At 47.8% G+C, this 60,948-nt stretch overlaps 2 protein-coding genes and 1 pseudogene across 3 annotated transcripts; 2 read left to right on the forward strand and 1 right to left on the reverse strand.

The window, feature by feature from the left end:
* Window positions 1–16,365: 16,365 nt before the first annotated feature.
* On the reverse strand, window positions 16,366–18,458 carry LOC132250979 (olfactory receptor-like protein OLF3; annotated as a pseudogene).
* A 14,049-nt stretch (window positions 18,459–32,507) lies between these two features.
* On the forward strand, window positions 32,508–33,471 carry LOC102576861 (olfactory receptor 2F1). The gene has a single exon (XM_019484812.2). It carries the CDS (start codon window positions 32,508–32,510, stop codon window positions 33,450–33,452), a length of 945 nt encoding a protein of 314 aa, XP_019340357.1. The 3' UTR covers window positions 33,453–33,471.
* A 1,807-nt stretch (window positions 33,472–35,278) lies between these two features.
* Window positions 35,279–60,534, forward strand: DRC1 (dynein regulatory complex subunit 1). Of its 2 annotated transcripts, XM_006272308.3 has the most exons (17): window positions 35,279–35,461; window positions 36,090–36,177; window positions 36,954–37,066; window positions 40,954–41,137; window positions 42,800–42,937; window positions 45,703–45,789; window positions 46,842–46,964; window positions 47,891–48,030; window positions 48,317–48,451; window positions 48,793–49,019; window positions 49,876–49,991; window positions 51,822–51,911; window positions 53,475–53,561; window positions 55,303–55,508; window positions 56,089–56,232; window positions 57,655–57,757; window positions 60,347–60,534. In XM_006272308.3, the coding sequence occupies exons 1-17, from the start codon at window positions 35,313–35,315 to the stop codon at window positions 60,401–60,403; spliced, it is 2,187 nt and encodes a 728-aa protein (XP_006272370.1). In that variant the 5' UTR covers window positions 35,279–35,312; the 3' UTR covers window positions 60,404–60,534. The 2 variants fall into 2 exon arrangements, with proteins under 2 accessions (XP_006272370.1, XP_059584479.1); XM_059728496.1 differs by lacking the exon at window positions 53,475–53,561.
* The last annotated feature ends 414 nt before the right edge of the window (window positions 60,535–60,948 follow it).

Consider the following 60,948-nt stretch of genomic DNA (forward strand, 5'->3'; position numbering starts at 1 on the left):
CAGGTGCTAAATTGCGGTGGCCATTTTAGATCCCTGGCTGCCTATATAAATAGAGCAGTTTGCTGCTGGTAGGCCAGGCAGTAACATTGCCTGGCTGCAAGGCTGCATCCCTGGAAGTAAAGGCAGAAGCTGTAGGGAATGTTTTGGAGGCACCTGGTCCTGGGCATGACCTAAAACCACACTCTGCCAGGAGTGGGTGGCCTGGTGGGCCTCTCAGTGGTGCAGGAGCCCCCAGGAAATGCCAAGCCAGTTAACACCCCAGTGAAAGGCAGGTACGGTGCCCTTAACCCCAGCCCTCACCTTCAGGTGGGTCATTTATCATCAGAGGTAGCTGGGGCCAGGCATGGCTGTGGCCATCTGAGCCCTATGGGGTGCAAGACCCCCAAGGAGCGAGAGTTAACATCAGTGGTAGTTGGGGCTAGGTATGGCTGTGGCCACCTGAGCCCTTTGGGGGGTGCAAGACCTCAAGGAGCGAGAGTGGGGGCCAGGTACAGCTGTGGCCACCTGAGCCCTGTGGAGTGCAAGACCCTGAGGAGAGGTAGCTGGGGCCAGGCATGGCTACAACTACCTGAGCCCACCAGGGAGGGAAGCCTCATGGCCCCAGTGAGGGGGTGGAGATGTGGAGCCAAAGGAGCGGGGTGGCCTCAGTGAGGGGGTGGTGTGAGATATGGAGCCCCAGTGAGGGGGAAAACCAGAGGGCAGGGAGACCAGTATTGAATGTATAGAGTTGCCCTGGAAGGAGCTGGGGCAAACTTAGACCTGGTCAGGTAATTGGCTGGCCACTACCCCAGTGAGGGTCATGGGAAAGGCCCAAAAGACGGTACATTTGCCACTCAAGGTGTGAACTAGCTAAAGCCTATAGCCAAAGGGGCTTGCTCCAAGAGGAAGCAAGGCAGTATAAGTTGTTGATGCGTGAAAGAGACCCTGTGAGAGGGGGTGGAGTATGTGAGGCCCTAGTGAGAGGAGGGTGGTATGAATGTGTGTGTGACTGAAGCCTGACAATGAGGCCTAAGCTTGGTCTGGCTGTAAGCCGGGAGCATTGTCATCTGGATGCCATCTGCAAGGCTTGGGCTGCAGTGTAGAGGAGGAATGGAGCTGCAGATAATGCCCCCTGGCATTGGGGCAAGAATGGGCAGCCTCCCACCTTAATCAACAGCTTAATTAATTAACAACAAGGCATGGCAGGTGAGTCAGGTGGGTGGCGTGCCCAAAGGCAAGTGGGGAAACTAGCACTGTGGCTAGTCGGGGAGTCCCACTTTGCCACAAGCACAAAACCCTCTCCTACAAGAGGTGCATGACTCAGCAATTTTTCACTCTGTCTCTGGGAGGGACTGAGTTCATACTTTTGGCTGTCATGGCCTATGACCGCTATATGGCTATTTGCAACCTACTCTAGTATATGACTATTATGAGCAAAAGCATCTGCACCCTGCTAGCCACAGCTTTGTGGGGACTTGGCATAATCAACTCTGTGGTGCACACCATCTTTACCACACGCCTGTGTTTCTGTGGCCGCCCTGTGATCAACCATTTCTGCTGTGACCTTATTGCTCTCATCAAGGTAGCCTGCTCTGACATCCACATCAGATGGCAATTTTGATCCTAAACTTTGTTGTGCTCCTAGGACCCTACTTCCTGGTCCTGGTCTCCTACATTTACATCATCTCCTCCATCCTGTGCATCTGATCCTCACAAGACAAGCACAAACCCTTCTCCACCTCTGCCTCTCACCTTACCATAGTGACCCTGGCATTTGGGACAGCCATCTTTGCCTACTCAACCCCCAAAGGGGGCAGCTACTCAGCCAACTGAAGCAAGAACATTGGTTTCTTCTATGGTGCTGTCATCCCTATGCTGAACCCTATCATATGCAGCCTGAGAAATAAAGATGTGAAAAGGGCCTTAGTCAAAGTCAAAGGGAAAGGTAACTTCTGAGAGACTGTTAAGCCTAGGTTTTTAACCATGATTGGTGATTGCGGCTGTATCTACATGAGACGCTGACTACGCAGTTGTTACTGTGGAGTTATTTAGTACTTGAATGCCCAAGTACTAAGTGAATGCATAGTAACTGGCATTAATGCATAATAGTGTCCCTGTGCGGCTTCCTGGTGATGCTGACTATGCAGTAACTTGTTACTACTGCACCCTAGCATCACGTCAGTGTTTGAGTCGAGCAACACTACTGTGCAGTAGTAATGACCTACCGCACAGTAATAACGAGCTACTGCTCAGTAAGCACTTTGTGTAAATGTGGCCTGTGAGATCTGTTTTTACAGTCCCTTTCAGAGGCTGGTTTTTAAAATAAGATCCCTTTAAAGTGTCACATTGTGGGCATCCAGGAATTTAATATAATTTATGTTATACATTTTGGGTGTTTCCCCCCTTCTTCTCCCTGCAATAGATTCATAGATTAGGAGTATTTCTATCTACTATAACATTTATGAATATTTTGATCATTTCTTACCAGAAAATGAAAACAACTTCATTTTGGATGCACTGCCACAATGCCTCATGGGACTCATCATTCCATGCAGTTTTAAAATAGTACAATTACATTACATATACTGTACAGAGGATCCCAAAAGGTCTATGCAATTAAGTGCCTTATGAACTTAACCAATATGAAAATGTCCAGAGTTTGCTACAATATAAATTATAAGCAAACAATTTGGACTGGCATTGCACTGTGCAGTTAAGTAAATAACTCATTATATGATGTCCATATAAGTGTTATAAACTATACATGATATTTAATATGTAACACTATAAAAGTGAAAAAAATGTCAATATGCTAAGTCTCATCATAAATTTAGATATCATTAAAGTGATACAGTTAGTCAAAATTAAAACACTTAGATGGTCCTGAATAAAAATTCCAATTAAAGATTTCACATTAAGCTTGTTATACTTCTGTGAAACAGTTTGATACAGTCACTGTTATTAGACTCCACCTCCATTTATATGCCATGTTGGTGAGGCAGCATTGTGCATCCAAGCAGTTGGATGGCTGCAGTAAATTATGGGAGATGCTATTGATTTGAATTCTTGGCTCACAGATGAAGTAGGCATATAAAGCAACAGGACTGCAACTCCCATGAGGAGCCACATCCGTAGAACTGAATACAGTTTTTTCTGCAAAAAGCAGACAACTTTCTTTAAAAAAGGAAGAAAAATTGCACATTTTCTTCAGACTGTTAACACGGTGCATTTATAAACTACTATTATTCTGAGGTGTTCAGGCAGGAGACTTGAAGCACAGAAAGGCAATGGGAAAAATACATTTTTGTTTTGAGAAATGTTGTTCAGGTAACTATTATTCTTCTTTTTGTCCATCAGCCTGCCCCTAAGGTTGGACTACTTCCTCCATATCTCTGTAGACAACATAATCCCTGGTAGTTTTAATATACAGCCTATCACATAATTGCAGCTGGCAGCAGCACATGAGAGTATTCAATAGATCACTGAAGTCAATGCATAGAAAGCCACTGGGGGCGCATCCACACATGCAAGCAAGTGCACTTGCAGCATCTCAAATAGAAGCAGTGCAAATTTGAGCTGGGGCTTTTTTGCCTCAACGAACATGCTTGTACATGCACTTTGTTGTGAAGCAAATTGTACCACTTGAGGCAAAATAACCCTGCTTGGTTCCTCCCGGATCTGCAGCCAAGGGGAGCTAGAACTCAGGGCCAGCACCTGTGCTGTCCCCAGCAGTATAAAAAGCTGCCCTGGCAAGTAGCTCAGGGCTACTCACTCTCAGGAGCTTATGGAGCCCAGCCAATTGGTACCTGGGGAAACTACCCTTGTGCCAGCTGGACTGCTGAAGCAGCCCTGAGAGTTCCCTGCACCCTCTACTCACTGCAGCAGTCTGGCAGTGGGGCCTGCTGCCTGGTTATGACCTGCTGCACACCTGCCAGACCTGGATGGGGACTACAGCCAGTAGAGGCATCTGCCCCTCTGGGCCAGCTACCAGTGGGCTGTGGCTACAAGGTTGGCCTCTGTGCGGCACTACTGCCATGTGTGCCCCCTGCCCAGCCATCTGGGCAGCTATTGCCTGGAAGATGTTCTGGGTGTAGTGGCCTGCTTTGAACTGTCAAAGGATGTCCTCCTGGCCCCATTTGGTCAGGAGCTCAGCCAGAGCCAGCTGGCTCCAAGGTGCCAGCTCTGAGCAGGCAGGGTCCTGACACTGGCCTTCCTAGCAGGACTTCTGGTGTCCCTTATTGAAAAACTGAAAAATACCTGATAAAAAAAATCCCAAAGTCACTCTGTAAAATACCCCCAAATCCATGTTCCTCCACAAGTAAAACAAAAGACCACTATAAAGAGAGAGAGAGAGTGTGAGACAGAGACAGCGATCAGTTCGGCAATGTTTTATTGATATATCTACAGTGTTAAAGCATGTTTCTTATCATAATAATAAAGTGAACTCTAAATACATGTTTCATGAATTCATGAATGCATATTTTGCTGCCCTCCCACAGAGGATATGGCCCCCATACAGGGGCTACGGCCCCCCAAAAGGGGATTCAGTCCCCACACAGGGACTACGGCTCCCCAACAGGGAGTTCGGTCCCCACACAGGGGCTACAGCCCCCTAACAGGGGCCCAATGGCCCCTGCAGGAGCTATCACCCCCCGCCCTGCAAGGCCCGCATGCACCACCCAAGCCCCCCCGATTGCTGCCCCACCTGGCCCCATTCCCTGCCAGCTGCTGTAGCCCCCCCAGTGCCTGCCTCAACCAGCCCCACCCCCTGCTCCCCCAGACCCTCCCAATGACTGCCCTGCCCAGCCCCACCCCCCCACTTGCACCTCCAGGTCCCCATGGCTGCCCCCACAACCCCAGGCACCTTCACTTTAAAGAAGAAAAAAAGAATAAAACAAGGAAAAAATAGAAAAAAAGCCTCTACTTACCCTAGAAGCAGTGGTGGCGGGGGCTCTGGGCCTCCTGGCAGAGCCCCCCTCAGACAGTACAGGGCAGCGGGAGGCAGGAGGGCTGGGCTGGGGCCATTGGGGCTGCCCCTCTACCTTGCACTGTGCAGGCAGGGGCCCAGTGGGACAGATGGCAGACAAACTGCCAGTAAGTGACGGGGGGTTTTTAAACTATGGGGGGGGGCAGAGATTGGGAGGCCTTGGGGGGATGGGGGGATGGGGCTGGGCAGGGCAGGGTTTGTGGGGGTCAGGGGGTTGGGGGTGGGGGCAGGCAGAAAAGTGATTGGGGGGTTGGGAGGGCTGACGGGGGGAGCGGCCAGGCAGAAAAGTGATCGGGGGGTCAGGGGGGCTGGCAGGGGGAGGGGCTGGGCAAGGAAGTGATCGGGGGGGTTGGGGGGGGCTGGCGGCAGCAGGGCCAGGCAGGGAAGTGATTGGGGGCTTTGGGGGGGGGGGGGCTGGCAGGGGGCAGGGCCAGGCAAAAAAGTGATTGGGGGACAGTCTGGCAGCAGGCAGGGAATGGGGTCGGGCAGAGGAGGACTGGGGGGCTGGAGGAGTGGGCGGGGCCAGTGGGCGACCCCATTGGTCCCCTCCTCCAGCCCCACCTGACCCCTTACTTACTGGCCGGCTGCGTGTTTCAGCACCAGGGCGAGGGGCCAAGCACAGAGACACTTTGGCACCCAGAGAGAGCATTTCCGTGGAGGACCCAGCCTCTGGTTGCCTGCCCTGCGGTACCAGACCGTTTCCTGCTCTGCTTTTTTAAACTTCAATTTTTTTAGACCCTGGATATCCAGGGGTCTAATTTTCTCCTCAGGCTGAAAGTTTTTTTCGTTCCCGCAATTGCTTCTTGCCCCGTCACAAAGGGGTTTGAGACAGGGCAAGAGGTATGTGCGCGCTCATCTGAACGCGCCCTGGGAGGCAATATGGACCAGTGAATAGAGCACTAAAATAAGGACTTGGGACACTAGGGCTCTCCTCCTGTTTTTGTTGGGGGATCCTAGGCGAATTACATCACCTCTGTGGGTATCAGTTTCTCAACTATAGAAAGGAGATAATGAAATTTAATATCTGGGATATTTACAAAATTCATTGTAAATATCCCAGATTTTAAACCTCACACTTTAATCATCCCACAGGAATATGTCTGCTCTATCTTCAGTGAATTACCAATTTTCTTTTCCATTTTGTTTCTCCATAAAAATCTCTGTCAATGCAAAAGTTCTTGTAAATTGAGACTGGTTTAAAAGGCATGAGAAATGAAGTAATGGAGTGGCTACAGCTCCTGACATGTGTATGCAAACCCTGTGCTAGATTTATGTGATGCTCACCCCAGTTGACAGCAGTAAATGGGTTCTTTCTCATTCAGGCAGGGGAGTCAAAGGTAGCTGGATTTGATACTATTCACATTGATCCCTTGTGTGTAGCTGTCTAAAATAGTGCTGTGCTTTAGCCACCCTTGCCCAATGGGGTGTCCATCTTCTTTACATGCCACTCCAGCTGAAATTTTCTTTCTTTTTGGAGGAGCAAAGGTGGACTGTGGGGGGCTGAAGTTGGGGTGGTGCCTGGTTCACTCTTACTTTCAATTCTTAGGGTGTAGACACATGTAACAAATGTCACTGATTGGGAAACAGCTCAGAATTCTTGTGAATACGGGTGACCTGTGCCTGGGGGAATTTTCACTTTTCTGCTTTCCCTTCTCTCCTAACCCCGAGTTCAATGAAACCTAGCAGCCTGAACTTGGCCAAATTTTGCAATGTTCTCTTATGACTGTGGGGTACCCAGAGAAATGGGGGGGAGGGGCTCTGAGACTTATATTTGTGGGTTCCTGGGTCTAGGGGAGCATATTGCGAGGCCATGGTCAAGTAGGGTGTGAGGACACCGCTGGTGGTTAGCAAGTAAGTATTTATTGAACAAGCAGTACAAGGAAATTTAATGATAAAAAAGTATCAAGAAAATGGGGAGGGGGAAAGGCAGTACGGTTCTGGTCACATATTTAGTATGTCAAAACCATATACACTTGTTCTCTGGTTCAGGAGGAGGAAGACAGCAAGGCAGAATGCATTTGGGTGAAGATGAAAGGTGCAGTACTGATAGAATGGTGGGGATTTATTATAGGCCACCTAATCAGGAAGAAGAACTGGATGAAGCACTCTTCAAGCTGGTAACAATTCTATCCAGAAGCTATGGGATGGTACTGATGAGAAATTTCAATTTTCTGGACACCTGCTGAAGAACAATGCAGCCAAACGTAAAATGTCAAGTCTATTCCTAACTTGGGTGGAGGACAACTTTCTGTTTCAGAAAAGTGGAGGACGCAACTAGGGGATCATCCATCTTGGATCATCTCTTGACCAACAGAGAAAAACTGGTGGAGGATGTGCAGATGACAGATAACTTTGGAAGAAGTGATCGTGATATGCTAGAATTCCAGATCTTGAGACAGGGAAAGCATGAGGTCAGTAAAATTAGGAAACTAGATTTCAAAAAGGTGGATTTCATCCAACTCAGGGCTGCCTGCTCCCCTGTCTTGAGGCACACTGTGCCCCAGCCAGCCACACTACAGCTGGCTGGGGCACAGTGTCTCAATGCGGGAGCTCCACACTGTGGAGGCAGAAGAACAGGCAGCCCTGGAATACCTGATCTCCCATCTCGCAGTTTGTCCCAGTGCACACTATTTTGATGTAGTTTGCACTGCTTTTTTTCGGGGGAGGGGGGTCTGCTACCGGGAAATCCAAATTTTGCCCCCATGCTGCAAATTAGCAGCACCACACATGGTTTAATGTGCAACACATGCTGTTTGTGCTTCCACAAAGAGGTTTAGGCATGTCAGAATGAGGTAAATTGCAATGGGCATCATTAAAGTGTCAGACACTTCTGTGGTTTGAGTCAAAGTCCTCTCCAGAGACATGTTGTCCAGAGAGGGTCGCCGGCAGGACCTCTGGGTGGATAGGTGATATCGCATGGTCTCGGTCCAGTTGGAGAGGGCGTCCCAAAGAGATCACATTGCACCACACCTTTTATAGGGGTGGGCTACCTGTGACTCCAGTGGGGAGGATATGCCCAGGCAAGGGCCAGTCCTGCTCAGCTGAGGACATATAGTTCCAGTTGTCCTCATTGTCCCATGTAGTACAATGGTGGAGTTGCTGGTTTCTGTTCTGTCCTTTGTTTCCATGTTGCTGGTTTCTTGGAAGGTCTTTATCTTTCAGATGTTAAGCCTGGGAGAGGGCCTGTGGTTTCAGGGAGAGTCAATGCAAGGCGGTGGTAGGGTCATTAAGCCGATGGTCTGGTCATTCAGTAGGAGCTATTCTTAGGCTTCCTACTATTATGTCTCAAGTACTCTCATTCTCTCTCATTCATCCAGGGAACCAATTTATATAGGAGGGGAAGGTATAAATCACAGTTACAACACAATTACAATAGGGTCTGCCTGGGCATAGGACACAAGATGGAGATTTGACAATACAAAATGGAGAATTGACATTTTTCTGGCTAATATACAAAAATAGGCCTGAATCATACAATATCAATATAAGACAGTAAAAATCGATAGTAAGAATAGTGATCACACAATATAAAACAGTAAAAATCAATATCAAAATAACAGAACACTTTACAATGATACATGGACATTAAAAGGGGCTTGTTACAGTAATGGAATACAAGAGCTTATCCTATGTTTTAGCTTAACTATGACTTATCACAACTACTTCTAAGGCATAGATAGGGCAAAGTCAGAAATGGTTGGAGAAGGGAGGGGAATGTATTTTTAATTTAAAAAAAAAATAGAAAAACCTGGGGGGTTTGCTAGACCCAAGTGCCTAAGTTACTTCTAAGGGGAACTTTACTGAGAATTGGACTGTGGCTTTTAAAACCACTTTAGTGGTTTTGAAAATCTCACCCCTAGTTAATGCCTCTGTCCTTACTATACCAGCATTTCATGAAGAACTAAATTAAGTGCAGGCCCCATGCCTTCCCTTACAGGGCATGAATTTTATTCTGTGTAATAAAATGCATGGCATGGAGAGTTCATAAACAATCATACAAATTTATATTCATTATTGCATGCAATTTACAGCACAAACACATGTCTCCCTAGAGGTTAGAGTTAGTGTCCCAGGTAAAACTTTTAATGAGTGAGGTAAATTGCAATGGGCATCATTAAAGTGTCAGACACTTCTGTGGTTTGAGTCACAGAAATTGGTTACTCTGGGCACTGTGTCTGGTTGCTACAATAATGAGGAGTTGGATGACTTCTAAGGGGAACTTTAATTAAACTTTTAGGGACGTAAAAAACTTTGTTGAAATTTCAATATGTGGCAATAGTTTTAATTGGCTTTGAGTCTAGTGGTACATTAGAGCATGCTTTTCCTACCACACAGGAAAGCTCTCAATCTCTCAGACAAAGAGAAAATTAAAGTACTATAACTGGACATGTAGGGTTGTGCCTTTACATTCAGTGATTGATAGTGAGAATCAGGGATGCTCATCCTGCAAGTAACACTATACATATTAGTGTCCAAATTTAATCTCACAAAAAATCCTTGTTATTCCTTTCTTACACTGTCGTGAGCCAGATTCCCAGATGTCACTTGGAATTCCCATTGTTGCTCCAGTGCAGGGGCTCAGATCCCTAGCCGGTAAAAATCCAGCATAGCTTCCTTGGAGACAGCAAGGTCCCCACACCCTCCCACCCCCCATCCCAAATTTGTGTAAATCAGCTATAATGTCACTGGGCTTAATAGGACTAGATCCCAGATGGGATCAACTAGTGTAAATGGGCCCAAGTTAATGGGCCAGATTCCTAACTGATGTAAGTTAGAATCATGCAATTGAAATCAATGAACCAGATTCCTATGTATTGTAATTTAGACCCTGTCTTTTTGAGTCCAGAATTAAATTCAAGATGGCCCTATTTAAACTGATGTCAGGACAGACTTTGCTCCATCAAGCAAGGTACTCACTTGTACCAAGGTGGAATCATCCAGAGTTGTGATACCAGGGTAGAATTTTCATAGGAGTATAATCCCTTGTGCTCAAGATTTTGGGAGGGGGGAAATTTCTATGAGACAAATCAGCCCATAGGTGCAATTTCTGGGGTTCTATTTATCTTCTCTGAAGTTGGTATTGGTCATTGGATAGGACATCAAGTGGGAGGGGTTCATTAGTACGAACATGCTCCAATGGATAATGCCTGTGTTAGCCAGTGAAAAAAGCAAGTATTGGGGTTGTTTCCACTACCACAACAACTTAACCAGTACCAATTTTTAAATTATGATTACATATTTTTCTAAAAAATATTTCCCAGTTCAAATAAGGAAATCATGAATTATTGGAAGTGTTCATATTAGATGATCTGTACATAAATTATAGTTGGAATTTGTCTAGCTTCAAATTCCAGACCTTTGAACTTGTTCTGCATTTTTTTCCAAGTAGAAAAGCCCATTAGGAAAATTTAATTCTCTGTGTAGTTGCTTATAGGCCAGGGTGGGCAAAGTCCAGCCCACGGGCTAAAGCAAGCTTATGGTGGACTCTACTTCCCAGCAGGCGCTTCCCACATCACTGTGGCCAGTTCACATGGAGACCCAAGCAGTGGTGGCACCATGACAGCATGGGCCAAGATTTCTTTGGAAACCGGCCCCAGCAGCACTGGCAGGGTGCAGGGCTAGTCAGCTCGCACCTCAGCATCCCTAAAAATTCCAGGAATGGGATCTTGTGGCAGTAATAGTATGGTCCAGAACCAGCGCTGAGCTGCAATCTGCTGCCCATGGGACCCTGGCAGGGGTGGGCAGGCAACGGATTACAGCTCTGTCCTGGCTCTGGACCATGCTGTTATCACTACAAGATCCCAGCCCCAGCTACAGAGTAGGTCCCCACCTAGCTGTGCACTCTGTCAGCACTGCTGGGGCTGGTCTCCATGGAAACCTTGGCCCCACACTGTCATGGTACCACTGCTTCTGGGGCCTCCATGGAAACTGGCTGCAGCAACATGGTTTGGGGCTGCTAGGAAATGGAGTCTGGTTGGATCCACCATTTTGCCCAACCCTGTTATAGACTATAACGAAATGAATTAAATAACTTGATATTTTGGTTGTCCAAGAGTTTTCCCCCTATAATTTCCATTTTGTGATGACTTCCAAAGATTTGACTTTTTGTTTTAATTTGGAACTCTTTTCTAACTAGCCATCATTAGGACCCACTTGAGCTGAAATTATTGCAATGGCCTGTCCTTTTTTTGTATTCTCGGCCTTAGCAATATCCAGCCTCAAGAAATTCAAATGGCTTACTTTATGCCAGGGGTGTCCAACCTTTTTGAATGTGGGTTCGGATCACGAACTTTTTGTCACCCAGTGGGCCAGCGAGCCATATTCAAAGACCTCACAGGAAGTGGTATCACATCAGGAAGTGATGTCACGTGACCTTTGACACCAATGAAGTTGCAGGAAGTGACAATGAAATGGGTCTAACCAGTTCAAAACTCTCCCTCTAAATTACTCATTTCCTGGATCTCAGCAAGTAAGCTAGAGTTCTCGGATAATATGCAAGTGTCACAGAGCCGTTAATGTCACAGTCCATCAGTCCAGTTGCCCTGTGCTTTAGTGTCCCAGAGAAGACATTATCATTATTTCTGGCTGTGCAATGTCTGAGCATCCCCAGTGGAAGGAAGGCATCCCACTACAATTCATTCATTTTACCCAACAACATATATCAAATCCTTCCAGGGAAACATCTATTTCACTCCACCACCTTTCCTGCCGGAAACTCTTCTCCCCTTTGCTACACACCTCCAACGTCAAGGTGGGGCCGCAGGGTCTGGTGGATCTCTGCCCCCTGAAAAAACTTTCTCGCTGCTAGAGACTATTAAGGAGGGCCCACTGCCTCCCCTCCGGCCAAACTGAGGCTAGACGTAGTTTTCCTTTAGCTAAAGTTTCAGGGCCAGACCTGGCACCACGCAAATGCCTGGGCATTCCAGCGCAGGGAGGCAAGGAGGAGCCACCAGAGTAGGCGCAGAAGGGAAGCGCGGCCGCACATGTGGAGCCCGGAGTCCGTGCAAGGGCCTGCAGAGGCGCTCAGGCCCAGTGCCTGTAAACAGAGCAGGATTTGGCCCGAGGAGTTAGGGCGCCTCTTGGCGCTGAACTGACGCTGCATGAGCAGCACATCCCCAGGGCTGCAGGCTTCCACTCTGTGCCTGACCACGTTGGGCTCTTCTGCGGCCTGGCCCCGCAGCCGCCCCACACTGGGCACAGAGCTGCGAGAAACCTCGCTGGGGCAGGCCCCAAGCTGCTGGGGGATCCCAGAGCCCAGCAGGGGCAGTGCAGCTGAAGTGAGGACTGTGGTGAGGACTGTGGAAGGGCGACTTCAGCTGCATGCTGCTTTTCCTGGCTGGTGCTGACCTGTCCGGGTCCATCCCATCCGGAGCAGCATGCAGCTGAAGCCAGCTCCCCATGTGCTGCTGGGGATGGAAGGAGCCCAGCTGGGTCTGCACCGGCCAGCAGAAGCGGCAGTGGAGATGTGTGCCGCTTGGGACGGGATGAGCCCAGCTGGAGCAGCAGGCGCTCAGCTGCATTTTCCCCTACCTGCGCTGGTCAGTCCTGAGTGGCACACGGCTCTGCTGTCGCTTCTGCTGGCCGGTGCAGACCTGGCTGGGCTCCTCCCATCCCCAGCAGCACGTGGGAATCCAGCTTCAGTCGCATGCTGCTCTGGATGGGACAGACCTGCCCGGGTCAGCACCAGGCAGCAGAGGTGGCGGCAGAGCTGTGTACCACTTGGGACTGATCAGCACAGGTAGGGGAAAATGCAGCTGATCCCCCGCTGCTCCAGCCGGGCTTGTCCTGTCCTTAGTGGCACATGGCTACTCCTCTTCCCACACGCACCGCGTCGGCAATGTCAAGCTGACACGGTGCATGTGGGAACCTTGTCCCTTCCCCAGCCCTTCAGCAGCCATTAGGAAGCTGCTGAGGGGCTGGGGGAGGGACAAGGGGCGGGACCAAGAAGTAAACCATGTTTACTTTCATTTCCTGTCACAGCACCACAGGCCACAGAAAATGCCTTGGCGGGCCGCATGGCGGCCCACGGGCCATATGTTGGACAAGCCTGCTTTATACAGTAGGGGAAAATATTTATTTTGCTTGTAAAATTACCACCTATGGCATTTAGATTTCCTTCATTACTATAGAGTACAGCTCACCAAATTGTTCACAATTTGAATATGTTTTTCTCCACTTCAGTCTAATAATTCTATAAAGTTCTGTTATCCTCATTTTACATAGGGGAAAACGTGTCATAAATACATAATATCCATAATTTCTTATGAGTTTAGAAACCTATGTCCTGGGGTCACATGGTACCACAGTACAAGATAGCTGCTTAAGTACTGAGCACCTCACTTTTCCACATTTATTTTGCATTCTGGAAATATTAAGATTTTTTTTTTCCTTCATTTTTGTTTATTTTTTAGTGAGTGAAATAGTGAAAGATGTGGACTCTATATATATATATATATAAATGGCATTGGCAAGCTCTGTAAATAAATCCAAACGTATGAACAGGACAAGGCCTGGACCTCCTAAACAGGTCAGTGATGAGAGTGAGATGCCTCAGGCCTTGGTGTCTCAGGAGATCAACTCTCTAAGACAGTTTTTTTCCAGAGAAACTAGAGGGAATTTCTTGGGATATACATGGGCGTTCTGCAGACATTGGTGAAATAAAAGTGCTCATTGTAATCCCCGAAAATGATGGGAACAACAACAACTTTAATCTTATGGAGGTGAGAGACAGTGTCAAAGGCCTTCTTAAAGTCTAGAAAGTCTATGTCCATGGCGACGTAGCCACGTCCATGTCTGGCATAGCCACAAGATTACCGTTTGCATCTTGCAGGGAGCCTACATTGCCTGGCGCCCTCTTCTTGCTCCCAATGTACTTGAAAAAGGACTTTTTGTTGTCCTTAATCCTGGATGCTAGCCTGAGTTCCATCTCTGCCTTGGCCTTCCTAATAGCCCTCCTATACTCCTGGGCCGAAGAGGAGTACTCCTCCTTGGTGATAGCTCCTCCCTTCCACTGGTTGTACGCCCCCCTTTTAGTCCTCAGGCATTCCTGAATGCCCTTGCTGAGCCAAGGGGGTTTCTGAACACTCTTACCCCACTTGCTTCTCTCAGGGACTGTTAACCATTGGGCCTGGAGGATCGCTCCCTTAAGGTACGACCATCCCTTGTGGACTCCCATCTCTTCTACCTTCTGGGCCCTCAGTGCCTCCCCCACTACTCTCCTAAGCTCATTGAAGTTGGCACTTCTGAAGTCAAGGGCTTTAGCCTTGGTGTAAGACCTTGACACCCTGCGTTGGATAATGAAATCCAGCACTCCTTTAAGGTATAGACATACTAACAGGTGTACTAGTTTAAACCTAAAGCAGACAGATGTACAAACCTGTTAAACCAGTTTTAGGCTTCCTGGAATGGTTTAAAAGTATACCTGGAAAATCAAGTAGTGCTTTGAACCAATTCACTATGAACTGGATAATGTTATATGTGGACATCAAGAGTTCCATGACACAGATACGGTCAGTCATTGAATCATAGAGAAGGAGGACTGGAAGGGACCTCCAGAGGTCATCTAGTCCAACCCTCTGCCTGAGGCAGGATCATCACTATCCAAAACATCCCATACAAACCATAAACTAAACTCTCCATAAGACTAAAGTGAACAATGACACAACACAGATCTAACACCCTCACCTGCCACAAGAAAGCATGGGAACTACAGCAGCCAAAGTCCTAGTTCTATAAAATGTTATCGATATATGCTCAAGAGATCCCAGGACTGCCCACTACAGAGATCCCATATACTCACTACTACAGAGGAAGGCAAAAGGCCCCACAGTCTGTACCAATCTGACCATGGGGTAAAATCCCTTCCTGACCCCAAATATTGCAAACAATCTGACCCTGAGCAGAAGGGCATAACCCTCCAGTCAGGACCCTTCATCTTTGGTTCCAGCAGGAGCACTGGCACACCCCAGTCAAAGTCCCCATCCTTAGCTGTAGCTAACATACAATGAATTTAAGGAAGGCTTAAAAACACCCTGACACACATAGCAGAAAGTTTGTGTGGGTGTGTGGGGTGGGGGGAGGCAGGGGCTACCAGCAAAGCCCAGAAGCATGGAAAATACCCATAGAAGAATATAGACATAATTATGCCTGAAACATTCACGACCAGTGTCCAACCACTTGAACACCTCCAGAGAGGGAAAGTCCTCAACTTCCCTAGGCAGTGTTTTCCACTGCCTCGCTGTTCTAACAAAAAAGAGGTTTTTTCTAGATATCCAATCTAAACTTACTTTGTTCAACTTCAAGCCATTAGTCTTCATCCTCCTCCAAAAAATGGAAGTTCCTCTTCAGTACCATCCCATAGCTTCTGGATAGAATTGTTACTAGCTTGAAGAGTGCTTCATCCAGCTCTTCTTCCTGATTAGGTGGCCTATAATAAATTCCCACCATTATATCAGTACTGCACCTTTCATCTTTACCCAAATGTATTTTGCATTTCTGTCTTCTTCCTCCTGAAGTAGACGATAAGTGTATGTGGTTTTGACATACAAGGCAAAACCATCTAGGCTTCCCATACTGCTCTAGATGGATGCTCTCATATGTGACCAGAACTCCACTGCCTTTCCCCCCACTCCTTTTATTGGCACTTTTTATCACCAAGCTCCCTTGTACTGCTTGTTCAATAAAAACTTATGTTCTAGCCACCAGCTGTGCCCTCACTCCCTACTTGACCACAGCTCCTCAATATGCCCCCTACCACCAGGATCCCCAAAATATAAATCTAAGAGTCCCATCCCATCGCCCTCCCCCCCCACCCCCAGCATATCCCTGCATGCACCAAAGTCAGAAGAGTGCATTGCAAAATTTAGTCAAATTCAGGGTACTACATTTTATTGAACTCAGGTTTAAGAGAGAAGGGAAAGCAGAAAAGTGAAAATATCCCCAGCCACAAGTCTCCCATATTCAAAACAATTACGAGCTGCTTCCCAATCAGTGATGTTTGTTACATGTGTCTGCACCCTAAGAATTGAAAGTAAGAGTGAACCAGACACCAGCCCAACTTCAGCCCCCCAGAGTCTACCTTTGCTCCTCCAAAAAGAAAGAAAATTTCACCTGGAGTGACATGTAAAGAAGATGGACACCCCATTCGGCATGAGTAGCTAAAACACAGCAGTATCTTAGCCAGCTACACACAAGGGATCAATATGAACAGTATAAAATCCAGCTACCTTTAACTCCCCTGCCTGAATGACAAAGGACCCATTTACTGCTGTCAACTGGGGTGAGCATCACATAAGTCTAGCACAGGGCTTGCATACATGCGTCAAGATCTGCAGTCACTCCACCATCTTACTCCTCATGCCTTTTAAACCAGTCTTGATTTACAAGAACTTTTGCATTGATCAAACTGAGTGGGAAACAATCTCCCCAACTTGCTCCCCACCCAGGTCTGTGCTCTGGAGCTGAGTGAGGAACAGGTTTACCACCTCCACCTCACCTGCAGAGAGAGGGCAAGGAACTGTCCTGGTCAAGGGCAGGTCCCAGTCCCATGCCCAGAACAGGTGATTGAGGCATGGGGCTTGGAAAGAGCTGCGGGGATGGGGTAAGTCCCACCCCCTTGCCCCTGTTTGCAGGTGGAGCAGCTAGCAGCAAGCTAGCTGCTAGCTGCCTCACTGGTGAATTGGGGCAGGGGGCTCAGTTTTGCACCTCCTTTGAAACTCTTTTCAAGTCCCCTGCCCATGATCAGGAAGACAGAACCAAGAGCTCCCTGCAGCTGGGACAGAGGGACATTGTTCCTGCCCCAGCTGCTGGCAGTCCCTGGGGGCAGGGTGTAATGTCCCAGTCCCAACCTGTCTCCTGCTCCAGTGCTCCCTGCCAGCCCCTGAGCTAGCACCAGAGGGAGCCTAGAGCTACCTTTGCTGGTCACAGGGGCTCATAATACAGTGGGAAATGCTGTCAATCTATTCCAGTAACTACACCGAGTCCAGATAAGTGCATAGCTTTCTATTTTTAGTACTAAGGAAATGCACTTGGAATAGACTGTTTTCTTAAATACTAAATATATTATAAAGATACCATATTAACATATATACATTTTCAAGGGAGAATTATCAAAAGGAAATTAACTGAAATATTTCAAGATTTTAGAAATGAAACACTGATATTATGAAAACAATCTATTCAATTATTTTCACTGAAAATTTGATCAACTCTATCCACTTCTGCAATATATATTTAACTTAACAAAACTTAACAAAACTTCATTTTCTCACCAATCATATTTCAAAACGTAGGCTTCACAGTCTCTCAGAAGTTACCTTCCACCCTGACTTTGACCAAGGTCCTTTTCACATCTTTATTACTCAAGCTGTATATGATAGGATCCAGCATGGGGATGACAACACCATAAAATAAAGCAATGATCTTGCTTTGGTTGCTACCCGCTTTGGAGGTTGAGTAGGCAAAGATGGCTGTCCCGTAAGCCAAAGGTGAGAGGCACAGGTGGAGAAGGCCTTCTGCTTGCCTTGTGTGGAGCGGATCCACAGGATGGAGGAGATTATGTAAATGTAAGAGACCAGGACCAGGAAGCAGGGTCCCAGGAGTACAACAAAGTTTAGGATCAGAACTGTCATCTCATTGATGTGGGTGTCAGAGCAGGCCACCTTGATGAGAGCAATAAATTCACAGCAGAAATAGTTGATGACAGGGTGGCCACAGAAATGCAGGCATGTGGTAAAAAGGGTGTGCAGCAGAGCGTTGAAGATCCCAAGTGCCCACGAAGCTGTGGCTAGCAGGGTGCAAATGCTCTTGCTCATAATAGTCATATACTGGAGTGGGTTGCAAATGGCTATATAGTGGTCATAGGCCATGGCAGCCAAAAGTATGAACTCAGTCCCTCCACCTCTTGTAGGAGAGGGTTTTGTGCTCTACCAAGAAATAGGCCATTATCTGTGGTAACCCCGTGGTTACGTAACAGATATCTAAAAAAGACAAGTTTTCAAAGAAAAAGTACATTGGAGTATTGAGGCGTGGATCCATGTGGATGGCAGTAATAATGAGGGCATTCCCCACCATTATGATGATGTAAATTGCCAAAAAGAGCACAAAGAGGTTCAGCTGAGTTTTCCGACGGTTGGAGAAGCCCAGGAAGATAAACTCATTGCCAAAGGTTTCATTGTCCTGTCCCACTGAGTTAAGCAGCCTTTATGTGGAGAGAAACAACAATCATAACCAAACTCCAGGCCTCAACATGTTTTTGGTGCTTTGGACACGGCTGTGATTTTTATAGTAGTCTCTATTGATATGCGGCTAAATGTTGCATTAGGGTTGCTGCTTTTGACTAATACAGTAAAGGTTGACTTCTACCTCTCTTTATGTGCCTGAATGACACATGGTGTGGCCATGTAGCCAGAAGTTTTAGTACTTATACACAATATTGATTTTATTTCACTCAGAGACCCTCCCACCAATAGAACAATCAATCTCACCATATCATCTGGCTCGCTGTCTTCCTTCTGGCCCACAATAATTCCCTCGCTCAGGCTCCTAACGAGGCAACTGCAACTGTAGTGTTGGAGAAGGTGCCTTTTAGTGCCTGACATATATCTTTTTCAGTTAAATCACTTCCTTGAGGAGTATGAGATCAAAGTTCAAATTCTATCTCCTGGAGGAGTCTAGAACTTTGGTTTCCTGCTGTCTAGACAAGTGGTAAAGAACTATTTGACAAATATAGGATCATCCTCTTCTTCCTCTATCCAATACATGCTCACAGTGATATTTTTGCAACTAAAATATAGGGGCTTACCTTGATCACATCCTTTGGTGATCTCAGTGATCCCTTTTGCCTCTCAGTTGCCTGGTCACTGGTCACCATGCCTCTCAGTTGCCTGGTCACCTCTCCAGCTGCAGGAAGGGTCTCTGGAGAAGCCGGGTGCTCTCATTCCTTCAGGAGAGGGGGTACCCCATGGCATTCTTGCAGAAAGGTACAGCTCACCTTGAACTGCTGGGAAGATTTTGACAGCATCCTCACCACTGCGAGCGTACTTGTGGAGAAAGGCACAAGAGCCACAATGCCCTGTGCGCATCCGGCTTTTTTGTCTCAGCTACACTCAAGGGCACACCTGGCAGGGGGAGGCAGTCCAGGAGCAGCTCGAGCGGGAAATATTGGAGCTGAAGAGGTGTCTGGCCACCAACCCAACCAACCCATCCCTCTGCAGAAAGTGTTGGGAGAGGCAGGAAGAGATTCATGCTCTGGATGACCACCGCACCTGCGGTGGTTTGTCTGCTCATGTGTCCAGCTCCTTCAGGAGATGGACTGTGGCTCCTGCTTCTTCTTTGCCCTGGAGAGAAGGCAGGAGGCCAAGAAGTACATCACCTGCCTTCTGGCAGATGATGGCACCCCCTTCATGGATGCAGGTGAGATGTGCCGGTGCATGCAGGCCTTCTATGAAGAGCTGTTCTCCCTGGATCTGAATGACACCGAAGCCTGTTGGAGCCTGTGGGAGGGACACCCGCAGGTCAGCGCAGGTTTCATAGTTTCATAGTTGGTAGGGTTGGAAGAGACCTAAGTAGATCATCTAGTCCGACCTCCTGTCATGGGCAGGAAAGAATGCTGGGGTCAAATGACCCCAGCAAGGTGTTCGTCTAGCCTCCTTTTGAAGACCCCCAGGGTAGGGGCAAGCACCACTTCCCTTCGAAGTTGGTTCCAAATCCTAGCCTCCCTGACAGTGAAGTAGCGCCTCCTGATATCTAGCCTGAATCTACTCTCTGCCAGTTTGTGGCCGTTATTTCTTGTCACTCCTGGGAGCGCTCGGGGGAACAGGGACTCCCCCAATGCCTGCTGGTCCCCCCTGACTAGTTTGTAAACGGCCACTAGATCCCCCCTCAGCCTTCTCTTGTGGAGGCTGAACAGGTTCAGGTCCCTTAGCCTCTCCTCGTAGGGCCTGCCCTGCTGCCCCCGATCAGGCGGGTGGCCCTCCTCTGGACCCGCTCCAAGTTGTCCACATCCCTCCTGAAGTGCGGTGCCCAGAACTGGACGCAGTACTCCAACTGCGGCCTGACCAGTGTCGAATAGAGGGGGAGGATCACCCCCTTGGACCTGCTCGTGATGCATCTATGGATAAATGACAAGGTGTGGTTGGCCTTCCTGACTGCGTCCCCACACTGTCAGCCCATGTTCATTTTGGCATCAGTAATGACTCCAAGATCCTTTTCTGCCTCTGCACTGACAAGAAGGGAATTCCCCAGCCTGTAGGTATGCTGCTGGTTCTTCCTACCCCGCACTTGTCAGTGTTGAAATCCATCCTTTTCTCATCCGCCCACCCCTGCAACCTGTCCAGGTCCGATTGCAGCCTATTCCTCCCTTCTAGCGTGTCCCCTTCTCCCCACATCTTACTGTCATCTGCAAATTTGAACAGGGTGCTTTTTACCCCCTCGTCCAAGTCGCTGATGAAGATGTTGAACACTGCAGGCCCAAGGACTGAGCCCTGCGGAACTGCACTGCCCACATCTGTCCAGGTCGAAAATGACCCATCCACCACCACTCTCTGGGTGTGGCCCTCCAGCCAATTAGTGACCCATCTGACTGTGTAGGTATCGACATCACAGTCTCCTAGATTTTTAATGAGAATTAATGGATACACAGATGCTATTTAGCTAGCTTAATGGTGATTTTTGTCACGTGGACACAGGAAAAGTGTAATGTGGAAACAGGAGAGGTGTCATGTGGACAAGCACCCCAAGATTGTTATCACTTATACTAACCCCCAAGATTTCGGGGGAACAGTATTCTGCTGAGTGCAATAAAATATTATCATTTTGATGGGTTTATATGTAAAGAGTAGGTGCTGAGACCTATCAAATGTGGGACTGGGACTTTGCTGTGCTGTTCTGCTGTGGCAGTGGATATGATAATGGGAGCTACTGATAATTACTGATCATGGAACATGACACCCACAGTAAGGAAAGTAAGATAAATTTGGGGTTCGGGTGAGAGCATGCTGCTGAATGCACCAAATTTTTCTGCAGTGGAAACTGCTTTGAAAAAGGAGGTACTGGGAAAGACAGTTAAAGAAACAGGAACAGGGACATCTAAGTAGGTCTGTGCCAAGATGATTCACTAAGCCATGGGTCAGCAGGTTTGAACTGGACACAGTAGAGGCTTGTAACATGGGCTGCTGTGGATACGAATTGACATGTAAATAGTGTAAGTGTTATAATGCAAATGGACCTATACAACAGCCTTATGTGACCAGGGCCACCCTTAACAGACCTGTCACTGTTCTCTGCTTGACGGAGAATATGGATTCATCAACTCCTAATGGGCTGAGTGTAAAGAATGTGCTAATCTTGCAGGCCATGGAAGAGTCACATCTGAGAACTCAGCTACGAGAAAAGGAAACTTCCATATTCATTCAACTAGGGCGGGGTCTGTTCAACCTTCTGGTAAACCATCTCTGGACGGCATCCTCAAGGCACAAGATGATGAAAGAACTGTTGAAGGTGCCGCAGTCTATTGAAGAAGATGAATTAATGGATCAGGAGACTGTAGGGACTTTGTGGACAAACCTTAAAGGCAACAATAGCCAGGTTTGGACACACACAAGCAGCTCTTGCTGGTGGGAATGCATTGTTATGTTGACTTGGGTAGATAAGCAGTAGAGCTGTGCAAGGCTTTGGACAAAGCTTCTGATCAGGAGAGGCTTCGGACACTTCGGGGTCCAAAGCAGCACATCCAGGTCGAAGCGCTGGTCTTGTTAGACTTCCCAAAGCAGTTCGGAGCCACCTCGGAGATCCGGCCATAGGGTATAATGGGAAAACAATAAAATATCTATAACTTTGTTGCTTTTTGTCCAATTTGGATGAAATTTTCAGGAGTGGTAGACTCTGCAGAGAGCATGAATATTGCCAAGCTTCAAGAAGATCGGTGCAGGGGCTTGGGGGGAACTGCACCCCAAATTCTTGAAAGCAAAACTCCTGTCACATCTACGTGTTACACCACATAGATGGGAGGATTGCATAATCTCCAGAGACTGGAGGGGGGTGGGGGGCAGGGAGAGGAAGGTCATTTGGGTGGCTTCCTGTGGTTTATTTAAATATGAAAAAGAGAGGTTTGGAGGCATGGTGGATAGCCTGAATTCGGGGTTAGCAGCATAAAGGTGTCTGCTCAGAGGCCCAAAAGTTTTGTAGGTGAAGGCATGAGTGAACATGATGGGAAAGGCAATAAATGTGAGTGGCCATAGGAGATCTTGTAATAATAAAAATAATGATCATTCCAGGTTACAAATTGAGTGTTATGCTAATGAGGGTAATCACCATCCTTATCTAAACAATGACCCACCTAAGTGGAGGAAAATGCTCTGGCTTGTCCACCCACAAAAACAAACAAAAAAAGGGGGGGGGGAGGTGAAAAACAACACTACACTGCCTGGGGCTGCTGTGTAATCATGAGCCACAAATAGGAGTTAGATCAGCTTGGACTCCCCCAAAATATAACATCCCCAAACTGGGTGCTGTACAAAAGGGGTCAGTTTTGAGCAGCAACAAAAGCAAAAACAGCACCCCCAAACTCGATCTAGTCAGATTTCGGGCCATGCACTCTGGTCAAGGAAGAACATAAATGAGAAGCATACAGTGCATTTGAACAATAAATCAATTTTACTTAATTGATCATAATACTTTAATTACCAAAATTAAGTTAATAATAATTAACCAGGGTATTAATAGTAATATTAATTAGATAACTTTACTCAACTTTACACAGAAGATATTGCAATACACATTCCAATTATGGAGGTTATAATACTATTTATTATAATATATATATAATATATATAATATATATATTTTTATATTTTTATGTTTTCATATTTTTACATTTTTATATTTTTGCATTTATTACAATATAACACTATTTATCACAATATTTATACTTATACTTATTATGTAATAATTTATACTTCCTACTTAATTATGTGCATTAAGTAAAACTTTATCACATAAGGTAGATGACACATTTGACATGTCACAAGTGCCCCCTGCTGTAATTTAGTAGTAAGAAGTCAGGAGGGTAGAATTGTTATGAGATGCCCTCTAGTATCTTTTATTTGTAATAGCGACCAATTGTGAGTTTTAGACATGTAACATGCAAAATAGGTATGGGAATGATCGTCTCACATTGTGGGGCACAAAGTGAAATGAAGAATAGGTTTGTCTAAAATTAATTGGCCAAAAAACAGAACATCTCTCAGGAGGACCATCTTCTGGGTTACCTGCCCCGCTTTTTTCCTCCGTGTTTTTTTTTTTTTTTTTTTTTGATACCTGGGTATCAAGGTATCAAATTTTGAGCCCACACTGCAAATATGAAGCACGGGGAATATTTATTTCATTCACAGCATGCCTCTTGCAGCATCTCAAACTGGTTTGCGATGCTGCAAAAGGCACGTGTGTGCTCCTCTGGATGTGCCCAAGGGGTTCAAATCTACATCTCACACCTCCCAAATCAACCAGCAGATTATTGGTAAAACTGGAATGGGGATGCTGTCCACTATTCCTGTTGAAGCTAGGCAAGTTACTAGCCATACCCATTTTGGGGAAAGGGTTCACCATGTCCTAAGAAGTATGAATAAATCAAAAAGTCACAAATCTTCTTTGAGTGATGGCAATTTTTCAGGGGCCCCACGGGCCGGATGGAATAGCCCGGTGGGTCATATCTGGCCCATGAGCCACATTTTGACCACCCCTGCCCTAGGTGGTAAAAGTGAGAATCTATATTCTGCTGCTTTGGGTAACCAGGTGGACATGATGATGTGCGTGTGCTCATGGTTTGCATGTGTAGTAAAGGGTCAAGCTGTCAACCTGTTTCTTGCATCTTTATCAGTAGCCAGACTTCCAGCACACCTATAATACAGGTAATAGGCAAGGAGGAATGTAGATTCATGGATCTAGTGAAAGGAAAAGCAAGTTGGAGAGTGACAGTGCTTCCCAGGAGTGGTGGTACAGCCTTGGCAAGGAGAGTAGATGTCTGCTCCTTGTTTCTACAACTGCTTATGCTCTTTGCATTCAAAGTCATTGAATAAAATGAATAATCATTGTTTGGAGCAGAGGATTAAGAGCCGAGCGACCTCATTCTCAGGTCTTCCTAGGCCAGCTAGCCTTGCACTGAAGAACCCTTGTGCTCCACCCAGCCCTCTGCTGCAACCTGGCTCAAAGTGCTGTGCCCAGGAGCTTCCCAGGACTGTGGGAGCCATTAGTTCAGCTGTTTATTGCTGAGTGTTAATGGTACATGTAGATGTTCCCAGTGATAGCTAGTCAAAATCACAGACACTCACTCTGTGAAGGACACATGTCTACATAATCTCCAGGAACTTCTTACTGAAGATTTCTGGCGCATTATTTTCTTTTACTATTGTGGCCCAGAAATCTAGCTCGTATAAAGTGCCTAGAGGTCTGATGGCATTCATGGGGTCAGGCATTATGTCTGGATCACATTAGGGTCCCCTTTAGACATTATATTTGTGGGGTAATATATGTGAATTTCCCATGACAAATGACAATGTGCTAAACATTAAATGAATTTGTCTCAAGATAAAAATGGCTTATATGCTATACAAATGATAGATCTGTGACAAAGAAGATGTTTTCTAAACACCAACATTTTGTGTTATGCCAGGACAACTTTAAAGTCTGGCCACTTACAAAGACTGCGCCCCCCAACACCTCCAATCCCACAGTGTTCTGTTCTTCCTCCTTCCCTGTAAGGAGAAAGAGGAAGAGTAGCTGGCTCCCTGGCAGCTTGCCCTGTAGTAAGCTGTCAGAGAGGCTTGCAGGCTCCCTGGCAACAACTAGGACATGGCTGCCTGCACAGGAAACCAGAGTTCCCCCGTTTCCTGGGTAGCATGCTTGTCCTTGATGTTCCTGGTGTATCTGCAGGAGGGGACCCCTGAACACTAATCAGGAGCATCCTGAGCCCTGGGCAGCAGGTGTTCTGGGACATTTCATGGGCATGCCTACAACTCCAAACATAACCTTTAAAGTTTTCAGCACCCAGGCAAATGTCCGAAACATCCCTGGTTCCTGCAGGGCTGGGGGTAGTGAGTAAAATTGCCCCTGTTTAGAAAGAGTCTGCATAGTGCTGGATTGCTGTGAAACCCTGTTCTATTCTCCCTCCTGTGAGCCTCTATTCTAAAAGAAACCAATGAGCAAAAGCAGAACACCAAGTTTAAGTGTCAGATTGTTGCCATTTGAACTACAGGAGCCCTTAATGTCTCTGAATGGTGGCAAAGGTAAAACTGATCCCAGGACTGGCTTTGGTCACCTGACACTACTAGCCTAGACAAATTTGCTCCTGGTCAGCGTCTACATGAACCCTACTGTGCAGTATCTACCTTGGCGTTAATTTAGTACCTGTATTCACAGTACTAGCTAACTGTGCAGTAGACTAATTTACTGTGCAGTAGTTTATGAACACGGTTACTTGGTGACTTGGTTACTTTACTGCACAATAGATTAGTCTACTGTGCTGTAAAGCATCTTTTGTAGATACACCCACTAGGTGGATATCTGTAACTTCAGATACCTATATTTAGGCCTTTAAAATTCAGCTTTTAGGAACCTATGTCTTTCATTAATGTGCTATAATTACAGCACATTAAATTTAGTACCTGTAATAATCAGCGCATTAGTGCAGATGAATACTTGTTGTGTGATGCTTAACGTGCATTGGACTAAAGTTATTGCACATTAGTGCATTAGCACCATTTTTGCCAGCTATGCTAATGCGCAATAGTATTAGACCAATGCGTGTAAAGTGTCTCATATAGGCGCGCCCCATGAGACTCAGGCACATAGGCAACTGGTAGGGGGTGCACAGGGGTGCATGTGTCCCGCCGACGGGGCCAATGCCCTCCCGACGGCTGACACTGATGCTGTCGGTAGGACTTGTGCCCCCCCTGACAGGGTCGGTGGCTTCTGTGGGTCCCCCCCCAGATTCAGGAGGCACCAGTCACCTGTGCTTAGGCACATACGGACTAGGTGCACTAAGGCACTGAGATGCCTCAACACTGAACCATCCTTCCTTGCCATGACAAATTGGGCAAGGTGGATGGGACTGTCTGAACTGTCCTTGATCCTAAAACAGTTATTTGTGAGGAAGCCTGAGCCAGTGTTTGCAGTGCTTGAGAGATTCAGATTTGGGTTCATTCTCTGGCACAGGCTTTGGATAAGTCACTAAAGCTTATATCCTCACAAGATAGGCACCTAACTCCCCTTGAAATCATAGAAGAATAATGATTTTAATGGAAGCAAGGTATTTATCTTCCAAGATTTGCTCCATACTCTCTCTGTGGAAGAAAAAACAAAGCAAGACAAAACAAAAAAACAGCCCAAGTTTCTATTAAAGAAAACCAAGGTGGAACTATCCCAAAGGGTTCTGACTTCAGTGGAGGTTCAAAAATCCCCAATATTTTTTTCTGAAGATCTTCCAAGATGTTTGTGCTGTTCTGAGGTGCTTGGGGACTGGGAGGGTTCCCAACCTACCCCTTGCTTGTTGTTACTCTTGGGGTTCAGGCTAGTTTGTAATTTATTTATTTTTTCTTCATTAAAAATATCCACCAAAAACTCAAAATTACAAAACTTTTGGAAAGCATTTACATTAGGGCAAGGCTCTACTTTGTGTCAGCCTCATATTTATACCAGTATAAAGGCATAAAACTGGGCATAAAACTGCTCTGTGTCCTCAACTTTGTTGTAAATGCACCTGATTTGAATTTTTTTCCAGAACCCAAGGTAGGGTTCTGAGAAAAAATTTCTTGGATTTCTAATGGGTTTGTTCCAAGACTGGCCAGGCAAAGATGTGGATCTGCAACCTTAGGGCATTTGCTGAAATGCTCTAGGACAGGAGATCCTGGGAGTACCTTGCATCTTCTCAGTAAAACTGGCATTCTTCATGAGAACGTTGAGTTCACTGAACAGCTGGAGGGGTTCAGGAAGCTTCTGGTTTTGCTGGAAATATCAGAAAAATATTAGCTTTGGCCTAATTTGGACCAAAACCAAATTCCCTAGAATGTGGTAAATTCTGGGCGCAAATCCCTCTCTACTAGCCATTCTTGTCTACATAAAGTTCAAGCCCCGACCATGATAAAATGTTCCCACTCTTCTATACTCTAGTTACCTCCATGCTTTGTCCTGTCATATAATGCAGATGCAACAGGAAGGGGAACAGGACTCAAGCTAAAGTTGTGGAGAGAGTGTGGTTTACTAAAAATAGTTGAATCCAGGGTTAAAATAGAGAATAGAGCAACTCCCCCTATCTGCTATGTGTAAGGGTCTTTTACCCATTGCATTTTGAGCTGCTTAAATGTAGATCGGTGTTAGGGGTAGCTTGAGTTCGGAGCAGTTTCAGATTAAGGCTAAAAACCTTCCCTAGTTGTTCTCCACCTGCACAGCTGTGATTCGCCACTGGAGGGCTGGTGAGCCAGGACAGGCTTCTCTAGGGGGTGGTGAGGAACATGAAGCTAGGAGGCAGAGAGGTAATGGTAGGTGGAAATGAAACGGGGATGGGTGGTGAAATGAAGGAAGTCAGTCATTGAAGTATTAAATAAAAAAAGGTAAAAAATAAAGAATTTTAAAAGAAATAAGGTAAATTAAAGAAGATCTTATGTTTTAATAAATTGGGATTGGGATTGGGATGTGGGTGGTGCTGGTTGTGGTTTCCAGGGTGGCTGGGGACTGGGAACTGGGACCAGTGAGGAAAGGTGCTTTTGGGAGATCTAATGCCCCTGCCCCATGAAGGAAGCCCCAGGTCATAAGTACCCAATTTGACCCCCTATCTTGTCCCCATGCCACCCTCCCTAGACCCCACTCTCTGTGCCCTGGCTAGCTGGCATGTGCGCTGCAGGCTGTTTGCATGGGGTTGAATCCCTAGAGGTGCCTCTTCCCAATTAGTACCCCAATTGTGATCAACAGATGGACTTAAATCCCCAACAGATAGACTTAAATCCCCAGAAGAATGAGGGAGGGGGGTGTTGAAAGGAGCTGTTAGTTTTGTGACTTGCTTCACTAGACACTGGGTACGTGACTCTTCTGAACATGCATCTCAGGCAAGTGGAAACATGGCGGGTCTAGGCTACCATTTGTAGAGGAAACTCATTGGAATTAAGGCTGTGATCCTTGCCATTTTCATGGGAAATGCAGTGAAGCTGGGAACTTTCCCAGGATATTTACAGTAAAAAAGTTGTTGAAGCTAGCAATATACTCCTAGGTCTTTGCAAGAGAAATATTTTTGAGCTGAGATCATACCTCCGTCTCCTGTAGTACCGGTACATTAGAGCTAGGGTGATGAGAGTAACTTCAGGAAATAGCATAAGGCAGGTTGGGAACAGTTGTCTAAAGGGTTGTAGGGTAGTGCTCTCCATTGCACTTGCTGTATCCTTTATTGATACCCACACTTTTGCTCTTCAATAACTTAGTCACAGGACCTGGAATACAGAGCAGACTGGAAACTAACCTAGGGAGCTGCCTTTGCTGTCCCTGCATACATTGTTGAAAGGTCCAAAATGATATGCTGCTATCAGGATGGTATTGCTCCCGGCAGGAACTGGGGTAAGTCAAAGAGTTCAGTGTCATGCAACAGAATTCATAGCCCTGATTCCTTTGCCGTTGTTGTTCACAGATTTTTCACAATTTCCTTTAAAATGTATTCCTCACAAATTAAAAAAAAAAGAGAAAATTTCTCCAGGTGCACTTCATGCTCTCTCCACCCCATATATTCCCCAGCCTCCTATGTAACCTTCTCCTTACACACCTCGCTAGTTATATCCATCTACTGTTTGCCATCATACATGAAGTATCTGTTCTCCTCTATCTATCTGGCTGTCTGTCTAAGAACTGTCTTTATGCTAGTTGGAATTATTACTTTTCTGAAGGACACAATTTTGGCTTGAAATGCCATTTTAATCAAGCACCTACATTGAATACCTTCGAGAGAAATTTTGATGCTTATCTTGCTGGGATCCTATGACCCCTGCTGACTTCCTGCCCTTTGGGCAGGGGGCTGGACTCGATGATCTTCCAAGGTCCCTTCCAGCCCTAATGTCTATGAAATCTATGAAATCCTGGGCTTTTATTTACCCTTGCTGGGTATTTATTTGTATTGCCTTTCTGCATCTTACCCATTTGGGGAAAGCAATGCCATCTGGAATTGTTTTATAGTTGCCTTAGTAGCATTTTTGCCAGAATAAAGGGGTAGCTCTTTTCTGTAGGTATCATATTCAATTTAATTAATTTCTACAGGTTATTTCTTGACCCAGACTTTCCTGCTATGAGGGTTGGTCATAAATTTCCTGACAAAGCTTCTCTCCCACCCCCTTCTAAAACCTTTTCAGTATGAAGGAACTTTTTGGGTATAAATTTAGGTGTGAATTTTAACCAATATAGTTATTCTACCATCATTAACCTCTTTCAACCACTGGATATACTTACTGCTAGTAGACTGAAGAATTTTCTTTATTAAATTTCTGTTCCCTGTGTAGGAATGTATTGACTATGATTAAGTCAACCCTTAACTTTTTCTCTGACAATCTAAAGAAGCTGAGATACCTGAGTCTCTCATGATCAGACATTAAATATGTCAACATGATAATTAAAACTATATCATGTGCATGGTGATTTAATGAACATTCTCATTAAAAAATACCTACTTTTCTTGAAAATATTTGCTGTATTGTTAAATCAGTGTTTAATTAAAAATCAATATTTCCACTGAAAATTGATAGGTATATTTTTCATTTAAAAAATCCTCAGGAATAAAAGTAGTATTTTTTCTGACACCTGTTTATGACAGGATAAAACTCAGACTAATCAGTCATTTTGAATTCTCTAAGAACAGAGGCTTAATGAGCAATTTTGAAAGTATTTTAAAATAATTTGTTTAACTTTGCCCTTTCGTTCACTGATTGGTTTATCTGGTGAGGAGATGAAATCCTGTATTAGTGTTGATGTCTAAGATTTACATTCTCTTTTGATGTCCTTAAACTTTGAGGTCAATAGGCTTTGCTTGATCTTAGGTACTTCTACTGTTCTATTAAGTTTATTATCTCAGCACCTTAGCCTTTAATGTTCTATTTTGAATACACTCCTGTATTTTTGGGTGTTTTTATAATATCATTTTACAGATGTGGAACTGAAGGGTAGAGACTGAGCTACTCAAAGGTGTTTGGATGCCTCAGTCCCACTGAAATCACAAAAATATTGGTTTCATCCCCTACTTCCATAGGAAGCTGAAAAGGCTTGGTTTTATTCTGATTCAACCTGGAATCATTTTTGGCATTTCACTAATACATTTCCTACCTCAGTCTGCTTGCAAAGCTAGTTTTTAGTTGTTTTCATTTGTGTAGCTCTATAAATAATAACAAGCTGTGCCCCTCCACCACCTACCAACAATAACAAAACCACATACAAGTGGCAAACTATGTAGAGAGCAGCCAGCCCTGGGGGAGGAGGTGCCTCCAGCCAGGAGCCCTGGGGTTGGGCTCCGACCCGCCCCTGAGTGGCTGTGCAGACCAAGACTAAATTCCCTGTGTTAATGTGGAGTAACATGTCTACAAATGTGTTAATCTGCATTAACTAATCCTGCTTAAATTTGATACTTGGTTTGGGCAGGTATCAAATTTAGGCTCACATAGCATTAAAGGCACACACATGTAGACATGCACCCCTAATGCAGCTTAAATTGGCCTAATCTGCATTAAATGACCATATGTAGACATGCCCAATAATATCTAACATACAACCTTAAATTTCACTCAGGGCACATTTACACATGCATTTGATCTGGGCTCAGTTTAGTCAGGAGTAAATGTCTTCACATGAAATGCTCTGGGGCAGGACTAGGCAGCAGGTTTGCTGCTTTTAGGACCAAATTTGATGCAGCCCTGCAATAAGCCATTGCCGTCACCAGGAGAGCTCTCAGCTCTCCCTGGGTGCTGGTGCAAGGACTGCAAGGGAGCACCCAGCCAGGAGAGGGAGCACCCAGGACTGCGAGGGAGCACCCAGCCTTGGCCTGGATTGGGATGTTACACCCTCCATTACACCCTGCCCCTGGAGGGGGCTGCAGACTTCTGGAGTAGGAACAATATCCCCCTGCCTCACCAGCAGGCAGCTCCTGGCCCTGGCTCCCTGATCAGGGGCAGGGGACTTGGAAAGAGCTGCAGGGGAGGGTTAGGTCCCAGCCCCCTGCCTTGATCCACCAGTGGGGCAGCTAGCAGCTAGCTTGCTACTAGCTGCCCCAAGATGGGGGCAGGGGGCTGGGACCTAACCCATCCCTGCAACAAATTCCAAGCCCTGTGCACCCAGTTGGGGCATGGGGCTGGGACCTGCCCCTGACCAGGACAGTTCCCAGCTCCTGCTCTGCACACTGGGCAGAGGCTGGGGAGTTTGTTCACTGCCCAGCTGTGTGAGTATGGAGCTGGGGACCAGGCTGGGGGGCTTGTTCCATGCCTAGCTCCGTGAGCGTGGAGCAGGGCAGCAAACAGCCTTCCCAGCCCCCACCAGCAGGGAGCTCCCAGCACCAGCTCTGCATTGGAGATCTCCCAACACCAGCCCCATGGTTGCGTAGTTGGCACTGGGAGATAAAGTTCTTCTAGGCCCCTGCTTCCTGATCACCACCTTGGAGCAGGAGGGCTTGGAGCACCCTGCTGCCAGGTAATGAGGGCATAGCATAGTCCCCTCCCAGGCTCCTATGGCAGAGCCTGCCCCAGCAGTAGGCAGCATCTGGGGTCAGGGAGCAATCTGCCACCCCCTGGTGGACAGCTGGCTGGGAGTACATTTGCTCCCAGTCAGGTGTCTACATGAATGCTACTATGCTGTTACTAATCTTGAGTAAATTTGTGACTTGCATTTGCAGGTAGCAAATTTACTCCGTATTAGGGAGGTTTACTACATAGTAAACATGCACATGCTTGCTTACTTCACAGTAAATTATGCTACTGCACAGTTAAGCATCTCGTGTAGACACACCCTCAATGATCATTTTCTGAGTCTTATTGACTTCTGTATATCATTTTTTAGATTAAATCAATAATAGAGGTATGTGAATACAATTCCACACACTAGTAAAAAAATGTATTACGTTAAAATATTATATATTGCTGAATCATAACACTGGAATAAATTATATACAGATTAAGTGAGATGTTTCATTGATCCCCTGAAAAACTATATTTTAGTTTCAAGTGCATTCTTCATTATTTTTTTTCAGGTAAAGCTGAATGAAATTTGAAAATAAAAACAATGTTTTGAATTTAAAAATACAATAGTAAATATTTTTTTTAATTCTGAGAAGCGAACATGAATTTGTAACTTGTTTCAATGTCATTGAATCATCATTTTTTACTGGACAAAGAAAAGTCTGCTCCCACATGAGAGTCTGACATTGACAGGGTTTGGGTCTGTTCTCATGGTCCTAGTTCAGTAGCTTATGACAGTTTATTCAAAACCATGACATCATTGACCATATCCCTGCACTCACAGGTTAAACCATACCAATAAGATGGAGTCAGAAAACCAAACTTCTGTGACTGAGTTTATCATCCTGGGCCTCTCCAGCCATCGGGGCACTCAGCTCTGGCTTTTTGCACTCCTTTTAGGTATGTATGTCATCACTCTTGTGGGAAACATTGTTATCATTGTTACCATCCGGATAGACCCATGTCTTGATACTCCCATGTACTTCTTCCTTGGAAACCTGTCCTTCTTGGATATCTGCTACACATCCAGTGTGGTCCCCCAGATGCTGGTCCACTTCCTGGCCCAGCACAAAGCCATCTCTTTCAGCAGGTGCACAGCCCAACTCTATGTCTCCCTGTCACTAGGGAGCATTGAGTTTATCCTCCTGGCTGTTATGGCATATGATCGCTATGTGGCCATTTGCAACCCCCTCCATTACACTGTCACCATGAGCAGGAGGGTTTGTATCCAGCTGGCAGTGGCTTCATGGGCCAGTGGCTTTCTCAACTCCTTGGTGCAAACCACCTTTACCATGCGGCTGCCCTTCTGTGGCTTCAATATCATCAACCACTTTGCCTGTGAAGCTGTGGCACTCATCAAGATAGCCTGCTCTAACACCTATGTTAACGAGATCATTCTCATGATGGCCAGTGTCCTGATCCTCATCATCCCCTGCTCCTTCATCATCCTGTCCTACATCTACATCATTTCATCCATCCTGCGTATTTGCTCCTCAGAGGGCAGGTACAAGACCTTCTCCACTTGTACCTCCCACATCACTGTTGTGATGCTGTGCTATGGGACAGCCATCTTTGCCTACATGAGGCCCCGGGCCAGTGTGTCACCCAATCAAGACAAGATGTTTTCATTATTCTATGCTGTGGTCACTCCCATGCTGAATCCTGTCATATACAGCCTAAGGAATAAGGAAGTGAAGGAGGCCCTAGCCAAAGCCATGGGAAGTGGGCTGTCTTCTGAAAAAAGATAGATATTTCTGTCTCCTTCTAGATATTTTTCCTCTATAGTCATCAAGGAAGACAAAGGGAAGATGACATTCATGGAATATGACACTGGAGAATGATTATCATTAATAAATAGGCCCATTTACACACAGATGCAATTGTGGAACTGTCTGTCCAGAACTAAACTGAGTGTCCATAGAATTGAAAGGAAAAGTGTAAAATATCATTATATTGCAATTAAGTGTTGCTTCTCTACAAGCTCTTTTTGTAAACTCTGAGAAACACACCAGAATATATATTATCCTTTTACAAAACCCTCCTCACCTGTCTTGGTCTCCTTTTATTTACTGCAGGTAATTATATGGCTTTTCATATTTTCTAACAGATCTGGTCACCCATTTCCTCAGTTGCGTGCTCTAACCCAGGGATTGTCAACTGGGGGTATGCGTACCCCTGGGGGTACTTAGACCGGTCCTAGGGGGTATGCATGGGTGGCTGGGGACGGAGCACCGCCGCCTCCCAGGAGTGAGGACAGTGATGTCCCTCTGTGGGGTGGGGAAGCTCGCATGTGTTGGCCACCACTGCTACACACCAGCCTGGTGAGCTTCCCCACACTGCAGAGGGGCACCACCGCCCTCACCCCAGCCTAATGAGCTTCCCCGCCCTGCCCTGGCCCTGCTCCTGGGGGGTGGTGGTGGTACTCTGTCCCTGCCCGCCTACACAGTGTCCCCACCTCCATGCTCCGTGTCCAGCTGCGTACTCCCCCTCTACCCTCTGGTGTTCGGCCGTGCGCTGCCCCCCTCCTGTCCCCCTACTTGGCATCCGGCCACCGTGGGTACTTAGACTAAAAAAGGTTGAAAACCCCTTCCCTGATGAATGCCAGCTGCAGGGAGCACGGCTGGGAGCTAGGTGCCAACTCAGTGCTGCATGGGTGAATCCCCTGTCCCCCGGGCTCTGCACTGAGGCGGGTGCTCCCTTTGCATCCCCTGCACCCTGCCCTGGCACTGGGTGCAGATGACGCAGAATCTGGGTTTATGCATTTTTCCCAGCTCCACAGCCGCTGCTCCCTTTTGTGTCACCAGCAAAGGGCCAGGGGCTGGAGGAGGAGACAGCGGACAACAGAGAGAACAGGACAAGGGGCTTTCAGGAGCAGGGTCTGTTGGATGAAAGGGAGATGGATGGCATGCAGAGACAACTGTGGGTGCAGGGCCTGGAGGCGGTAGTGGTGGGAGGGGGGCCGGATGCAAAGCCAGCTTGGCTCCATATCGCCCAGGGCGGTCACCAAGATTTGCCCCCCCTAGGGAAGGCCCTGATGGCATAAGAACAGTGCGGAGGCCCCTGGGACCCCAGGCAATGTGTGGGGAGAGAAAAGGGAAGAGAGGGGAGGACGGAAGGAGAATATGGCCTGAGCAGGGCCTAGAGCATGTCTGAGTCTAGTTTCCTACTTGGGTGAAACAGCATCGACACACCTACAGGGTCTCTCTGCCCTCGTGGCCCGAAGATCCCCAGCAAGGGCGCGTGCACAGAAGTGACACGAGGGGCGAATGAAAAAGGCGTCATGCTCCACGTGGAGAGGCAGCAAGAATCACAGCGGGGTGCGGGGCTACATGTCCCAGGCAGCTGTGGGGAGCGGGGCAGGGGCATGGTGGCCACAGCAGGGGCAAGGGCAGGAGGTCGGGGCACGCGGAGGCTGGATCCACAGATCTCAGAGCCGGGTTCCCGAGGTGTCCTCGGGAGGCGGGAGGAAGAGGCCGCGGCAACCCAGCAGGAGGCGCGGGGCGGGGGCGGGGCTGTTCGGACACCCACTACCCCGCGCGCCGGGTCCTGCGCGTGCGCCGTTGCGCAGCGCCGCGGTTGCCTGGCAACGGGCGCGCAGGGCGGCGGCCATGAGCCGGGCCGAGGCATCGGCCGAGGCTGAGCCGCAGCAGGTCGCGAAGCCGTCGAGGCGCGCCCCGTCCGTGGGTGCCGGGGATGCCGAGGAGCGGGTCGCGGCACGGCGCCTCCGCATCGCGGCCCGGCAGGAGGCCAAGCGCCGGTGCGGGCGGGGGGCACCATCCGGGGAACGAGCCCCGCCCCCCCCGCCGAGACCTGGCCCCTCCCGCCGCAGCACCCGCCAGTGCCATGGGCGGGGGGCTGATGCCAGGGCTCCCCGACTGCGCTGCCCCCTCCCCCCCTCTACTGCCTTGGGCCCCCAAGACCCAGTGCCAGAAGGCAAAGGGGCCCCAGTCCATGCTGGATGGCAGTGGTCCAGGCTGGGCGGGCCTTGGCCCAGGGGTGGGAGTGTTGTGAGAGTGCTGACAGTCTTTCAGATCAGCAGTCCTGAAAACAGGCAGCGCGGGTGTCCCAGCAGACCGGCCTGCACAAGACCAACCTTCTTTCCTGCATGGGGTCGAAGGAGCAGGTGTCGCTGCGGACAAGCTGGGGAGCCGTCCGCAGAACAATCCACGCGGGCTGCCTTGGTTGGAGACTCCAACCAGACACGAGTGTATTCTGTAACCCCCCCCCCCCCAAGACCCCCTTTGGGTTGGTCTCCCACCCACATACTGAGATGTTTCAATCTTGTGGATTCATGGGCTTACAGGAGGCAAGGTGACTCAATAAGAGATCTGGCAGGGACAAGGAGATGATGTGTTATTAAAGCTTATGTCTCTACCCCCCACCAGGGAGGCCCTGGGAGAAGACCCAGATGCAAAGAAGGCTGAAGAAGAGGAGCAGAGCAGGAGCCATAAGCAGATTGAAGAGAGCAGACAGGTTAGGAGTAGGCTTTGCGGCCAGGGAAATGGGGTTGACAAGTCCATTAAGGACCATTGCTCCATGTACATGTGGCTTTGCAGTCCTGTTAACATAGCCTGACAGCTCAGGGTCAGCCAGTGGATATGTTCTGAAGGAGCACGGTTGCACACAGGTACTTGCTATGACCACCAGAGACTGATTCTTGAAATACTTTATAGGGAATTTCATTGTAACAAGCTTCTGTGCTACAGAAGATATCCGTGGGCCAGACCAAGCCTCTTTGCAGTCTGGATCTTCCCTGAAGGCTATAGATTGCTGACTTCTGTTCTAAAACATCTGATATTTTCTAACCTACTTGACTTCCTGAACTTCCTTGACTTCCTCCTGTTTCCAGCTGTGCAAACAGGGAGCCAACATGCAATATCTTGAGCTTTCAAGTACAGATCAGACCACGCTGTGTCCTGACCTCACAGCAAAGGAATGGTGAAGCTAGAGCCTGCAAGAGAGAGCTGAGAGTGGAGCTGTACTGCAAGAGCTGCATGTGGTTTGGGTGTGTTCAGTCTTTTCCTGAAAATAAACCAGTGTGATGCCATGATGATAAACTATGGTTGGGTGTGTGAATCCCTGCCAGGTGACATCCCAGATTCATACTTTTATTTAAGCACCTCAATATAAGCATAGGAACCAGCCTGTAGGGCAGGCAGATGTGGAAGTGCTGGCCATGGAGCCTTCCAAAGCATGTAATTCAGTCCATTTGGCCTCATGGTTGTTACGTCCCTTTCCTGTCCTTGCAGAGGCTGGCAAAGCTGCTCCTTGATGGCATGCAGCTAGTAACGAACATCCAGGTGGCTGCCGATGCCAGGGAGACACAGAGGAGGACTGAGGAGGCTGAGCTGAAGCGGCAGAGGTGAGAGTTTGTGTAGGTATGACAGGTGTTGGCTTTGGCATTCCCTGACACGGACATCTCAGAGCAAGGCAACCCGGTCTCTGATCAGTGGGAACTATGTTGGAGACTCCCAGGCATTGGAAAAATGCCCTTAATTGACCTAAAAGTAGAATGACCCCGGTTTGCCTGGGACAGTCCCAGATTTTGGAGGCTGGTCCTGGCCGGCTGGTGAAAATTAAAATGAGCATCCCTAGTGTGGGGCATGGGGGGAAAAGCTGCAGGAGCTGTGAAATAGGAAGCCTTAGTAGATAGCAAAATTGCCATAGAATAGGTTATTCTGATTAGTGGAATGACCATCAATGCTGACCTTGTGAAGGAACAGCTTGAGAGGCTGGATACCTTCAGGTCAGCCGGCCCTGACAATTTACACCCCAGAGTACTCAAGGAGCTGGCTAGCATCATAGCTCAGCCTCTGGCACAGATCTTCAAGAGCTTCTGGCGCGCTGGTGAAGTGCCCGATGATTGGAAGGAAGCCAGTGTAGTGCCTATCTTCAAAAAAGTGAGGAAAATGGATCCGGCAAACTACAAGGCCCATCAGCCTGACCTCTATCCTGGGGAAGGTCTTAGAAAAAATCATCAAGGAGGCCATTTTTAATGGACTGGCCGATGGCAACACCCTGAGGGACAGCCAGCACGGGTTTGTTGCGGGTAGGTCGTGCTTGACCAGTATCATTTCCTTTTATGACCAGGTGACCTATCACCTGGACAAGGGGGACGAGATTGATGTCATATATCTCGACTTTAAAAAAGCCTTTGATCTGGTATCCCATGATCACCTTTTGGCAAAACTGGCCAACTGCAGCCTCGGGTCTACCATGATCCGCTGGCTAGGGAATTGACTCTATGGTCAGACCCAGAGGGTGGTGGTTGATGGAAGTCAATCGTCATGGTACCCTGTGACCGGTGGGGTCCCTCAAGGCTCTGTCCTTGGACCTATTTTGTTCAACCTCTTCATTAATGATGTGGACATTGGAGTCAGAAGCGGACTGGCCAAGTTCGCCAATGATACCAAACTTTGGGGTAAAGCATGCACACCTGAGGACGGGGGTAATCCAGGCTGACCTTGACAGGCTCAGTAAATGAGTGGACGAGAACCTGATGGTGTTTAACACTGAAAAATGCAAGGTTCTCCACCTTGGGAGGAAAAACCTGCAGCATGTCTATAGGCTCGGCAGTGCTACACTGACTAGCACCATGGACAGAGGGATTTGGGGGTCATGATTGACCACAAAATGAACATGAGCCTGCAATGTGATGCTGCAGCCAGTAAAGCGAGCAAAATGCTGGCTTGCATCCATAGATGCTTCTCAAGCAAATCCCAGGATGTCATTCTTCCATTGTACTCGGCCTTGGTGAGGCCACAGCTGGAGTACTGTGTCCAGTTTTGGACTCCACAATTCAAAAAAGGATGTGGAGAAGCTTGAAAGGTCCAGAGGAGAGCCACGTGCATGATCAGAGGTCAGGAAAACAGACCTTATGACGAGAGGCTGAGAGCCATGGGACTTTTCAGCCTGGAAAAGCGCAGGCTGAGGGGTGACCTGATGGCCACCTCTAAGTTTATAAGGGGTGTTCACCAGGACCTGGGGGAACGTTTGTTCACCAGAGCGCCCCAAGGGATTACAAGGTCAAACGGTTATAAACTCCTGCAAAACCGTTTCAGGCTGGACATAAGAACTTCCTTACTGTCCGAGCCCCCAAGGTCTTGAATGGCCTGCCGCCGAAGGTGGTTCAAGCACCTAATTTGAATGCCTTCAAGAGAAACCTGGATGTTTTTCTTGCTGGGATCCTATGACCCCAGCTGACTTCCTGCCCCTGGGGTGGGGGGCTGGACCCAACGATCTTCCGAGGTCCTTTCCAGCCCTAAGGTCTATGAAATCTATGAAATTAATACTGATTGTTACTTTACAGGTGATTGTTAACATCTGTGAAGTAAGTGGGTCATTAAATGGGCCAATGACTCCCTTAGTTTCCTGAATAGGAATGCCAGAGCATCCCTACCCCTGCCTCTGCCTGCAGCAGGGGTTGAGGGAAGGGCAGTGTACCAGATTTCACATAGTTCCAGATTTTACATTCTCCCAAATGGTCACCCTGCCTAAAAGAGCAAGCAGCTGGCAGGTTTGGCTCTGACTTGCAGAGGTGCCAGCATGCAACCTAGGATGCGTGCTTCTGAAGTGAGCCTGTAATTCCACCAGGGTGCACTCTAGCACTGAAGAGTAAGGTGGTTGGCAGAGTTCTTGTAAGAACTGTGTGCCCTGTGTTCAAGCTGTCTGAACTTGATCTAATCTTGACTTAGTCAAACTAGCACTGGCCTTTCCTGTGTGAGACTGTGTAATAAATGATTTAAGGTAAATAGCTTAGTGGATGAAGGGAATGCAGTGTACCTAATATACTTGGGACTTTAACTTTTTTCCAACTAAGTTGGTCTAATACAAGATATGACATCTACCCAAAGAACCTTTCCTGCCTGGACTTTAGTACAGCTTTTGACAGTTTTCCACATGATCGTCTCATAAGTGAAGTGGAGCAATGTGAACTAGACAGAATTACTATTAAATGGATATAGTATTGGCTGAATAACCACCAACAATGACCCTAAATGGATCCAAGGCAAAATAGCAGTTCTCAATTGGAGTCTGCCACCCGTCTGTTCCAGGTCCTGTGCTGTTTAACATGTTTATTACTGATTTGGAGGCAAGAATAGAGAATATTCTGAGCAGTTAACTTTCTGAGCAGATTACACTTATCTGGGAGGAGTTGCAAACATTTTAAAGGACAGGATTGCAATCCAAAAGGATACTGATAAATTAGTGAGCTGGGCTATAGGCTGCAAAATAGAATTCAGCAGACAAATGTGATATGCTACTTCCAAGGGAAGAAAAAGCACATGTTCAGAATGGGGGATAACTGGCTGGCCTGTACTCTGTTGAGAAGGATCTGGGGTTTATGGTTATGTAGACTCAACTTGAGTCAGCAGTGTGATGCAGTTTTGGCCTACCTTAGCAGAGCTTGGAGTTGATAGCACCACTCTGTTTAATAGCTCTGATTAGGTCTCAGTTGGAGTACTGTGTCCAGTTCTCTTTCTTCATTTTTAAGTAGGAAATAGAGAAACTGAAGAGGATCCAGAGGCAGATGATCAAGATGAAGCATGTGGAATGCAGCTGTAGGGTGAAAGGTTGGAAGGAATGAGTTATATTTAGTTTGGAAAAAAGGAGATCAAGAGGGACATGGTAACAGTTTTGAAATATCTGAAAGGTTGCCATAAAGAAGAGGCAGAATAACTGTTCTCCCTGCTACAGGGGACATGATTCAGTAGGTGCCTGTATGTGTGCTCTGACACATTCTACTTAGAATGCTTAGTTGAATTTGCTCTGTGTTCTAATTACAACACTCTGCCATTGCCACTGGGGTGCTTAAACTGAAGCTTCTTGAATGAGCTTTAGTTAAAGCATCCCATGGCCATTTTTAAATATTCAGGGGCTTAATACATGTGACACTGCAGCATTTTAATTAGAGCAGCTCTCTGGAAACCACTCTAATTTAAACGCCCTATCCCTGAGCACATGCATTGGCAATGCATAAGGGGTGCACACGGGTGCATGTGCACCCCATGAATTTGGTGTTGCACCCCCTGCAATCGGCCGCTGCTGACATTGGCAGCAGTCCCTGCAGGCAGTCACCGATCACCCCTCCCCCCTCCCCTTGTTGCTGACACCATCTGTGGGCAGTCGCAGATCATCGCTGCCACCACCAACGCTGCCATTAGTGTCTGCGGGAGCTCCCTACGGCCACGCCACCACCACCGCCACCCTGTGTTGTATTATCTGTCTTATGATGGCTTCTCTCCACAGGCTTGAGAAGCTGGACAATGAAGCCAAGACCAACCAGGACAAGTTTGATGAGATCACCTCAAAATGGGACTCAGCGAGGGAGAAGATCATCCCTCAGGACCTATGGGAGGTGCTCAACCAGCAGCAGCAACAGTGCGCTCTGCTCATAGAAGAGAAAAACAAGCTCATCGGTGAACTGCAGCAGGTGGGGTGCCAGAGTTGTGTATGTTGAGGGGGAGGGAAGCTGGTAATGGGCACGGCTGGAGCATGTAGATATCAAAAAGACACTGTCCAAGAGTAAGGGCATATCTGTACCACCTCTGCAGCATTCTCTGCCTACTCATCCCACTCCAAACCCTGGGCATGAGCACGCATACACCCACTGAGCACATGCTGCCCCCTGAGCGCACACTGCACCTAAGACAGCTGAGGAAGCTGCATTTCCTCATTTCTAGGAGCTGATGCATATGTGAGGTAGGTATGGCTATGCAGGACCTTCTTGGCAGCATATCCAGACACAGCACAGAGCAGTGTAGATATGCTGTAAGTGACTAGCACCAACCAACTCCTTTCATTTGTCAGTGCTGCTGGGCACCTCTATATTGATAAAGCAGCATACTCTGGTTGTATGCATATACTGCCAATAACATACCATGTTGCTGGTCCCAGCCCTTATGAAGAGACCTGAGAGAGCAGAGCATCTCTATGGTAGTGGAAAATCCTGTCCTGGAAGGAAGTGGGCTTCCTTTCCCAGGGGCTTAGGAGGAGACTGATTGAATAATTATGAAGCAGGCCTTGACATCATCTCTGAAAGAGTCATCCTCCCAGATATCCCTGCACTAGTGTTTGCTCAGGATGTGATCTGTCATTGGTCAGTGTTCCTCTGTCTTTTTCTTAGAAAACTCCTACAAAACACTTAGGGCAGGGACAGATTGGGAAGCTGTCCCTTAACTTTTATCTGGACCCAGTGCGCATTTCTCCAGGACTTCCATCATGGTCCTCTTGCAGAATCCCTGCATCCCACTCTACCTTGCTCCTGCTGATTTGCTTTGTACAGAAGGAGCTTGGATAGAAGGGTGATGGGCCAAAACATTAAACAGCAGGGACCAGGTGAATGTGGAATGGCTCTCATTCACTTAAGAGTCTGGACATAGGGCACTTTAGCACTAGTGTAACTTACAGTATTTTGTATCCAAATGTAAATTACACTAGTGTCCCCAAGTAGCTCCTGTAATAATACTTATTAGGTTGCCTCACCACTAGGTGCCAGGGGAACATGTAATATCCTGTTTGCAGTGAGCAGACGGCTATCCTGGGATAACTACAGACATGTATCACCTATCTCAGTGTAAATTACACGAGTGTAGGTTTACCTGTGATTTTTTTCCATGAGTAATTCTACGCTAAATTTAAGGAACTTATATCCTTCTTTGCTGGCTGTTTTATGCTGTTGGAGTGGGTTACACTGATATAAACCTGTTGTGTGTCCAGGCCCCTAGAGATACAGAAATTACAACTTGAGTAACCCTTTCTTCTTCCCCCCCCCCTCCGAGCTCGTGTATGACACCCTGAATTCATAGCTCTGCCAGGGCTCCATGTCCAAGTATCCATGAGGTTTCCTAGTCCTATATAGGCAACTTCTAAATACCCCAGGCAGTGGGGCTTCTTTTTCTTTGCTAGGGAGTATAACAGATCTCCTCTCTCCTTTTTCCTTTTTTAATCATAATTGTATTTCTGATTTCATTGTCCTTGTTCTGTACAATGGTGTGTGAAGGAGTAGGTACAGGATGTTAGTTTTCAGGTTCTGAGGCTTGTGACCAGTCCTCTCAGAAAGCCTTCTCTGCTCAGTGCCTCTCTCCTTCTTTAGGAGCTAAAAAACAAAGATGAACAATACACAAAGGATCTCAAGAAACAATCTGATGACATCAACCTGCTGCTGGAGAGAATGGAGGAGCAGATCCGAAACCTAACCAAAACCTATCGGCGGGAGCTCATGCAAATCGAGGTAGGTAGCAAATGCACGGCAGGATGGCAGCAGGCGGTGACTGAGCCCAATGGGAAAGCCAAAAGGCTATTCTCTTTAATGAAATTCCCCTGACATAAGGGTATCTTGCTCATCACATTCACACTGAAGCAGTGTTTGGGTTAGCTCCAATTCAGTTCAGTGAGGGCTATGGTCAGATGTCTCTTGATGAGTGCCCTGAGAATGGAGGTGAATTGGGGCTGAAGGGTGAAGGATGGAGCGCTAAGACGATTCTGGCATCTTTTCCTATCTAAGAGTATGGACAATACGACACAATCAATACAGAATATTTTATCTCAGAATTAATCGTAGTAAATTTACTGTATTTACCTGAATCCAAGATGACTTTGAATTTAAGGTGATGCTTCAATAGTTAGATTTTATATATGGAAAATTCATAGATTTGTTATAATTTTCCATGGATGGAGTCTAATTATTGGAGGGTTGTCTTAAATTCACTCCTTACTGCTGCAGTGGGGAAACTGCAGTGGGGCACGGATCTAGAGGGTGAGGGGGCCCCTACTTTCTCCCCTACTGCCTGCCCTGCTCTGGCAGTGCCTGCACCCCGTAGCCTCTGCCCCCTGCCAGTTCTCCACAGTCACTGACAGCCTCTTCTCTGTACCTGCCCCCCACAGCCTCTGCCCCTCTTCTCCCCCCTGCCGCTCACTGTCAGATGTGGCTTCAGTTCCATTCTCTCCCAGGCACAAAACACATGCAAGTTCTGACCCCTGCCTGGCCATTAACCAGTATCCCAGGGCTGATTGGCCAGGCAGGGGATGGAGCTTGTATGTACTCCATACCTGGAAGAAAATGAGACCTAGCCATGCCTGGCAGTAAGCAGGGAGGGGATTGGTGTCTACTGCAGCTATGTCTGGCCTCAGCTTGGGATCAGGACCAGGCTCAGAGCTGCAGCAGCCACCAGCCACCAACTCTTCTCTGTACTTGAATCTGAGATGAGGAGCCTTTTTTCCCATTTAGAATCGGGCTGGGGTAGGGGAGGAAACCCTTGTCTTGAATTTAAGTAAATAAGGTACTCCCCTGTAAAGAGCAAACATATCATCGGCTCATAAAGTTAACTGCATGCATGAGATACTATTGCACTGCCTGGCCAATAGGTGTTGGCAATCCAGTTTACACTGGGCAAACCCTGGTATTAAAGTGACTAAGAGGGTGAGCACAAGGAAAGTTCTATGCAGTAATTTCCCATAGAGTAAAGTTAGCAGGGCTGCATGTTGCATCCACTTTATTTTTACAACATAGTAAACTCAGTCTATTCCAGCGTTTCCCAAGCTTTTTCACCACAAGGCACACTTACATGGCCTCTCCCACCCCCACGGCACACTGGCTGAATGCAGAGTTGGTGTGGGGGGTGGCGAGCTGCCAAATGCAGAGCGGCTGAACGAAGAGCAGTGATTGGGGGGGTTGGTGACTGGCCAAAAGCAGAGCTGGGGAGGGCGGGGGGGTGGTGCACAGCCGAACGTAGAGTGGTGGGGAGCAGGTGGCACAGCACATGAATCACTGGCTGGAGCCATGCTCCCCGTATGGCTGGCTGGGGGCATGGTGGGGGGCATGGCTCCAGCCAGGCAGGGGTATAGCTCCAGCCCAAAATGCCATGGCACACCTGGACATGCCTGATGGCACACCGGTTGGGAAATGCTGGTCTGTTCAATAGTAAGTCTGTCATACTTCTGGGGTCACTGGATTCTAATGAAGACCAGTCAGTGGCAACTGACATAGGTGTAGTTACATGTTACTATTAGTATGTGCTAACTTTACAAATGTTATGCTGGTGGGGGCCCCAGGAATGGGCCTACAGCCCAGATTGGGCCCCCACCAGACCCCAGTGGCCTACATCGGGCCTCCTGCCAGCCCCTGCCCACCTACATGGAGTCCCCACTGCCCCCTGCTGGCCTGGATTGGGACTGCATCACCCCTCTGCTGGCCTGATCTGGCCTGTGGCCTGCCACCAGCCCAGATTAGGCCTGTTGGCTGAAATCAGACCTGTCCCCTGCTAGTCCACATTGCTCCCACTGCTTCCTGCCAGCCCAGATTGGGCCTGCTGCCCCCTGCTGGCTCACACTGTACCCTCTGCCAGTTAGAATAGCTCTGTCAGATTCATGCACTGGCCTTTTAGGTCAGTTGAACTGGATGATCCCTTAGCACTCACACTGTATTGACAAAAATGCCTCCCTGTAAGCTGACAAAGCAACCAGTCCACTTGGTGTCAAGTGTAAACCCCCAACCCTGCTTGGCCAAAAGTGCCAGTCTCTTGTAACTGTTGGGTCTGAGCTGTTTTCTAAGAAAAGGGACAAGGACGGAGCAAATGTCTAATGCTTCGAATGGTGAGCTTGAAGCATGAGGACTCAGCCACTGAATCCTCTCCTGACCTTGGATATTGAGAAAGGAGGTTGTCCTGAGGTCTGGGCAGGGCGAGTTGTCAACTCCAGCAGCATGAGTTTGAGCCTTGATCTGCTCTTGAACCACTCAGCCTCGCTGTGAGTGGGTACCTGATTATATGGACTGGAGAGTCCAAGGCAGTCAGACATGCTGCTGGGTGCATCACTGCTATGTACATGGCATTGGCTGTAGCAATGGGGTTACTTAACCACATTGTCCCAGTAGCCTCTTAGGCCATCACAGATGCTGCCTGCCTGGGCTTATTGTACCATGCAACCCAGCTGGCCTGAAATAGGAAACAGACCCCATGATGCAAAAGGTAATACATTCACAGCACCATCTCCTTGCAGAAGGCATTCGAGCTGGAACGGCGAGAGCTACTGACCAATAATAGGAGGAAGTGGGAACAAGCCATGCAAACCCACAACGCCCAGGAGGTGAGACCTATAAGTCTGTGACCCTGTGCCTTTCCTTTACAGGCTTCATGTGATCAAGCCTCCCTACCCTCTCTCTCTTCTCGTGACTTCACCTTGCTCCCAGGTTCACTTGGGCCGCTTGCTTTTTTTCTTATTACATTGACAAGCAAAGTTAGGAGAGCTGTTTTGGAGCATAGATGAAGCTCTTGAATTCCCTAGAGCAAATTGACAAAAATGGAGGATCTGTCCCTTGGTTTGCCCATAACCTTATTCTTTTGGGGAGGCTTCTGGGGGGCTGTGATGTTTCTGGAGCAGGGTTACAGTTGAACAGGTAAAACCAGACTAACTTTGGGGGCCATATTGAACTTCATCTGTGCTGAATATCTCTCTCAGCCTGGTTCATGGGCCATTATACACATACTAATGAAGAAACTAAAGCACGTGTCATGGCCATGCCTGGGGGTGGCCAACATTTTTACAGCTTTGTAAGCCACCTTTAAACTGGTGTAAAAAGGATTGGAAACATAATAGTTTGCCCTACAACAGCATAACTTTCTATTCTCCAGGGAAGAGTTATCTTGGGAAAGCACAGCAATAAAAGTATACTGGTATAAGTGTCGTATGTTCACTGTTATCTCATGGGTAGCTGCTTGCTCCTGCACTGCAGCAGTTGCCCTGGGATAACTGCTTGTTTGTTCACTCTGAATCACATTGTCATTTATGGTGTACAAAAGCAATATAAATTACAACAGTGGTAATGTGCCATGATCTAGGCCTTCAGCCAGACCTATATTTCACCCTGTGTGCACTCTGTATCAGGGTAGAATATAAGGTTGGTCTTTGAGGCAAAGACTGTCCCAAGACTGAAAGCAAGATGCAGTGTTCTTGCCTGATTGGCTGTAGCTGGGTTAGCTGATAACCTCTGAATCCATTTTCAACCCATGGTGTCACTGCCTGGGGATTATCCCTGTATAGCTTTACTGCAGGCTGGCTAGGGATGCTGCAGTCGCATGGACTAAGCAGCCACTGGGAGCCCTGGAGATTCTCTGCTTCATCCTCTTTTGAACCCCTAGCTGGAATACCTGATCAGCCGCATGAAGAAGGTGGAGGAGCATGAGAAACAGCTGAACCAGTTGCGGGGGCAGGATGCCAGGGAATTCAGCGCCCTCAAAATCCAACTAGAGAATGACGTGCAGGTATGGAGAGAGGACAGCCCTATAAGACTGGAGGGCATCAGTGCTCTATGAATGCAGGGTGTACCGTGGGAACACCCTGCAAAAGACTCGTGTCATTTAGATGAGCTAAATAACCCGTGTTACTAATGGCATTGCAGTTCCATGTTCACAAATGGTACTGTTTATGCTGAGTAAGGTGAGTGGCAGAGCTCTCAAAATGTCACTGAAGCATCCATGCACAGACTCAAAGAAGGGAAATCGGCTTGCTCTGTGCTGTGCTGTGCTGCCAGAGCTATCAACACTGCTGAGTTTGCGCTGGATTTTAACAGGCTGTCTGTCACCCAGAAAAAAAATGTCTTCTCTGCAATCTTCAGTCCACCTCTATAGTCCATGTTGCCTAGCACACCTGCAGTGAGGAAGCATGGGGCCAGTCACTTAGGGAGGCTGTGGAGGTTTCTAAGAGCAGGTTAGATGAACATCTTTCAGGGATGATCCTGTCAGAGTGTTCTTAGCTTGTAACGCTGGGCTCTCTTTACCTGCAGTCTGATAGAACCTGCAAGTGCTTGCATAATGCAAGGTCTCTCCCTGCTTGTGCCTAAGGACTTGGTTTAAAGATCTGAGTTTCTTTGCAATGCAGTTGTATTTTCATCCGTCTTCCATGGCAACAACTCTGTGGGAGACAGTTGAAATCTAGAGGTCTTGGAGATGTTAAAAATGCATGTCTTTAGCACTTCTTGTAACAGGACTTCTCTTCATCTTAGGAACTTTGTTATAAGATATCTACACTGTCTCCTTACAGTTGTCTCTCTACAGCTTGGGAAATCCTTGCTAGATTCCTCTGACTCTCCCCCAGGACAAGCCATGAGTAGGGGAGGAGTGCTGTGATTATAAACATTCCTCTGTATACTCTAGATTTTTTAAGATGCTTGTTTTCTGTGACATCTCAGATCCTTGAGCAGCAGCTCCAGCAGATGAAAGCCATTTACCAACTGAACCAGGAGAAGCTGGAGTACAACTTCCAGGTGTTGAAAAAGCGGGACGAGGAAAACACCATCATCAAATCTCAACAGAAAAGGAAGCTCAATCGGTAACAGCTCAAAACCAGGTTGCGCAAGGTCATGGCCAATTTGTTTCAGTCCCCTATGTGCCTCACACTTGATATTCCCCTTGTACTTACAAAGGTATTTAACAGGCTTTTCATGGACTAGAGTCCTTCCCCCTCCAAGCTCACTGCAGTTGCAGGGATGACATGAAGTTGATGTCTCTGTTCCCTGGCTCTGCCCCATGCCTGCAACCAGGCCCAGGAGCTGGTTGCTCCTGCTGTGGCTTTGTGCAAGGATTTACTTCCATTACGGCCCTGCTCTCCTCCTCAGGCTTTATGATGTCCTCAACAACTTGAGAATGAAGCTGGCCAGACAGATAAAACAGTTCCAGGAGGAGAACCAGAACCTGACGGCTGACTACAAGCGCATAGTAGAGCAGTACAGGGATGTGCAGAAAACAATGAGGTATGGTGCCTTCTAGAGGCATGGTTTTTCTCTGGTCATAAGGATTTGTAGGGCTATGAGCAGCAAACCTGTGCACCATGCAGTTATCTTCTGAGCAGATAGAAACTACCCACCAGTGGCTGGTTGGCTTGAGATGGAGCAGATTGCATGCTGGGAGAGGTCTATGGTCTGTGCCCTACCTCATTCAAATTAAGGGCAACTGCAGACCTCAAAGTGAGGCTGGGTGGGGAGCATTTCATCTTAGAAGCCAATGATTGGCCAATTTGCCTAGGACATGTGACACACAGAAAGGAAGCTCATTGGTTTGTTGTAACAGGAGACCAACTCCTCTTTCTATGCAGACAGTTTGCCACCATCAACACCCAGAAGTTCCTAGAGCTGTGGCTGATGAATGAGGAAGAAGCCAAGGGGCTAATGAGGAAAGTTCTTGATGCTGATCGTATTATTCATACCCAGCAACTGGGGCTTTTGTGGTCTGAGCCCAGCTATTGGTTCCTGAACAACATGGGCCCCATCATACAGAAGGGGAACAGAACAGCGACTGCACTGGCCCAGGAGGCATTAGAAGGTGGGATACACAGGAAAGATATATCTGTCCCCCTTCCCCCAGGCACTGGAAGCCCTTCACAGTGGTTACTGAAGCCAGCATTGCTGTTATCCCCAGATCCCAGAGGAAGATGCTGAGGCACAGTGATATAAAGGGGGCTTTCTAGGGTGGAGCCCTTAGCATCTAAAACTTCCACTCTCCATCTGCTTTGGGATTAAGGACAGAATATGAAGGCACCTGCCATTGTGCTTTCTGTTGCTGTAAGGCATCTATTCTAACGGGGCCCTATTCTGTTTTCCCTGAACAGTTTTCAGTCTAAAATAGAATTTCCAGAGAGAGGGTAGCAGAGGAAGAGGGTGAGCAGGGGTGATAATTCCAGGAGCATCTCAGGCATGGGACAAATCAGGGCCTGCTGATCACCCTGAAAGAATCAGAGTCCTCTCCTCATTCCTGGTTCTGAGCCAGTGTAATTAACTTCAAGAGGTAAAATCAGTGTAATGGAGTGAGGAGCAGGGCTCCCTGATGTTTGTAGTGAAACGGTGGCTGTCATTACAACCCAGTAGTGGAGACCTGTGAGTAGAAGAGTGTGGGTTGTGCTTTTTCCTGACAAAGCTCCAGAGTAGAACTGGACCTGAGAGAACTGACCATTGGAGCAGCAATAAGGAAGTAGGCAGTTGGCCTTGCATCCCCCTCTCCTGGCTTCTATCAGTCACCAAGGGCATAAAGATCCTTTGTAAGGATTCTTTTCATAAGATGTATGAAACTCATGTTTCCTCCAATGGGCCTGTGCCCTGACCCCTCCAGTGAGGTGCCCATGCCAGCACAAGGAGCAGCACAGGAGACTGGATCTTTTGAGCTTCTTTCTTTTGTGCTCCAGAGAGCAACCAGCCAAAAGCAGAGGATACAGAGGAGGCTGAGGATAAAGAGAGGCCTCTTCAGCACATCTCCCTGAAGACTGTCAAAAAGATCCTGGAGCTCCTGTGTGATGAATCAGTAAGTAGGGTTTGTGCTTGGTGGGGCACTGTTCATTATGTGGGCTGTGCCTTCACAGGAAGTAGGACTGGAAGAGGCCAGCCACTGTGACTGCTAGTAGCCATGCAACAAGCATGTATCCAGCAATCTTGATAAGAGCATCCTCTCTGGATACCAGACACCACAGCTAGAGAACCTGATACTAGGAACCCTACAGCGTCACAGAAGGAGAGTTGGAAGAATCAGTGCTTTGGTCACTGCCCTCGCAGGGTTTACTTTAAGTCCAGTATATTAGGATTATCCAAAGAAGTAAACCCCTCCCTACAGCTTCCTTGATCTGAGACTGGCCTGCTTTTTTTTTTTTTGCCCACGCCTTTACTTCTGGGGCAAAGGCTCCTGCTGCTGGCTTATGTGACAGTGCTGGACAGGTGAAATTCCTAGAGGAAGAATTCTTAAGTCTTACTGTTGTAGCACCCTGCATGCTGGGGTTTTGAGCCTTGATCAGGCTCTCAGCACTTCTAGGGAGTAGTAAGACATACCTCAATGGTGCTTCTACCTTAGTGACAGATCACAAAATACTCAAGGGTTTGAGTGCCCTGCTGTCACTGAAGATGTTGCTTGGACCTCAGTGGGGTTTCAAGATGTCAGGGCTTGAGCTTCCTCTTGGATATAGAGCCTCTGCCTCAGCACTATTGCTCCCTGCAATGTCAGAGACCACCTGGTCAGGTGGGGATCATAGCCTGTCATGGCTGATGCTCATCAATGCACTACAGTGATTCCCTTGTGCAGTGTGAGAGAGTGATTTATAAGATCACCCCAAGCCAGTGTTTGCCACCTCCCCTGCAGTTGTATGAACTCTTACTAATCAGGGGATGAGGCTGTTTTGCACTGTAGTTATGCCGAAGTATGCATAGTCCATCCAGCAAAAGCCAGATACTCTTCCCCATATAGATGTCTCTGTATTAGAGAAGCTGGGAGGGTCTGAGCCAGGAGCACTGCTGCAGTACAAACCTTGCTAAGAAGACCTACCATTCTTTAGGGTTTCTTGAGTTCCCTTTGTACGAATGTAGGACAGAGGAGTAGAAGGCAAGTCTACTGTTGATTCAGCAAGTCTGGTCCCCTGCTGTTGCCAGTAATCACATCATATATTAGTAGCAATATATCCATGCCCTGATACCATGTTGCTTCTAAAAGGCTGTTGTTTTTATGGGAAATGTCATCCGAGTACAACAAGGAAAATGTTCCCAAAAGAAAGGTTATTCATCAAAGGTTGTTGCTTTTAGCAGGTGTTGCTGCAAACAAGTGTTGACTGTAATATGGCAGTTCTCAAGCTTTGTAGACTCAAAGCACCCTTCAGAAAATGCCAGCTCTTAGCTTTTACTCTTTTTTTTATTTTACTATGGTAAAATAATAGAGCATTTTTTCTTGTAAAAAGAACTTAAAGGACTATAACAGGCGTGCATGTTTTTGGCATTATGACTTCCCCTGTGAAATCTACAGTATCTTGTGAATCATATAGCTGTTTGCATACTGCAGCAAACAGCTGTAATGTCTTTCAGGAACTGATCAAATTGCTGATGAGAGATACCTTAAAACCACAACAATTAGGGTTTCTGCACCACAACTCCTATTAGGAGGCTTTCCCAGTTCCTCATGTCCCTGCCTAGTTAGAAACCCTATGATCCCAGCCTCAGTTTATCCATAGCCATGAAAACAGAGTTCAGCACAGCACACCCCTTACAGACTTTCCAGGACAAGTTCTAACCACTTAGCAAGCTGGGTTCTACATTTGAAATGTGAATGGAAGTTCTCAATCTGCACTCTCAGGCTCTTCTGTGATTTCGTTTCAAGGGCTTCCTCATTGAAAGCAAGATGCTAAGTCTTCTGCAGCCGCTGGATAGGAATGAGCGTACCCTGATGACGCTGGATTCGGTCTTTATGGTCAGTTCTGCTTCTTGCAAAACACCTGTGGGTGGGAGCATGATGGTAACACACCCCTGAGGATTTGTGTTTAGTTCCTGGGGCCTGAGAGCCTCCCATGGTAATGCAATGTCCCAGAGGCAGATCAAGTGAGATGCTGCCTTAGAAACTTGCCACCTTCAAATGAGAAGGGAGAGGATATGGTCACTTATCACGTGATTAGAGTTTGCTGGTGAATTTTGCTGGGTAGCTGTGTGTGTTCCTCTCCAGCTGTCCTGGTGCATTTGTAAGAGGGCTGAATGGCAAAAGGGAGCAGAGTCACAATGTGGCATAAGCCCATTCTTCTCCTTCAATATCCCTGTTATCTTCAGCGCTCTCTCTTGCAATCCCCAGCATGTGCCCTCACCTGTCCTCCTGATGCTTCTTGTCCTGACTGCCTGCTCCTGTTGAAGCTGCCTGTCCTGGCCTCGGATCCTGTTGTCTTGCATTGTTCCCCACATTTCCCTAGTCCTGATAAGCCCTATATCTCCAAGGACCTCATCCCCACTGACAGATGCCCTTTAGGGCTGTGCAAAGCTTCGCTGGCTGTTTGGTTTCAATGCTGTTTCAACTCATTTTGAGCTCGAAACAGCAAAATCGAAACGAAATGAAGGGCTTTGAAACAGCCTCAAAACAAAACAAGGCCAGTCGAAACATTTCAGATTTCAAAGCAGTCCGGTGGTGGGAGGCAGGGGAGAGCCAGGGCTGCACTCCAAGCAGCTCCACGTGACTCAGCCCCATGGGGAGTGCAGCCCTGGCTCTCCCCACCCCCCTGGATCAGCTCTGATGCAGGGCCTGGGGAAAATCAGTTTGTGCGGGGGTCCACACACCTGGGAGCAGTCTGGCACAGCCCCTGCAGCCCTACCAGAGTGTGGGTGAGCCCCCGATCTGCCTGCCGGATGACAGGAGGCTGGTGCTGCTGGCTGGGGCCAGTGGCAGCACCAATCTTCCCGGCACTGGCTATGAGCAGTGCATTGAAACAGCAAAAAAAAGAGTTTTGACGGAATGAAACAGTGCTTTCAAAACTAAATGAAACTCTAAACAAAATACTATTCCATCAAAATGAAACAGAAGTCAAAGCAGAATGATGCTGTTTCTCACAGGCTTAATACCCTCATCCCTCACTTATAGAGCTCTCCATTTTGTACAGACCACTTTACACTGCCTGTTCCCACTGGGGCTTATCTCCCCAAAGTCCCTTATGGCCCCTTCTTCAGTGGGCTTCTCTTTTTATCTGCCGGGGTGGGGGGCGTGTAGAGCTCGGCATCATATCCTCTTTTCCCTCAGGCAGCGTATCTGCTACCCCCGAGCTTCCAACACCTGGCAGCCCAGAGAGGGTCCAAGAGCTTGAACTGAAGCCTGGGCATGCAAAATGCTTCATTGGGTCAGTGTGCCAGACCCCCCACCCCACATCACCAGAGGGGAAGAGCTGTTAATTAAGCTTCTCTACATGGGCTGCTCCGAAAACAGGAGTAAATTGGGGCTAGACGGCCACAGCTTTATTTCACCAAGTGATGACTGGCACTTGGCGTCTTTCCTCTGCAGGCTCTAGACATTGACAGTGAAGCTGACGTCTATAGGCTGGTGGATTACTTCTTGAAGTTCAAAGCCCAACAGGATGCCTCCAGCCAGGTAGAAACATAGACCACAGGAAAGGGCAAGTCAACAGCCCTCTAAGAAAGGTCATGTTTTTAACTCTGTGCCATACAATTTGGTGATTAGCACTAGACCCCACTATGGTCCGCATTCAAACCTACTGTCAGCAGCTGAAATGCCAGGCATATGGTGGAGGGGATCTGATCCACTTCAAACTAGACTGATGTTAACCCAGGGGCAGGCAAAATCTGGCCCGTGGGCTGAATCCAGCCCACCACAACATTCTATCTGACCTGCGGGGCTCCTAAAAATATATAAAGTAATATTTATCTGCCCCAGACAGCCTGTTAAAACTGACAGGAGCCAGGGGCAGTAGGACCCAAGGGGAGCCCAACCCTGCCCACTGTGACAGGGGCAAACTTTCACCCCCAGTGCAAGAACCAGCCCACCTCCTGTCTATAGGCCAGCCGACCACCTCACTTGCCCGTCATGCCTTTATGTAATAGTACTGAGATGTTAATTAGGTGGGAGGCTGCCAATTTTAAACCCTAATATTTAGGGGAATATCTGCAGGTCCGTTCCATCCCTACACTGCGGTCCAAGCCTTGCAAATGGCATCCCAGGCAGCTAAACTCAGCTGTACCCTTCACCCCCTTAGCTGTGGTCCCCTCTCTGGGACCTTCAGCTTCCCCTTAGGCCCTGGCCCCATCTCATGCCAGTCGGGCTCCTGAGACTCTTTGCTCTGGGCATCCCTCACGGTGGGCCACCTTGGCCTTTCAACCCGCCACTTTGGGTCCTGGCCCCAGTATGGGCCAACTGAGAGTCCTTTAGGACAAATCTAAGTTGCTTGCCTGCTTATAGGGTTCAGGGCCCCCCAATTCTGGCTCAAATCCTTCGTAAAGCAAGCCTGGCCCTGCAGGCTCACTCACCTCAGCAGGCTCAGGTGCTTCAGGAAGCTTACCTGGCCTTCCCTGCATTATATAACCCACCCAAAGGTGGGGGTTGAGGTTAAGGCGCCCTGACCCACCTTCTATCAAGGAGGTGATCACTCCTGGCATTTACCTGGGAACTGCTGCACCACCAGCTGCCCCATCAGGCCTTCCTGCTCCGGCAGGGTGCAGTTTTAGGTCATGCCCAGGACCAATGAAGCCTCTAAGCAATGCATAGCCTCACCATTACTCCAAGGTGTTTCTGGCAGAGCTCAGCAGAGAGATGCTTCCCCTGTGCTGGCTGATCACAAACTGCCCTCAGCTCAGGGAGCTGGGCCTTAAAATGGCCACCCTAATCAGGCACCTGCCCCTCCCTGGCCCAGTCCCTAAAGTGGCTGGCACCACCAGTGCCTTGCCACACCCATCCCTAGTCATTTCACTCCCTTCTTGCCCCCCTCACTGCTCCAGCACCAAGTCAGGGATTAGGGGGCAGGACTTTCAGTCACAAGGTGGTGACCAGGGGGCAGGACATCTGTCAAGGGGCAGGGCTACCAGTGCAGCCTTTGACAGCTTGCTAAAACTCAGTAAGCAGCCCTCCACCCAAAATAATTCCTCACCCCTGTGTTAACCCCATCTACCTCTTTCTTTCGAGTCCAGTAAATGCTAGTTTCCAGCCTAGCTACTCCACTGGGGCTGGGGATGACTGGAAGTTCCCAGTGTTTGCTGTAGGAGGCACTTACCTGCTGTGAGTGAATGAGAAAGTTAGAGTGGATGACCCTACTTGAAAACTGGGTTTTGGAAGCCTTGTGTGAAAGCAGTTAACTCCTGGTCTCTGTACTGTCCCATAGGGTAAGGAGAAGACAGTAGAGAAAGATGAAGATGCCTGTGAAGAAATAGATGGGGAGGTAGCAAAGGAAGAGGATGGCTCTACTGCTCCAGAGGAGAAAGGCAAGGCCCTTCTGCCTTCAGCAGCTTTACTGTCCTCTGTGTGCCTCCACCCTGATGACATCCTCAAAGCTCTCAAGGCCTTTGTCCAGGACCTACACAAGCTGAGGTGGGGACTGAGGTGTACTCAGAGATCCCTAGCTGGGACCAGAGTGGCTGGGCTGAGCCATTAGCTGGTTGGCTGGAAAGGGGAACATATGGATCACAGGAGAACAAGTGGTGTTGAAGTAGGGGAGGGAGAGGTGGTAGGATATGGCAGGGAGGGAGTGAGGCTGGGGAAGGCAGCTGGGGGTAGGATGAGTCTGGAGAATAGCAGACAGGACATGTATTTGCAAAGCAGGAGTAATTTATGCAGATGATATTGGGCAGAGCCATGATAGGGCAGGAAATGTCCCTGACAGCAAGCAGGGGGTGTGATCTACCTAGATGGGAAATACCAAGAAAGGTTTGTTGGAGGAGCAGGCAGTAGGTGAATGAAAACTGGAGGAGAAAAGCAGAACATTGATGGCAGGGAGACGGTAGGCTTCCCCAGGCTGGCCATGGACAGTGGCTCCTCCACTCATGCTTGTCTGCATGTCTGGGTGACTCTGGTGCACAAATGCGCTTGGAAAAGACAGCAAGTCAGGGGGGGCTGGAGCGTAGTTCCTACCCAGAACCCTGAGCCTCAGGCTTTGTTTTTCATCCCCTAGGGAGAAACAACCCCTAGGAAGAAGACTGTTGGATGGTCGGGACACCTCCACGGACTCAGGGTACTGGGACAACCTGGCGCACATCATCTCAGCACAGAAGCTAAAGCTTTGGGATGCACTGGAGGCAGCTTTGGAGAAATACTAGTAAGAGTGGTCCAGGGATGGCCCAGGCAGGTCTGTTCTTCAGCATGTGGGCACCTGGATCTATATTGCAAGCTGATGACTTTGCCATTAGTGGTATGCTGTAGAGACCAGCATGGGAATGTGCACCTGGTGTCTCCCAGCCACCCCCTGTAGGAATGACCAGGTCTGAGGCTCCTCTACTAAATTGTGCCTGGGGGACCGGGCTTTCGTGGAATGTTGTGTCTCCAGTCAGCCTACAATAAGCTACAGACACTGTAGGCTGAAGCAAACAAGGGGGCTGGATCTAGACTTTCCTTACAAACAGGTTAGCTCCCTTGGGTGAAGAACTTAATGAAGACAGACCTTGGCATATAGCTGGCCAGGTCCTTGTTCCTTGCCCAAGATTGGCTGCTGAGTGATGTGTGGAGGAAGCCCCCTCCATGGTAGGAGAGATGAATTTCCATTTCTTTTACAGCCAAATATTTCTCTGGGTCTTTCTGATCCTTGAACATTCTGTAAGTTAAAGCAGAAGGCAGGGTAAATTTGCACATTTATAGACTAAATCAGACATGTATAACATAAACTTTCATAAACAGAGGGCTTGCTTCATTAAATGCTGCACTTCTTCATTGGCTCTGGGGTTTGTGTCCTGAGCTAATGATGGGATGGCTGCAAGCCCAAAGCTGCGTGTGGGCCACTGAGCTTCAGGCTGAAAGTGCAGCCTTGGTTGGCTTGAGAACTTTTGAGCAGCTGTTTAGTTAAGCTGGTTAGAACATGTTGCTAATAACACCAAGGTCACAGATTTGATCCCTGGTTGATCTCTTTTGAGGACCCTTCCAGCTTTAGTTCTCTATGATATGATAATTAAAGCTTATATACGTGTTTCATTTAGTTAGGCTATAAATGGTGCAACTTTACTTTGCCTTCTTCCTGACTTCAGATTAACATGGCTAACTATCTCACCCTGTAAGTTATAGACCTGTCCAGAGCCTGACACAGCAGCTTCTCTGTGTAAAGAACCTGACTTACATCATCAACTGATTGTGTTCACAAATGAGCAAGGGAAAAAAATGGCCCTGTGATTAACTTCCTGACACCTGAAATGGAAAAAGAACTGCAGGCTCAGTGTTGTCATTAGGAACCTTGCCAGGGCAGTGTTGGTGACCTGGGAGGTGCTCAGAATCTGGTGCACATGGCACAAGGCAGGGAAGGTAGAGAGCAGGATCTGATATGTGGGTGGCAATGTGCGATTCCTGGGCTGAAGTGTAGTTGGGCCATGGCACCAGTTGCCCCCTGCTCTAGTGGAAGATACCAAAGGGTCCCAGCCTATAAGGGGTTGAGGTTTGGGTTGTGGTTATGAAGCACAAAGGTCGCATTACGACGGGTACAGGAATGAAGGCTTTGCCACTCAAATGTTAACCCTGTCCCTTCCTTTCTGCAAAGCAACATTCTGACGCAGAGATTGAAGCTGCTCATGAAAAACAGCAGTCTCCAGCAGCAGAATGCAGAGCTCCACTTGTTACTGCAGCAGTATTGTACCTCTCAGGTGAGTAGCAGAACTGAGGTCCCCTGGGGCTCTGTGCAGCTGCTAGTTGCAAGTAAATGCCAGGGCACTCAGAGCTTCTAGGCTCCATGCTGTGGAAGTTAGTGTCTGGAGGTGCCTGTCTTTAAGGAGCATGGTTGCCAACACAAGAAATTTTTTACTGATAATTGTAAACTTTTCTTTTTTTACCAACAAGCAAACTTTTTTACAGGCACATTTTTACTGATACATATTTCACATAATGTAAATGTAACTCTTCTACCAGGCCCTGCCCTGCTGCCAAGCACCATTTTAGAAGGGCTGCATTCAAATTTAGACCTTTAACACCATACAAAGTAAAAAGGTTTGGTTGTCAGGAAAGGTTTGCAGTTAAAAAAAATATATCTTAGGTTAGCAACTCTGTTTGACTGCAGCAGTGGTTTTATACCATGCTGCCCCCTCCTAATCACCCCCACATGCTGATATCCCTGACCACCCCCTATACCATGCTGTCCCCTCTATTTACCCCCCTTGCTTTACCCCCTCTGGTCCTGCTTCCCCTGGTCCAGCACAGATGCTCCCTGAAATAAGGCTACTTTCAACCCAGCAGTATTATAGGCAGCTGACAGGACTCAGAAGCAGCAGCAGCACATGGCTAGGAGGGAAGAATTCTAAAAAGCACTGAGAAAAAGCTCTCTGCAGGGTGCTGCACTCCTGCTCAGACACCAAATGGTGGTGGTGTGCTCTGTGTGTCCTTCAGTGGTCCACCCAACTTCTTTCCCACCAGAGATCTTCAATTAGCTCCAACTGCTTAGAGGTTTTAAGGACAGCTCAATTTTTTTAATGGACTTTACAGACGGGCTTTTTTAACCTGATTTTTTTTCTGACTGTCTATATTTATGAGCAGTTAGCAACCCTGTTTAAGAGGTAGCCTGGGAGCCCTAAGCATTCTAACTAGAGCTGGTGTTCTCAGGTCTTCCAGGCTCCCTATTAAATGAAATTGACACCCTTGTCCATTTCACTGGTCTGTTAGTAGAAATTGTCAGGAATGTCACTTTCCCAGGAAATTATGCAGAGGCCTGGAACACGATTACTTTCAAGGTCTACAATTCTAGGAAAACCAGCCAGGCCAGCTATTTCAAAGCTGTTGAGAACTGGGAGCCTAAAAAGCCTGAGAGACTTGCCTCTAAGTGGCTCCCAGCACCACAGCAGGGTTCCTAGAAGTCCTAAAAGTCCTGGCGCAAGGTAACAGTCGGGGCTTACAGTCTTCGTGCTGTGGAACTGCCTGGTTGAGAGCCAGTCAGCCTATGGAGCCCACTGGCTGTAGAGTCTTCAGTCTGAGTCAGTTCTTGTAGCGGGGCCCCTCCAGAGACACAGACCTCGAGGACTTGTCTAGGATCATTGTCATTCTTGTTTCACTGTTGCTAAGAGTCCTGGTAAAACTGGCCAGCAGTTGCTGAAACATAGACATTAGGGGCTGGAAGGGACCTCATGAGATCATCGGGTCCAGCCCTGTGCCCCCACGCCCCCCCCCCCCCCCCCCCCCCCCCCCCCCCGCCATAGGCAGGAAGTCAGCTGGGATCAGGTGACCCCAGCAAGAAATAAATCCATCTGTTTTTTTAAGGAGTCTAGAGTAGGTGCTTGCATCACCTCTGGGGGGAGTTTGTTCCAGACCCTGGACACACTCACTGTAAAGAACTTTTTTCTTATGTCTAGTCTACATCAGCCTTCCTGGAATATATGGCCGTTAGACCTTGTTATCCCTTGGGGAGCTCTGGAATATGTATGGCAGACACACCACTCTTTGGGAGATTCCTAATTGTTTCTGAGTTTCTGGTTCAAGGGAAATTTTACACATGTTGCTTTGGTCCTGATCCAAACCAAAACCATATTTAAAGCCAATGACTTCTCTCATGCACTGGAATCCCACATTGGCCAGTGGCAGCTCAGACCCAGGAGAGGCCCTTTGGTATGGACTGAGGTGATCATGCACATGCAGAATGGGCCAGGCACAGTAAGCACAGTAAGAGAGAAAAGTTCCCAACCATACATTGGCTTAGATCCATATGGCTAAGGGCCTCAAGGGGTCATTTGTGGAGGAGAGAGGTGGGCAATCTCCTTCCCATACCATGCCAGGTCAGAAGGATTCCTGGCTGCAAATCTGACATCATCCCACTTTCACTGGCTGCAGTTAAAATTGTCAGGGGGAGGTAGAGAGTGAGAAGAAGGCCAAAGACGCTTTAACTTTGTGATCTACTATGCTGTGGGATCACCTCCTGCAAAGTCCAGAGTCCCATTTCCTGGAACCACTTAAAGAACACCCCATGGGGGCACAATCTTGCAGTGATGCAAGCACATGTGGGCAATGCAGGCCCTGATAGCCCTTTTCCAACTCCCTGCTGCAAATGGTAATTCACAGTAGATGCAGCCATGAAAGATTTGGAACCTGGAAGGTTATATCCATTCCTCTTCTGACACCATTCCATAGTGCTGTTTCCTAGGAGCATTTCCAAGCTGCTTCAGGATGTGGATGCCTGTCTCCAGCGCTGTGCCATTCGTGGTATGAACAGCAGGCCTGTCATTTCATGGTGGACATGACTTCTCCCTTTACAGATGAATGATAAGTTGCTGATTCCTCCTACCCAGCTGATGGAACTGAGCCCACCATAACCATGGAAACCAGGGCGAGACTATCACCTTCATTTTCTTATCCTGTGAGTCTTTCCCAGTACAACAGATTATCCTCTGGAGTGTCAGCCTGACGGGACAGACAAGACTGTAATAAACCTCTCTTTACATCACTTGGGGGCAGTGCTGTGTGTGATTCCAGAAACAGCTCTTCCTCCTTTCACCTGACCCGGAAATAGGCCATGGCTGGCTGTCAGCTCCATGCAGATCACAGCACAGTCTAGCACTAAGATGCCTCCCTAGTGGCTCTTCTGCTGTCGTGCTATGTGATCTAAACAATCCCATTCCCAACCTCCCTTCTCTGCTAAGTTTTCTATCTTGTTTTCTTTCATCCTAAGGGCTGCTTCATACAGGATCCTCTAACTAGGTGGTGGGTGACTGCTCTTCCCAGCTTGGGGTATGCCTTACCAGCCACAACCAATGTAACTCCCCAGGCCTTGGATGCAGTGCTGTGTTCCCCTTTCTTTCCCCCAAACCCTGAGCCTGTTGCTTGCCCGAAGGTCCAGAGGGTAGTACCTGTTCAATAC

This window comes from Alligator mississippiensis, chromosome 5, assembly GCF_030867095.1.
Source record: "Alligator mississippiensis isolate rAllMis1 chromosome 5, rAllMis1, whole genome shotgun sequence".
NCBI classification, from domain to species: domain Eukaryota; kingdom Metazoa; phylum Chordata; order Crocodylia; family Alligatoridae; genus Alligator; species Alligator mississippiensis.

Excerpts from the sequence above, each read along its gene's own strand:
- LOC102576861 (XM_019484812.2), top strand. The coding sequence starts at position 32,508 with ATGGAGTCAGAAAACCAAACTTCTGTGACTGAGTTTATCATCCTGGGC.
- DRC1 (XM_006272308.3), top strand. The coding sequence starts at position 35,313 with ATGAGCCGGGCCGAGGCATCGGCCGAGGCTGAGCCGCAGCAGGTCGCG. Across the intron at positions 41,138-42,799 it reads TCATCGGTGAACTGCAGCAG|GAGCTAAAAAACAAAGATGA; the intron begins GTGGGGTGCCAG and ends CTCCTTCTTTAG. Across the intron at positions 51,912-53,474 it reads CGCTGGATTCGGTCTTTATG|GCTCTAGACATTGACAGTGA; the intron begins GTCAGTTCTGCT and ends TTTCCTCTGCAG.